Source organism: Myxocyprinus asiaticus, chromosome 31 (genome assembly GCF_019703515.2).
Source record: "Myxocyprinus asiaticus isolate MX2 ecotype Aquarium Trade chromosome 31, UBuf_Myxa_2, whole genome shotgun sequence".
In the NCBI taxonomy this organism is placed as follows: domain Eukaryota; kingdom Metazoa; phylum Chordata; class Actinopteri; order Cypriniformes; family Catostomidae; genus Myxocyprinus; species Myxocyprinus asiaticus.
The window spans coordinates 695,476-756,622 of record NC_059374.1 but is presented as its reverse complement, the minus strand read 5'-3'; the positions used below and the strand labels follow the sequence as shown (position 1 = coordinate 756,622).

Here is a 61,147-nt window from a genome sequence, read left to right as displayed (position 1 = left end):
GTATACAATACTTGATGTTCAATTCATAGTAATTGCTTACTATAATACATGTAATGTGGAACTGCACCACTAGGGGCTCTAGTGAGTAAATTGTGTTGAGCAATGTTTAGAAGAAGAAGAAAAATGTAACGTGGTTGAGACCCTGTCACTAAAGGGTGAAAACACCACACAATTTACAGTCTGGGGAAATAAAACATGTGAAAACAATTATAAGAGGTTGATTTGATGGTGGATTAAATGCTCTAAACCTCAGCATTTAAACTGTATCTTCAAAATTAACTGGATCAAACACTGTGTCGGTGGAAGTAATTGTGGATGTTTTTTTATCCCCAATTTAATTTTTTATAGGTGCAGTGGACTCAAGCATTTGCTCCAGTTTTCATAAACAAGCTCTAGAGGCATGGAGAATAGTCTACAAACACAATTTCCCCCATGGAATAATCAGCAGCACACAGTAAATTAAAGTAATAGCTGTATTTATATTCAGGCGTATGTGTGACAGCTCTCCGGGTCCTGTGACTCTGACAGCGTGGCATGACGTCATCGGCAGTCGTCGGCCGTGATAAGCATGTGCTGCAGTGAGTGTGATTAATCACGAGAAGTTCATCAGTTTACTCTTTGAGTTTAGCGATTAAATCGGCACTGATCACCGGACACAGTGAGTTTAATTCATTTATTTATTTACCAGTCAGCAGCTGTTACTGACATGACACACGCAGTACTGTAGTGTTACCACGACACTTAACGCGTGTTTGACTGATTTATTTTAGTTTATAATGTAAATGGATGTATAAGGGAAAGTGTATAACTCATGTTCTGTTACCGGGCATAACTTTTTTCTTACTAGTTTCAAATATACCAGCAGTGTGAAAAAAGTGTTTTAAAAGCATAAATACTCCATGGAGACTCATGCTTTATACGTGCATTTGAAAATATAAATTTAGAAGCAGTATAACATGTCACACTTCAGGACATGTCAACTACCCATAATCCATGTACTGAATAATAGCATGGTATATACATTGCATTTAGAAAGTATTCAGACCCCTTCGGTTTTTCACATTTTGTTATGTTGCAGCCTTATGCTAAAATGCTTTATCCACACTCCATACCCCATATTGACAAAGCAAAAACCAGATTTTTGATAACTTTGCAAATGTATTAAAAAGAAAACACATAATTATCACACAAGTATTCAGACGCTTAACTCAGTACTTAGTTGAAGCACCTTTGGCAGTGATTATAACCTCAAGTCTTTTTGGGTATGATGCACAATCTTTGCACACCTGGATTTGGGGATTTTCTTCCATTCTTCTCTGCAGATCCTCTCAAGCTCTGTCAGGTTGGAAGGGGACTGTTGGTGGACAGTCACATTCAGGTCTCTCCAGATATGTTAAATTGTGTTCAAGTCCGGGCTCTGGCTGGACCACTCAAGGACATTCACAGAATTGTCCCTAAGCCACTCTCGTGTTGTCTTGGCTGTGTGTTTAGGGTCATTGTCCTGTTGGAAGGTGAACCTTCAGCCCAGTCTGAGGTCCTGAGCACTCTGGTTTCATTAAGGATATCTCTGTATTTTGCTGCGTTCAGCTTTCCTTCAACCCTGACCAGTCCCCCAGTCCCTGCTGCTTTAAAAAACACCCCCACAGCATAATGCTACCACCACCATGCTTCACTGTTGGGATGGTATTGCGCAGGTGATGAGCGGTGCCTGGTTTCCTCCAGACATGATGCTTGGAATTGAGGTCAAACAGTTAAATCTTCGTTTCATCAGACCAGAGAATCTTGTTTCTCACAGTCTGAGAGTCCTTTAGGTGCTTTTTTATGTGTCTTGCACTGAAGAGAGGCTTCCATCTGGCCACTCTGCCATAAAGCCCAGACTGGTGGAGTGTTGCAGTGATAGTTGTCCTTCTGTAAGTTTCTCCCATCTCCACACATGATCTCTGGAGCTCAACCAAAGTTACCATCGGGTTCTTGGTCACCTTTGTCCTGGTTGTTCCAAACGTCTTCCATTTAAGAATTATGGAGGCCACTGTGCTCTTGGGAACCTTCAATGCAGCCACATTTTTGTAGCCTTCCCCAGATCTGTGTCTCGACACTATCCTGCCTCTGAGCTCTGCAGGCAGTTCCTTTGACCACATGGCTTGGTTTTTGCTCTGATATGCATTTTCAGCTGTGAGACCTTATATAGATAGGTGTGTGCCTTTCCAAATCATGTCCATTCAATTGTATTTGCCACAGGTGAACTCCAATCAAAGTGTAGAAACATCTCAAAGATGATCCAGAGAAATGAGATGCACCTGAGCTAAATTTCAAGTGTCATAGCAAAGGGTCTGAATACTTATGCCAGTTTTTTCTTTTTAATATATTTGCAAAGTTAAAAAAAATCTGATCTTGCTTTGTCATGATGGGGTATGGAGTGTAGATTGATGTGGGAAAAACATAATTTAAAGCATTTTAGCATAAGGCTGCAGCATAACAAAATGTGAAACAAATGAAGGGGTCTGAATACTTTCTGAATGCACAGTATATGTTACTCTAATATATTTGTCTACATAGACAGCATTTTGGAGGCATTAATGAAATGCTGCCTAGGTAGTGAGCTCACTAGATTTTGAAACGACAGATTTGGGTCAAAGAAACTAACACTTACGACTATTGTACTGTGATATATGCCAGGGTAATGAATGATCAACATATTCATATTCCATGATATTTACATGAAACTTTGAAACAAAAAGAGCACTATGGTGCCATTTCCATATAAACATGGTAATACCATAGTTCTAATAATCTTAAATAGTGTACCTAAAAGTACCAGTACTTCGGTACCAAGTCAGTACTAAAATAAAAAAGACGTAATGATACCAGTGTTTCTACAGTAGTACCGAGCACCGACTTAATTCAGTACCCGCACACTGTCTTACTGACACACGACTGCTTTAAAATGCTCACACGCTTATTTGAGCGTGTGCTCTGTTACTCCTTTTACACTGAAATGCACAACTAATTAAATTAAAATCGTGACATGTCGTAGTGTGATTATGAAACTGTGAAATGCTGCAGTATTAGTCTGTTTGAGCTGTAAATGAATGTGTGAAGCTGACCGCTCATACACTGGACACTCCACAGATTGTGAGAATCATTCACGGTGTATGAGATGACAGCGCAGAGCACTAATCCACTCTGAAGCGTTATTTTTATATAATTTATATAACTAAATCACAGCATTTGCACTTCAACAGTCACACTGGGTCATGTAGCGAACTGTTTATTCGGAGAAGTTAAACTTCCATCAAAAAAACATGTAGAAATAAAAGCATGATTCATAATAAAAGCGAAATGCCTGAGATTACAGTTATAATATATTTTTGTTGCCATTTCTTCAAAGTAAAATGTAATTCTCACTGTAGAAATAACAATTATAATGATTAATGAATAATTGTTGTAGTAGTAATAAAAAATAAGCAATATATCACAAGCAAGAGTGCTTTTGTACTGAAAGGTTTGTTGAAAATGCAATGGTATGTTGACGAGAAATTGTTCTATTTTTTACTTGTTAAAAGTTTAAGGAAACATTTTTGATTAGACACCATTTGATAATGAAATTAAACTTTAAAACATGGAATTCTGGAAAATAATAAAAAACGAATTGAGATTTGGGGAAAAATAAAAAGTGTTAGAAACACTGCATATATTTTAATTTCTTATTTACATTAAAATGTAACTTTAGGCTGAAGGAGTGTGTTCAATAGCACATTATCATATTAGCACATTTTTTCTGTGGTATCAAAATTGGTATCGAGAACTGTGAAATTTCACTGGTATCAATACCGTCTTTATGAAATTTTGGTACCGTGACAACACTAATCTTAAACTGTTCTAACAGTATTGATCTCTTCAGTTTGCCTGATCGGTTTGGTTGTTATATTAAAGTCACTGATAATCTTTGTTATTGATGTGATATTATTGTAGTCATGGAGTACATGCAAGCGCCACCATCAAGCAGTCAAGGCAATATGTGAGTATTTTATGATGTCTTTTTCATTAATGTATTGTTGTGATCATTTGTGTTGTTCTACATTCAATGTAATGAAGTTCTGAGAGATCTGTTTGATTTCTGCAGTATGTCTCACTCAAAGACTCTTGTCTTGACAGTCTGTGCTGTACGTGTGGTGTTCCCATTCCTCCAAACCCAGCCAACATGTGTGTGTCCTGCCTGAGGACACAAGTGGACATTACTGAAGGAATTCCCAAACAAGTGTCCATCCACTTCTGCAGACAGTGTGAACGGTACTGTCAGAACCAGAGGAGACACACTGACCATGTTTACATGCACATCATCTATAGATTAAGCTCCATATTCTGGTGAAGCTTTTATTCAGAAAATGACATATACATCTAATCAGCATTATATCCAAATAAAGCACTTTTCCTGTTGTTCTTTTGTGGAAATATTGGACATGCTCATTTCCAGTAATTCTGCACAACAATCCCCTTACTAATTCTCATTCTTGTTCTTGACAACAGCACACAAGAAAGTGAAAAATGTTTCTTAAACTTTTCACAACTGTCTGTCATCCATCAGCGAGTTTAGAATGAATAAATTGATTAAATTACTGAGCAGAATTACTAAAAATACTACATAATAAATGACAAGAGCATTTCCAGTAGAGAATGTTAAGTAAAAGTTGTGTGCGAGTTTATTTTGAATATAAATATGTATGCAGAAGTATTCAAAAGTTTTTAGAATTAAGACCAGGATATGGTAAATTGAGATGTAACCGTGTGGTGTGTGTAGTTGAGGATGGTGTCTTGTATCTTCAGGTACCTGCAGCCTCCAGGTTCATGGGTTCAGTGCGCTCTGGAGTCTCGTGAACTGCTTGCACTCTGTCTGAAGAAACTCAAAGGCTCCGTGTCAAAGGTCAGTAGGTCACCGACAGAACACAGAGAAGATTTGCAGCTGATTGTGATGATCACATTGTGTTTTGTCATCAGGTGAGGCTCATTGATGCAGGATTCTTGTGGACAGAACCACACTCCAAACGCATCAAGATCAAGCTCACCATCCAGAAAGAGGTGATGGAGATCACGATGCACCATGAAGACGGTCTGAGCACGAGTGTTTGTGTGTGAATACGACTGATGTTCTTGTGTGTGTAGGTGATGAACGGGGCGATCCTCCAGCAGGTGTTTGTGGTGGAGTTTGTGATACAGCCTCAGATGTGTGATGATTGTCATCGAGTGGAGGCCAAAGACTTCTGGAAAGCTGTCGTTCAAGTGCGACAGAAGGTACATGAACTGATTCACTGCAGCGTCAACATTCAGATGAAAATCAATATGAATCTTAATATTTACAGGTTTGCCCTGAAATGGCTTTAATTGTCTTATATATGCCAGAATTTTAACCAAACAGCGGTTTAGAAATTAAATAAGGAAAAAATTTAGTAAAAAGGCATGTTTTGAGAACTACTACAATGAACAGTAAAGATAATTCAAGCATTTTCATGTATATGCACCAGTTTAACAATGCAGCAGTCATTAACTGTATACATTTCCACTAAAGCATTTTAATTAGGGCTTTCAATGAATTAAAGTAATCCTGATTCATTTTAAGGTTTTGTCATTGTTTATGCATTAGTACCTGTTCCAATTAGCATCTGTCATTAACCTCTCATACTCATCATTACAGATACAGATCAATGTCTTTGAGGTTTTCTATAATGTTTAAGTCATTTATTTTATCAGTTCTCTCATCAGTACTTTTTTTTTTCCTGACAGACAGTCCACAAGAAAACTTTCTTCTATCTGGAGCAGCTGATCTTGAAGCACAAACTGCATCAGAACACTGTTCGCATCAAAGAGATCCACGGTACAGTTCCCAGCATCCTCTCTGTCTGTCTGTATCATGATGAACTGTACCAGCAGTCTTTCAGTCATTCGTCTCAATTTCCTCCTTTACGTTATTGTTAAATGTCTCTGTTTTCAGAGGGAATTGATTTTTACTACGGGTCTAAGCAGCATGCGCAGAAGATGGTGGATTTCTTGCAGTGTACAGTTCCCTGCAGGTATGAAACATGCACCATCATAAAACAGACAGATTTTATTTACCAATCCACGTGTCAGGAATAGGTTATTGATTACATACAGATGACTGACATTTGCTGGAGCTATAATTGATTTGACAAAAGATTTGCTTGATGTTTCCCCTTTAAACCTTCCAGAATTTCTTCAGAAAGTGCATTCCTGTAAATGTGATTTTTCTGTTTTTACAAATTGAGGAGTGAAGCAAAATTATTTTGTGTGGTATTGACATCATGTCACAGATTCTGTTTATAGAGCTTAAGTTGTATTGAACTTTAGGTTACTCGCGTAACCCCGGTTCTCTGATAACAGCAGTGAGGACTTGTGCTTCACTGTGTTATTGTTGATTTATGTGTGTTTTTTGGGACTGAATGAGCCAATGAAAGCTCTCCAAGTCTATAAAATCGGACAAAAGTGTGATATGCCCAACACGCAGCTGCATAAATGTCCTGGACTGAAATGCCTTTAAACAGTGCCAACGAGGTAGCCATGCCTCTGGTACAATGAGCTCTCAAGCCCTCCGGAGGTCCTAACCCCAGACTATTATAATTAATATAATAGCCTCTACTACCCAATGAGACATGCACTGTCGTGATACAAGAATCAGCCCAAGAAACAAAAAGCTGATTGCTCTTCCTCAATGCTTTCGTTCTTTCCATGTACAAACATAGAGTAGTGGGTACATCACGAGACCCACCTTTGTGGTGGTAGCTCGTGAAAGGAAAAGTGGCATGCTCCTTCCCTCCGTAGTGCTAAGGTCAACTCCTTGGGCAAGAGTAATTAACCTTTGGGCCCCCCATACTTGGTGGGTCACAAATATGGATTGATTTTTTTTTTTGTTGTACTTGAGCATTTTCATTCTTCATATACCATCACTGCCTACTTCTCCATAAGGACCGAGTAGGTAAAATTTTAGCATCCCTCTGCTACTCGTAAATTATGACAAAACAGGGCGACTTGTTTGCCGTGTGTTGCGACCCGTGTCGGCGGAGGAAGAGATCCTGGTTCCTGAGAAATGTGGTTTGCTGCGGATTCCACTATTTCAACACTGTGCTTTGGCTCCAACTTCACCTGCATGGGAGATTGGAAAGGCCTGATCAATCAATCAGCTGGTCAACTATGAGATGTTAACATCAGCTATCATTTTAATATCCCCAGAAGGTGTTGGCTAAGGGTCAGTCAAATAGATGGAACATCACCTGTTCTTTGTGCTAGAGTAAATCATCCCTATATCCCTGGTGCATAATCTACAGTATTTCCGTGGCTCTGTGCATCCCCCTGTTGGGCTCCAAGAAGGGTGGGGAGTAGAGATGATGAATCATAATACAGTTACCATGGCTACAAAACACACATCCAAAAAATGACCTTTAGACCTGGACATGGACTGCACTTCTGAGAATCAGAGTGCTTCTACATGTTCTCCGGAAAATGCGGAAAATGTTCTCCGTGCTAGTTTGCTCGCTTCAGTTGAGATAAAGACTTCTCCACATCCAACACTTAACTACAGCAAATGAGTGATTCACGTGCGAGAACTGAATGATGTAGATGAAGAGATTGCTTTTGAACTTAAATCTCAAGGAGTGATGTTTGTGAAAAGAATAACAATCAAAAGAGAGGACTGAGTGCACCAGTGGATCTTCTTATACCCAACCCACTGAGATTTGACAATTTTGACAAAGTATGGACATGGATCCAACAGTTGCAGGAATAAGCGTATCTGTGGTAATTGCAGTGAGGAGGGGCATGTCAAAGAAAGCTGCCAGATGCAATCCAAATGCTGCAGTTGTGCAGGAGAGCATATGGCTACATCGAAAGTATGCTCGATGTGGATTAAAGAGAAAGAAATCCAGAAAATCAGCAATACAGAAGCACGTAAATCGGTCTCTGTGATTCCCTTTTTCACTGTAAATAAAACTTTCGCATTTGTGGTCCATTTCTTTTCATACAGTGGATTATCAGACAGATCTGAACTGGTTGCAGAAGGATAAACCACAAACTGTCAGTAACTGTAAAGAAATACCTCCAAGATCAAAAAATGCAGGAAATCAGAGTGAAACTACATCAACCCCTACCCAACCCAAACAAAACTCACATACAGAAAATCTAATTATTAACAGGATCCCTAAAAAAGGTGGATGCTCACAATCAAATGTATCGCATGATGATGGTGCAAAGTCCAAAGCAAATAAAGATGTCGAAAAGAAAGAGAATTGGTTAGTGGCTCCTACCGCAATGACCAAAGGCAGAAATGGAGGAAATGCCCCTATTCTCCCAACATAATTATGGATCACACTATTGTCCAATGGAACTGCAGTGGACTCGGAGCTGATTTTGCAGAATTGCAACGATTAGCTGCAACTATCAACCCACTTGCCTTTTGTTTACAAGAAATTCAATTGTCAACTGACTCTGCCCTCTCTTTTAAAAACTTCAAAAATTTTTTATTATTTGTGTCCAAACAATAATGTGCCACTGGGGGAACAGCTATTTTAATTAGAAATGATGTCATACACAGTTGCATCACACTAAATAGAAACCCACAAGTAACAGCAGTACATCTAACCCTCCAGGAGAATATAACTATTTGCACTATGTGCATTCTACTTGATGTGACCTTGTGGAACAGCTTCCTCCCCCTTCATACTCATGGGGGATTTTAACAGTCACAATACCTTGTGGGGTAGTAATCAGTGTAACACAAAAGGCAAAAGAATTAAGGACTTTATCAACAACCATGCCTTATGCCTTTTAAATCATGGGTCTCAAACCTATTTACACCCTGGACATGGTACCTATTCTGCAACTGACCTAACTATTTGCCAGCCTGAGTTACTACTAGAGTTTTCGTGGAAAGTGTGGAATGACCTCTGTGGAAGTTACCATTTTCCAGTAATATTTACCTTCAATGGAAGAGGAGAAGCATCAAATGTACAGAGATGGCAACTACAGAAAGCCAACTGGTACGATTTCCAAACTTTATGAAAGGTTCAGTGCAGTTTCTGGGAGTGACATGGATCATATTAATTTTACCAGAATTTTAATTTCCATAGCTATCCATACCATCCCACAAACTTCAGCAAATACAAAATGCAAACAGCTGCCATGGTTTAATGACAACTGCAGAAAGGCTATAAAAGAGTGAAAGAATGTTGAAAGAAGATTCTTTAGAACTCCATCAAATGAAAACCTCATTAAAGTCTAAATAAATAGAGCTAAAGCACATAGAGGTAATAAATGAGGCAAAGAAACAAAGTTGGAGACAAATTGTATCTAGTTTAATATCAAATGCTCCAGTGAAAAAGGTTCTCATTAAAAGAATGAAGGGTTGGAACAGTGGACCTCAAATTCAACATATTAAATACCTAGGCTCAGTGTTGACAACAAAACAAGAAACTGCAAATATTCTAGCAGAAACTTTTGAAAAGAACTCCTCTACTGAGAATGGTCTTCCTGCCTTTCAAACATCCACTTTTCACAATGGAAGAGCTGTTACGGGCCATAAACGGATCACATAATACTGCCACTGGACCGGACAATATTCACTATCAATTTACCTCATACTATCCTGTCCTTGCTTTAAAATTTTTTTAACTCCATATGGGAATCGAGGGATGTTCCATATTCCAGAAAGGAAGCAGAAATGATTCCTAAAGCACAAAAGGATCATAATGATCCTGCCAACTACCGCCAATTGCCTTGACAAGTTGTTTATGTAAAACCATGGAGAGAATGGTTAATGAATGTCTGGTATGGATGCTGTGATCACAACATCTAAGTAATAAGCAAGGTGGATTTAGAAAAGGAAGAAGCACTATAGATCACCTCATCAGCCTTGCAAGCTATGTTCGTGATGCTTTTATCAAAAAAGAACATGCTGTTACTGTCTTCTTTGACTTGGAGAAAGCTTACAATACATCTTGGAAATATGGTATTTTAAAAGATTTACATCAACTTGGTTTTAGAGGATGTTTACACAAGTTTATTGCAAATTTTTTATTAATTAGACATTTTAAAGTCAGGGTGGGTAATAACCTCTGACTCGCACAAACAAAAGTTAGGAGTTCTTCAAGGAAGCATTTTATCAGTGATCCTTTTTTAGCATAAAATAAACAGCATTGCAAAAATCATTGGATCAGAAGTTCACTGCAGCCTTTATGTAGATGACATTTGTATTTATTATAGAAGCAAATTCATGAACTGTACTGAACGAAAAATCCAGCTAACAAGTAATAGAGTCTAGGACTTGTCAAGTGTCCAACGGATTCAAGTTTTCAAAGACCAGAGCAGTCTGAATGCATTTTTGCCAATTATGCTCTCTCCATCATGACCCAGAGTTATTTATGGATAGAGATCCTTTGAAAGAAATTATAATAGTTAGGTATATTATTATAATTTATGTATAAAATACTTTAAGCTAGAAAATGCAGTGTTGGAGCAGCCCTGTGTTGTGCTTATGGGTTGAAATGGATGACCAGTCTGTTTTTCAGGTAGAAGACAATATCTTCTTGTTCATACTGCTAAGGGTCCGATTGTGTGATAACTTGTTTGCTCAGGGATATGCAATACATCCCTAACAAACATTTTGGTGAGTTTATATCACATGAGAAATCTGCTGAGGTCAAATCACATGTAACTTGTTAACAACTTATATAAGCCTGTCATGTGTGTGTGTTCGAGAGAAGCCACTGGAGCTTCTCCCCCCGGACGGGTGGTATGAATAAAGTGCTGAGGAAAAGACTGCACTGTGTCCTGTAATTGTGTTTTGAACACACTCATGTGAATTCCAGGTGGAGAATTTCTATGACAATAGTAATCAAGGAGACCAAATTCCTTGGAATAACTTTGGACAGTAAATTGTCTTTTATCCCTCATATAAAGATTAAAAAAAGGATAAATGTTTTAAAGCCATGGATATTTTAAAGGTTTTCGCAAAGACGAAGTGGGGAACAGAAAGCTCAGTTCTCTACAGAATGCTGATAAGATCATGTTTGGACTATGGAAGCGTAGTGTATGGCTCAGCCAGGAAATCATATATCCAGCTTTTGGACACAGTTCACCATCAAGGCATACATTTGGCATTGGGGGCCTTCAGAACATCTCCAATTCAAAGTCTGTATGTAGAGGCTAATGAACTTTCTCTGGAGAACAGATGCCTCAAATTTGCCCTACAATACACAACAAAGTTGAAGACTAACAAAGAAAATCCAGCCTATTTTTTATCTTTTCACCCAAATATTCATGTCTGTATGAGAGTAAACCTAGGTATATTCGACCTCCTGGACCTGGAACCCCATCTAGACAACCTAAAAGCTGATTTAAGTATACTGGAACAGACACACTATTGCAATATTCCTCCCTGGAACCTCAAAAAAACCTAAAATAATCCTGGATTTAACAAGAAACAAAAAATCCCAAACCCATCCGAATGAATATCTGCAACAACTACTATTTATCAGAGAGATTTTTCCATCACACACTCATATATACATACAGATGGATCAAAGTCTGGAGATCATGTGTCAGCTGCTTTTGCAACCAGTCGCCAAAAAAGTGGAACGAGGATCCCCAGTCAAAGCTCAATTTTTACAGCAGAGGCCAATGGAATCATCTTAGCTCTGGATTACATTAAGACCACACAACAGAGGCATTTCTTAATAATAACAGATTCAAAATCATGTTTTCAAGCTCTCGCATGACTCAAAAATGACCATCCAGCTCTTGTAAAGATTTTAATCAAACTGTCAGCTCTGGAGGCTCAGAATTTTAATATATACTTTTGTTGGGTACCTGGCTATTGTGGAATCCCAGGAAATGAACAAGCAGGCTCTGCTGCTAAAGAAGCACTCTCGACAGATCTTAAAAAATGCTCCATACCACCTTCAGATCTCAAACCAACCATAATCTCCTACATCAACAAATAGCAAACTGAATGGGATATGCACAACAATGCACAACAAACAAACTACATGAAATCAACCCTGTAGTGGGGAAAAAGACATTTTAATTGAGCAATTGCTGGGACCATATCATTTACACCCGTTGCAGAATATGACATTCCAGTTTTTTAAATCAGACGAAGATCCACCATTATGCACCTCATGCCAAAGCCCACTGTCTCTGAAGCATATTTTATTCCATTGTGCTGGTTTTATTTCTTTTGGGAAATTATTTTACACAGCAAACACTTTTGAAGAGATTAACAAAGTCAACCCTGAATCAGTTTGAAAATTTTTACCGAAAATACATTTGAAAAACCTTATATAGGTTTTTAATATTGTATCCAGAAATGCATTTTATCTAGTTTTTCATCATGAAAATACCCATGGAAGCTGGCATGGTGTTAAATTACAAATTCTCTCACAAATGTATAGTACGAACTGGACATAAATGGTGAAACGCTCGTCCTCTGGCGAGGAAAAAGGCAGCGGGTGAAAATTTTGCAAGTCCACCGACTTACAGCTGAGCGTGGAGTCACTCATTTTAGGCCGAGAGGCTGAATTTGTTTTAAGAGACACTCAAATCCACAGCAAAGGGCATACAAGAGTGATGAATTGACAAAGCATGTAGTTCACTTACCCACTTTGCTGTTGTTAAGGACAATAATAAAGCTGCCTTTAATAAAAGGAGCTTTAATTCTATACTTTCAACATGTTCAAAGGGAGGCTGAGAGCGCATTCAGGACCACGGACAGATCCCATGATGGGACCAGTGGTTTTAAGAGAGGTGACCAAGAACCCGAAGGTCACTCTGGTTGAGCTCCAGAGATCATGTTTGGAGATGGAAGAAACTTGCAGAAGGACAACTATCACTGCAACACTCCACCGATCTGGGCTTTATGGCAGAGTGGCCAGATGGAAGCCTCTCCTCAGTGCAAGACACATAAAGCACCTAAAGGACTCTCAGACTGTGAGAAACAAGATTGTCTGGTCTGATGAAATGAAGATCGAACTGTTTGACCTCAATTCCAAGCATCATGTCTGGAGGAAACCAGGCACCGCTCATCACCTGCGCAGTACCATCCCAACAGTGAAGCATGGTGGTGGTAGCATTATGCTGTAGGGGTGTTTTTTAAAGCAGCAGGGACTTGGGGACTGGTCAGGGTTGAAGGAAAGCTGAATGCAGCAAAATACAGAGATATCCTTAATGAAAACCTGGTCCAGAGTGCTCAGGACTTCAGACTGGGCTGAAGGTTCACCTTCCAACAGGACAATGACCCTAAACACACAGCCAAGACAACGCAAGAGTGGCTTAGGGACAACTCTGTGAATGTCCTTGAGTGGCCCAGCCAGAGCCTTGACTTGAACCCAATCGAACATATCTGGATAGACCCGAAAATGGCTGTCCACCGATGGTCCCCATCCATCCTGACAGAGCTTGAGAGGATCTGCAAAGAATGGACGAAAATCCCCAAATTCAGGTGTGCAAAGATTGTGCATCATACCCAAAAAGACTTGAGGTTATAATCACTGCCAAAGGTGCTTCAACTAAGTACTGAGTTAAGCGTCTGAATACTTGTGTGATAATTATGTGTTTTCTTTTTAATACATTTGCAAAGTTATCAAAAATCTGGTTTTTGCTTTGTCAATATGGGGTATGGAGTGTGGATTGATGTGAAAAAAATTATTTAAGGCATTTCAGAAAAAATGAAGGGGTCCGAATACTTTCTGAATGCACTGTATCTATGCTTGCTGCCGTGATTGCGTGCAGAGCAGTAGATTGTCTAGATAAGCAGACACTCTGAGACCCGTTAATCTCAGCACCATTAGCGCTGCCTCCACACGCTTGCTGAAAACTCTCGGTGCTATTGAGAGTCCGAAAGGCACCGTCAAAAATTCTTAAGCTATTCCCTGATAGGCAAATTTCAGGAACGTTTTGTGTGACGTGTAGATGCCCACACGACAATACGTATCCTTCAGATCGACTGACGTAAACCAGTCTTTGGTACAAGTAAACTGACAGAGTGTTGTAAGCGTGAGCATTTTGAACCTGTTCCTTAAGTATTTGTTGAGATTTTGCAAATCCAGAATGGGACGAAGACCTCCTCCTCTCTTGGGGATGACTATATACGAGGAGTAAAAATCCTGACAGCTGTCCTCCAGTGGCACAATCCTTATTGTTCTTTTGCTTCGCAAATTGGCTATTTCCTCCTAAAATCTGAGCTGACTCTCCCTCCGATGTTGACATTAACACTGTTGAACAGTGATTTTACAGTGAATTTCAGCTGATAACCCTGCTTTATTGTAGACAAAACCCAGGGATGAACGTCATGCACAGCAACTTTTTGCGTGAACAGAGAGGGGCCCACAGAAGCTCTCACTCTCAGATGGTGCTGCAGCACCATCTAGAGGCAGAGCTGGGGATTGCAGCTCTGTTCTTTATTATTTTGTGATTTTTATTTTTCACATACTGCTGTGCCCTTGGCACACTGCCTGGGTGCACAGAGGAAAGTTTTATTTGTCACACGTTTTTGTGCAAATTTTCCTCCTCTCTCTTCTCTGACCTCGTGGGTGGAGAGGGGATATGCAAACTGAGAGGCAATGGGGGAACTGGTGCCAACACTCTCATTATAGTTTTTGCAATAATCTTGTAACAAAAAAAAAACTTATGGATTGATTCCCCTTCTGAGTCCTCTTGGCTGGAAGGGCAGAAAACAAACTCAAGGAGTGAGGAAGGAGTGGAACAGAGACTTCGCGAGTGCTGTGTACCCAACTCCATGTCCCGAACCAGAACACTGGTTGTGGCGCCCGTCTTTTCTTGTTCCCCTGAGGATTAGACGGACAACATTTGCCTGCCGCGAAAGAAGCCTTGCTTCTCGGCTGGGGCTGTTTTGGCTGTGCCCCTCCCTGCCCTGACTGCTGGGGCGGTGGGGGAGGCCTGGTCTGGGTTCTAAATCCAGATTGTCCACCTCTAAAATGTATTGTGGACCCGGAACATGACTGCTGCGGGGGGCGGGCAGTGGATTTTCGGGGAAGGCAGGTCTCGAACGCTTTCCCATCCTTTTTCTTAAGTCACACTGCTGCCCCGAAAAGGGCTTTCGGATCCACTGGAACATTGAGGAAATCTGTCTTCTCCCTCTCAGACAGACCAGGCCAGACAGACCGAGTCAAACACATTCACCTACAACGGCAAGACCTATGCTACGGCCTCAGCTCTGAATGGCTCCTTTTGACGTATGTAGGTTGAGATCTGCAATAACAGATCTCTTCCCACAACACAGCATCCGGCAGCCCCACTTCAATTAGTCGGCCCATCTCCTCCATCAACACGGTCTGTTATGCTTTGAGGAGCGAGGTGGCGTTAAGAGCCCTTACAGTTAGGGCTGAAGATTGGTAGATTTTTTGATAAATGGAGGCCAACAATCTCCATCAGTCCTGGCATTGATGGAGAGCTGTGCAGTCGCCCTGCTACACATCTCAATTTGGTCCAGGTCTCCTTGGACAGGAGAGGGTGCGCATCCATCGCACTTCCCGGCCGGGAAGGAGGAAGAGCGGGGAGAATGGTATCATCTTCATCCTCCTCGCTATACTCCTCAAAGACTATCATCAGCATCCTCCTCCTCCTCTTCTCTGTCCCCTGCCAAAGGGGCTGATTCAATAAAGGATCCTCTTCATCCATGAGATCACCCTACCTGTGCTGTCCTTGCAGCTGGGGAGGGGGGTCTTTCTCCGCTAGCGGTGGAAAAAAATAGGGATCCTCATTATTCGACGCCGTGAACCGCACCCTCCTTTCTGAATCTTTCAGTACGAAACAGGAACAATGCGGGCAACTCTGGATTGGTGAGTGCAGCCTGTGCATGCCTGACCCACAGACAGGTGATACATAGCGGGTGAGAATCCTTTGGAAATATATTCACGGTGACGAAAGAATGCAAAAAGAAGAGCCGCATTCTGCGACATAACTGAACGGCTCGTCTGATGAACTGTTAAGCGACCACTTCTTTTGAGTCCTTCGGAGGATAGATTTTAATGATCTTCATGAAGAAGAGAACGAGAATGAAGTAGGGCACCTATGACAGTGGTTTATATAGGGAAGTGGGACTCAATCACTGCTGTGATTCTTCTATCAACTGACAGACAGGGTTTTATTGGTTCTTCCAGGATTGGCCATGCCCGAGGCATTACCCATAGTGAGATACTGAATGAAAGTTAGACAGAGAACCCAGAACATTCTTTTAAAGCTACACTATGTAACTTTTGGCCCTCTAGCGGTTGAAGCATAAAACTGCAGGTTACTTGCGGAGGAACATTGTTTTGGTAATTACGTGTGTTGGGCTTCAACTCTGCTCTTCTGCGCGGATGAATCTTTTACCCACATAATTTATTTTTTTTTCTTTGTCCTCCCTTCCTAAAAAATGAAACTGAAAGCACTGCAGTACCACAATCCATAATAAATTGCCCCATTAGAGTGGCTAACGCCATCTAACGAACTACTCCACTAAGACCTACCTGGCTTACTATCGGTCCAATAAAATATCTTACCTGTCCAGAAAGAAAAACTCGTCGCCACCTCTGAAAAGCCAATCCGATGTTATTCTGTGTTTTATTACGGGCTCTGTCACTTTCCCTTTTTGCTTGAAGACTCTTCTTGGTTCTCGGATTCTTTATTGTGAAAACGGGCTCCTCTGAGTAATGGTATGCAAAATTTTATGTTCAGATTATTTTTCGTGCAATTATATGTGAAAACGCGGGATATAAGCAACACCAACATAATTATCAAAGACATATAATTAGCTGTTACTCACTATATTTTTGTCTGTGAGTAAAACAAATAGGCTTGTTGTATTCTACTCGGAGCTTTCCAACAACATATGACACATGACTTTTTGATCAGTTTGAAGTTTTTACTGATTACAATAATACATACATTGCAATTTGTTTTATTTAGTTTTTTATTATTATCAAAATGGACCAGTTCTGATTTGTCTGCAAGTTTCAAAGCACTTGTTCAGTTTTGGTCATAATGCCTGCATGCATTAGAAAGTAGAGTTTCTAAGCTTTTAAATGATACTTGTTTTGTGTTGGTCAAGACTGTAGTTATTTATATTTTGGTCATAATTTTTCTCGTAGTCCCTTCTGAGCTTAAAGGGTTAAACATGTACATGTTAATGTGTAAAACTAATGGAGACTGTTGTTGTTGTTTGTGAAGATCGAAGACGTCTCAGCGGTTGATCTCTCATGATGTTCATTCAAACACCTACAACTACAAGAGCACCTTCTCACTGGAGATCGTTCCTGTGTGTAAGGTAAACACATTTCACAGATGAATCACACAGGATTCATACATGATCCACTCGTGATGATTCACACATGATTTACACGATCCAAACGTGATTAACTTGTGATTAACACACGATTTATACATGATTCACAAATGAGTCACACATGACTCACTTGTGATTCATGCATAATTCACATATTATTTACACATGATTCATACATGATCCACTTCTGATTACCACATTATTGACGCATAATTCACAAATGATTCACACATGATGCATACATGATTAACAAAAGAATCATGCACAATTCACAAATGAGTCATGCATGATCCACAAATGAATCGCTCATGATTCATGCATGATCCACAGATGAATCACTCATGATTCATGCGAGATTCACATGATTCGTGAGTGATTCAAAAGTGAGTCACACATGATTCACTCATATCTTTCACAGGATAATGTGGTGTGTCTCTCACCGCGTCTTGCTCAGAGTTTGGGTAACATGGGTCAGCTGTGTGTGTGTATCCGTGTCACCAGCGCGATTCACCTGATTGACCCCAACACCCTACAGAGTGAGTGACAGCACACACACACGCACACACACAGACCCAGCTGAACTTACACCAGCTCACCCCTTCCAGTTTATGTGAGATAAAATAACACATTATCTAAAATCTGAATTCAGATCATCATTTAAAACTGTTGTAAACTGCATTCATTTAATTCTTTTGTAATTATTATACAGGCAGTTTTTATGAGCTCACATTGAGAGATTTTATAGGTACTTAAAATAGGTACTTTAGAGGTACTGCAGGATTGTTGACATGAAGTGCAATAAAGCTAAGTAGTTCTCAACTAAAATAATGACAAGGCAGATTAATCAGATGATATATGATTATTATTATTGTTTTTTTATTTATGCCATCTAAAAGTGTGCCAAATTCAGACAGAGTTTTGGAATCTTAACTAACAAGATGATGAATTATCAGGTGTGTACGATGAGAGAGTCGTACGATTTAGTTCAGAAACACTGCATTGTTGTACAGCATTATCACCCATGCTGCGGGAGAGATTTAATATTTTGTACCCGCCCTGAGAATTTAAGTGACAGCTCTACAATAAAAGCCAACCTGGGATTAAACTGTAAAGTTTATAAAATAAATAAATAAAAAATCTTAACATGTTAATTGTTGTATGTGTTTTGTTGTAGTTGCGGAGGTGGATTGCAACACTTACTGGCGTCACCCCTTCAACAGTCTGTGCAGCCCGCGAAAACTAGAAGAATTCATCATCATGGATATTGACATCATCAGAGGTCAAAGGTTAGGGGCTGGCGCTGGTCTGACGTCCAATAAGGTAAAACTCATTAAACATTCATTGACGTGTTGATATCAGAGGGAAACAGAAAACCTTTATTGTAAACAAACAAGTGACAAGTACTGCAAAAAATATAATGTTGAGAAGTATTGCATCCATAGATTGTGTCATGAAATAATAAAATATCATTTTTGTTCATTTAGTCAAACATTTCTAAAGTAAAACAGTTATGAAACAAAAAATGATTCAGGAAACAATAAAAAAGGAAATGTATAAAAATATCAGTGAATAAGACATTTACTTATAGAACACGAAGCGCTTTTACTTTGAAGATGCACTCGTGCGGATCCTGCGAAAGCAGCAATCTCCTGACAGTTTAAACAACCTAGATCACCTGCTTGAATCGTCACGGACTGACCGTCATGATTTATGAATCAGAGGAAGTTTTGATCCTGAAGTTTTGATTCTGGTTGATAGAATACATGCTTCAGGGGTAAATAAATGAGCGCTCCACAGGATACTGGATCTGCTCAAGTTGTGTGAGGTTGGTTTATTACACCTATTTAAATGAGATATCTGCATATTTGCAGACGGTATATAATAGAAGTTTTATTGATATTTGCCTTTTATCATTAGAAAAGTTACAGGGAACTGTTGAGGAGAGACTGTTAGAATAATGTGCTTTAGAGGTAAATAAATGAGCGCTCCACAGGATACTGGATCTGCTCAAGTTGTGTGAGGTTGGTTTATTACATCTAATTAAGCGAGATATCTGCATATTTGCAAACGGTATATAATTGTAGTTTTATTGATATTTGCCTTTTATCATTAGAAAAGTTACAGGGAACTGTTGAGGTGTGACTGTTAGAATAATGTGCTTTAGAGGTAAATAAATGAGCACTCCACAGGATACTGGATCTGCTCAAGTTGTGTGAGGTTGGTTTATTACATCTGTTTAAATGAGATATCTGCATATTTGCAAACGTAAATGATATTAATTTTATTGATATTTGCCTTTTATCATTAGAAAAGTTACAGGGAACTGTTGAGGAGAGACTGTTAGAATAATGTGCTTTAGAAGTAAATAAATGAGCACTCCACAGGATACTGGATCTGCTCAAGTTGTGTGAGGTTGGTTTATTACATCTAATTAAGCGAGATATCTGCATATTTGCAAACGGTATATAATTGTAGTTTTATTGATATTTGCCTTTTATCATTAGAAAAGTTACAGGGAACTGTTGAGGTGTGACTGTTAGAATATGTGCTTTAGAGGTAAATAAATGAGCACTCCACAGGATACTGGATCTGCTCAAGTTGTGTGAGGTTGGTTTATTACATCTGTTTAAACGAGATATGCGCATATTTGCAGATGGTATATATGATATTAGTTTTACTGATATTTGCCTTTTATCATTAGAAAAGAAAGTTAAAAGTTACAGGGAAATGTTGAGGTGTGACTGTTAGAATAATGTGCTTAGAGGTAAATAAATGAGCGCTCCACAGGATACTGGATCTGCTCAAGTTGTGTGAGGTTGTTTATTACATCTGTTTAAACGAGATATCTGCATATCTGCAGACAGTATATATGATATTAATTTTATTGATATTTGCCTTTTATCATTAGAAAAGTTACAGGGAACTGTTGAGGAGAGACTGTTAGAATATGTGCTTTAGAGGTAAATAAATGAGCACTCCACAGGATACTGGATCTGCTCAAGTTGTGTGAGGTTGGTTTATTACATCTGTTTAAGCGAGATATCTGCATATTTGCAGACAGGTATATAATAGTTTTATTGATATTTGCCTTTTTATCATTAGACAAGACAGTTGCAGGGCACTGTTGAGGAGAGACTGATAGAATATGTCCCAATTTTAAATTATATTTTGCATTAAAAAATTAAACCTTTATTTGGGACATTTAAGCACATTTTATTCCCTTATTTCATTATTGTAAAGTGCCATAAAAATTTTTACTCTTATTTCCAATGATTATTGACATTCTGCATCACTTTGTTTTTTACTCTATTACAGTTTAACAGTGCTGTTGTACAATGACTTTTAAATTACAATTGACAAAAATGAGAGGCAATAATATAATTTAATCGCACTGTGGTATTAATAATTGGGGGTAAAATGTACATAACTGTCATAAAACTGCAAAATAAATAAATGATTTATATATTTGGAGTAAAATAGAATCAAGACATTTTCCTGATATTTTTTGTCAGATTCACTCTAAACACAAACCTTTTGTTAAAACTCTTCTTTCATAATATACATTGAAATACCAAGACATTATGACATCCTTCCTACACTGCCTAGCAGCAGATCCTTCAAGTCCTGTAAGTTGCGAGGTGGAGCGCCATGAAGGTCTCCTGCTAATGGGATATATATATATATATATAATATGTGTGTGTGTATGTATATATATATTTGTAAAGAACACAATTAAACCTTTTGGTAAAAATCTGCATTCATGATATGTTTGACTCTTGTCTGAATGTATGTCAGTGTGGTTTGATAATGTTGAATTGTTTAACCAAGAGTTATAACAAAAACATGATACTAAAAATGTACGGTACTTTGGAGGACAGCATTCACAACTAGTTACTGGTCTTCACCAGTAAAGCTTCATAAAGGCACTAAATAAAGTCTGATGCGTGTGTGTGTGTGTGTGTGTGTATAGCACACATTAGCTGAGGTTTGGGTTCAGAAGACATCAGAGATGAACTCCAGTCATCAGTATCACTGCAAAACATTTCTGGGTCACCTGCTGAACATTGGAGATCTGGTGCTGGGGTTTGTTCACTTCACACACACATCACTTCACTGTAAAATATGCTAGAATACAGAATACATATAAATAAAGAAGGTGATTGTAACTAATACACCGTTGTTTTGTCTTCAGCTTTGATTTCGCCAATGCCAATATCAATGATGAATTCCTCAATAAGATGAACCCTCACCACGTTCCTGATGTGGTAAGATAATTTACACTCATATGTGCAGTGACCCATGTCTGCAGGGCTAGTGCACATACAGTGACCTCAAAGAATGTATTCACATAAATCACACTTACAGATGCGGCCTTTGAAAACGTAATTTTTTTTTTTTATGCGCCATCAGGCAATCCATCACGTGAAATCCCTCAACATAACGCAGACGGGCTTCTTAGAATTAAAATACATGTGTTGCACTTCTCACAATATCCAAAAGGTGGTGCATGAAAGACTTGAGGATGAGCTCACACCCCTCTGTCTAGTTAGTTACATGCCGCCTACTGCATCTTTTGTGGGTGCGTCATACTGTATCTCATGCGCATTTAATTTATTACCTTGTTAGAAAGGTTGGTATTAGAAAATATTAAATATAAAGGCTACAATTCGCTCTGATAAGAAACGCTGGACTGCAAAGGTGACTGAAAGTGAGACTGATTCTAATACTTATTAATTATATCCATTCAATCAAACTTGAAACGAGCCAGCATTGAGTTTAGTGGAAATAAATGTATCCGACACATACCTTAAACTTGTGAAAAAGACTGTCTCCACTGGATTTTATCTTAACTTCCAAAGACTTTAAGTCATTGCTGCATGGCATTGTCGGTGCAGAGCGCTTATGCTCAATGGGATCCAAGTGTTTAGCGCACTTAACTTTTAATGCTATTTCCAATGAACACAGTCAGGGTTTATGCTTCACATGATTAGGACAGACAGAGCCTGATTTGTGAATACTGGTGGTGCATTTGGTGGCATTTGATTGCATCTTCCTTCCCTACCCTCATTGCCATAATAGGCAACAGATGTTCAGCTTTTGGAGCTAAAGAATTTGCAATGTTAAAATGACGGATTGCGGAGCGGAAGATATGTATTCACACACCGTGAAGGAAAAGCATGCGATATTATTTACATGTTTACAACTGTTTATCTCATACGAACTCTTTTAAGCTGGCTGGCGTATTTGATTCAAACGGTCCAGAAGATTCCATTTTATTTTGCTTTGAAAATTCTTTTTAAAAGTGAAAAAAACAAAAACAGCCTACACATGGAATTTTTTTTTTTTCTTTTTTGCTATTTTAATTTAAATGTCTAAAATACAAAGCACTTTTGAAATGTATGAACATTTCTGGGTTATAATTTGCCTAGGTTGAAGTTAAATCGATGTGTAGTTGTATGCAGCCTAATTGATATTTGTAAAGGTATGTGACACTAGTGTCATATTTACTTTTATTTATTGTCATAAACCAAAGTTAAATTTAGTGCATCTTAAATGTTTTTTATCATCTCTTTCAATTCAATTTTAAAGTACTTTATTGGCGTGATTGTGTTTGTATACAGTATTGCCAAAGCACTGATACACAAAACACACAATGACAAGACTTACATTAACAATGGAATAGGGTACCAAATACATTTAACTGCACGTCTAAGTATTCAGCATTACTGTCTATAATGTCAATATTATGTTACTAAATCGTTTTTTAATAAACTGCTTTTTTTGCTGGAATAAAACCAGTTAAATTGGCTGTTACATATTAAGCTCTGGGGTTTTAGGCCACAGTGTATGTGTGGAATTCAGACTTGGCTATATCCGCAATGTGCTGTCATATAGCCTACTGTATATGTAAATCATATCACAGGCCATAATTTTATTCCCTACCACAAATGGTTTATTTAAATCTCAAACAGCATATGTGGTATAAGGGAAGACTCCCTGTCTCTTAAAACAACGGTAAAGAACCACCAAGTACAATATCAACAATATCAGTTATACAATACAAAGTAAAATAAACATTTGACACAACATTAATTAACATAAATAAATGATCTTTCATGCACACATGAGTGGGGGACAGGATGTTTATTTGCACTCTTTGTATGGTGGACTTTAATCACCCATGAGTGCAACTACGGCATGACACGCAAACATTAGCAGCATATAGTTTAAAGTTTTAAGAAACTTGACTGTCAGACACAACTTTTAAAATGACTCAAACTAACACGACATTACATTCGGCAAGTACTTCTAAAATACAATCCAGTAAAATAAGCACCTTGCTTACTGAACATGATTTCGAGCTCCATTGAATGTCAATGGCTGGCTTAAGCTCAAGACACTGGCGACTCGGATGAAGCTATTTCTGTATTCCCATAAACCTAGCATGTTGGATGCTTCCCTTCATGAAGGGATGTAAAGTATTGAGTGTATCAAACAAATGTGCTGACGTGACTGGAAACTTTTAAATGCTGTTGCCAGAACCAGATTTAGGCAGTGGGAATTACAGTGCATGTAAACTGCATGAGGAAAGGTCTCCTTCAAAAGAACATGCACTCCCCCTATTTCCAGACATAGCTGAGGCCCCACTGAAGCTGAAGCCTACACAAAGAGATGGGGCCAGCTGCTGTGGTTCAGTCACTTCCAGAATCTTTTTTGAGATGCCAGCTGCAGTCATGTCTACAGTGGCCACAAAACCAACAGCTCTTTCCTTTAGCGTTCCCCGGTGAAAATGGTTGATTCACATTGCAACCAGCTCCTGTTTTGACTCGTGCTTGTACTCGTCAGCGATCAGCGCAAAGTAAGTGTCCGGCATTTCATTCAACTCTGCCTTTATTTTCCGCAGTAGTAAAGAAGCGGCCACCTCTAGCAAATCGTTTTGCGTATCAGAACTCATAAGTGTGGCATTTTTAGGCATCTCCTCAGGTCATGCTCTTATCTGGGGATCATATTTGGCAATGATCTTGAACAGTTCTAAAAAGTTGCCTTTGTTCAAAGCATCGTCACTCTCTCTGTGGCCACGTTGTGGTATGTCTTGTTTGGCGCAAAACAACAATGTCCAGATTTGCCTTTAAATGTTCTAGATTTCTTTGTACGAATGACAAATTCATTGCGTCATGATTCATCTGGTTGACTACTGTGCCTCGGCCAGATCCCTGACAGGCTCTATAGCCCTCATACTGTTGGAGAGCGATCAGGTGTTGCTTACTCCCTTGGTGCTGCTCACAGGCCTGCGTGATGTGTTTCCAATCTTGGTATCCCTCTTTAAACACTCCCTCGGCACATCTTGCAATAAACAGCATCGTTTTTTTATGCTGTATTCTAGAAAAGTGAACTTTGTGTACCACTTGGCAGCAAAATATCTGGACTTGCCGTTTTTCTGTTGTGCGAGGAAACTTGCGTAAATGGGGCTGGGCCGGCGGCTCCTCAAGTGTGGATAAATCATCTGGGGGGTTGCTTTTCTGGAGGACGGGCCCGGGCTGAGAGGAGGTGGACAGGAGAGATGACGTTGTGTGCTGCTGGACATCAATTGACGTGCCTGCACTGTTGGCATCAAGTGAAGTTTCAGGCTCTATTCTAGGTTTTTTTAAAATATTAAATAAAAAATAACTGTTTCGATATGCTCTCCTCGTGTGTGTGTGTGTGTGTGTGTGTTTGTGTTTGTGTGTGTGTGTGTTGAATATAAGTTCATTTCACTAGCAAACGTCAACTTATCTCCCTCTCCCCCCAAAATAACAGTGTGTGTGATTGGTCACCTAATGAACTGAATCAAAGACATGTTTTCCAGACTACAATAATTATTAATTTCTGAAACTTGATATGCAACAAAAATATAGCCTAAATTAATGTATTTGAGCGATTATTATTGGCATGTGTGCATTATTTTTTCAACTTTCCCACAAAAATAATTTTGTGGCTCATTTGATGGGGTGGACCAGCCGTCAATCTGAGTGGACCAGTGCCACTCAGATTGACGGCTGGTCCACCCCATCAAATGAGCCACAAAATTATTTTTGTGGGAAAGTGGGAAATTCTGCAATTCTCTCTCTCTCTCGAACTGTCGTCCCTGGCCGCCTTTATCCCTCGCGCGCCCCATCAGGCTGATTGGGGACCGGGTGTGTCTCATCCAGCCCGGGGAGCCCCCAGCATGACGTACATCCCCCACCCTTCCTCTCCGGGGGGGGCGTGCCTTATGCCCTGACTGCCGGCGGGTCCTCCCCGCCTTCCTCGACCTGGGAGGAGACAGGAGGGGAAAAACAACAAAACAAAATGGCGAGGGAAAGGCCAACACGGAGCGACAGAGAGAGAAAGGAGAGAGAGAAAAAGAAACTCACCGGTTCTCTGATGCGCCGTCGCGTGGTCCTCGATCACTACTCCACCCTCTCAGGCGGACTGCAGCCGCTCCTCCCCGGGTGGACCGGAGTCAGACCTCCGGCCCCCAGCGGACAGAATGCCCCTCCACAGATATCTTCCTGGCGTCCCGTGGGGACACTCCTCCGCCCCTGGCAGCGGCCCTACCACTCCAGGCGGTCGGGGAGTCGCTTCCCTCCTCCCCCCGCGGACGGTGGTCTTCTCTCGACCCCTCCGCGTTCCCGGGGGACGGCAGGGCACTCCTCCGCCCCCGGCAGCGGCTCCCTCGCTCCAGGCGGTCGGGGAGTCCCGTCCCCACTCGCCTCGCGGACGGTGGCCGTTCCCCGCGTCCGGGTGGTCGGGCTACTCCGTCCCCCGTCGGACGGCAGCGGCGCTCCCCTGGGTGGACGGCAGTGTCGAGGACCCTGCGACGGGAATCCCTCCTCCTTCCCGGGTTTCGGCACCAGTGTAAGGGGGTTCAGCGGGAAGGAGGCGAGAACCGGCTTGACAACTTAAATAATAATTTAATAAACAATTTAAACAAAACGCACAACCAAAAACACACAGTACAGCTGCCTGCAATTCTCTCTCTCTCGAACTGTCGTCCCCGGCCGCCTTTATCCCTTGCGTGCCCCATCAGGCTGATTGGGGACCGGGTGTGTCTCATTCCAGCCCGGCCCCGCCCTCCTCGGCTCTACAACGATCTACTGCTAAAAAGAAAAACAATGACTTGGTAAGAAATATTTTTACATTAAGCCAGTCATTCCTAGAAGTACACAGGGAAAACGCTTGATATGGCTTGGTTTTTCTTCTGAGAAAAAAAACCTCACCAAAACTCCATGCTTTGCATTTAATTGGGTCATCCATTCATTTCTAGTCAGTTTTTTTTCAACCAAGGCAACTGATGTTAAGTTTTTTCCTATGGAAAAATCTTGACACAATACCATGTGCTTTGTGTTTAGATTATAAGCTCTTGATGTTTTTAAGTAGTGAATAAGACAAAGTGTGATAAAATGTGTTTTCGTCCTGGTCATTGTTTTGATTAGCAATAAAGCCATGTGAAGCCTTTTAGAATGTCCTTTATCTCCATAAACCAGAGCATAATAAAATCGAGCACTATGTAATGCGCATATTTATGCATCAATATAATCAGAATATGCATACCAAATAAATTGCTTTTAGTAACTGAATCATTAGTGGTTTATCAGCATGTGCACAGTATACACGCACAATAAAATTTGTTTGTCCACGTTTGATGTGCTTTGCCACTGCCTGCTGCATTACTGTTGCGAGAGAGATTCACATATCCCTGGCCAAGGACGAGCCAGGACCAATGAAAAATAAGTATAGCTTAACGAAATGGTATATATCAAAATGAAACGTGCAACAATTTCATACATTTATACTCCTAGTCAGTAATATGAAGTCAACAATAGTTTACCATTGCTGATCAAGATTGCTTGCTGTGTATTTTTTTGAAACTAGCTAAGGTGGTCCCATGTGAGAAACTCTAAACCATTAGCGATCGGTGTTGGTTCACAGAATGAAACACGAGTGCCCCCTACTGATCATGTCTCTCCTGTACCGCCTAATGTTGCGCCCACTGAAATGTGTGTGTGTGTGTGTGTGTGTGTGTGTGTGTGTGTGTGTGTATATACATACACACACACACACACTTGTGCTCAGAAGTTTGCATACCTTTGGAGAATTGGTAATATATGTACCATTTTTAAAGAAAACATGATTCTTATGGGATTCATATTCAACTGTAGGTTATAACAGAATGGCACAATCATAAAACAAAACATGGCAACAAAGAAAAAAATGAAATGACCCCTGTTCAAAAGTCTGCATACCTTTAGTTCTTAATACTGTGTATTGCCCCCTTTAGCATCAATGACAGCGTGCAGTCTTTTGTAATAGTTGTCTATGAGGCCCCAAATTCTTGCAGGTGGTATAGCTGCCCATTCGTCTTGGCAAAATGCCTCCAGGTCATGCGAAGTCTTTGGTCATCTTGCATGAACCGCACGTTTGAGATCTCCCCAGAGTGGCTCGATGATATTAAGGTCAGAAGACTGTGATGGCCACTCCAGAACCTTCATCTTTTTCTGCTGTAACCACTGGAGGGTCAACTTGGCCTTGTGTTTAGGGTCATTGTCATACTGGAAAGTCCAAGAGCGTCCCATGCACAGCTTTCATGCAAAAGAATGCAAATTGTCTGCCAGTATTATCTGATAACATGCTGCATTCATCTTTCCATCAATTTTCACAAGATTCCCCGTGCCTTTAGAGCTCACACACCCCCAAAACATCAGTGAGCCACCACCATGCTTCACAGTGGGGATGGTATTCTTTTCACTATAGGCCTTGTTGACCCCTCTCCAAACATAGCGCTTATGGTTGTGACCATAAAGCTCTATTTTGGTCTTGTCACTCCAAATTACGTGTCAAGGTGTTGTCGGGCATATTGTAACCGGCTTTTTTGTGGCATTGGCACAGTAAATGCTTCTTTCTGGCAACTCGACCATGCAGCTCATTTTTGTTCAAATATTGTCGTATTGTGCTCCTTGAAACAACCACACCATCTTTTTCCAGAGCAGCCTGTATTTCTCCTGAGGTTACCTGTGGGTTTTTCTTTGTATCCTGAACAATTCTTCTGGCAGTTGTGGCTGAAATCTTTCTTGGTCTACCTGACCTTGGCTTGGTATCAAGAGATCCCTGAATTTTCCACATCTTAATAAGTGATTGAACAGTACTGACTGGCATTTTCAAGGCTTTGGATATCTTTTTATATCCTTTTCCATCTTTATAAAGTTCCATTACCTTGTTACGCAGGTCTTTTGACAGTTCTTTTCTGCTCCCCATGGCTCAGTATCTAGCCTGCTCAGTGCATCCACATGAGAGCTAACAAACTCATTGACTATTTATACACCGGCACTAACTGCAATTTAAAAAGCCACAGGTGTGGGAAATTAACCTTTAATTGCCATTTAAACCTGTGTGTGTCACCTTGTGTGTCTGTAACAAGGCCAAACATTCAAGGGTATGTAAACTTTTGATCAGGGCCATTTGGGTGATTTCTGTTATCATTATGATTTAAAAAGGAGCCAAACAACTATGTGATAATAAATGGCTTCATATGATCACTATCCTTAAGTAAAAGACATGATTAGTTTTTTGCATGATCAGTCATATTTTCAAAATCAATGCCAAAATTTCACAATTTCTGCCAGGGTGTGCAAACTTTTGAGCAGAACTGTATGTATGTATGTGTGTGTGTGTGTGTGTGTGTGTGTGTGTGTGTGTGTGTGTATAATATATATAACTGGATCGCTGACGTAACGTTAAACTGCCAGCAGGAGGTGAAGCCACCGCAAGTGTTCGAGCGGCCATCTTGGTATGCCCAAACTCTCATAGGCCATCAGTGACTGACAGGAGAAAACACCCCCGTTTCACCGTCTCCAGCCTGTGGATACAACAGTTGCATTTCACCCTCTAGTGACAATCATGTTTAATGTTTGATTTGCTCGTTATGGATAATATTCCTTATGAGGGAGAAGATATACGTGGATCACGATGTCAGAGCATCATCTGTCCCTGTGTTCAGTCTATCAGTGCAGCACAACAATCACCAAAAGAAGTGGCAAAACTGTCCACAAGTTGTAATGGAAGTAATATCAGCTTGTTTAGGGTGACATCACATTCTTACCCCTGAAAGGGACTTTAAAATAGTCAGACTGGGATTTCTAAATCGCCTTAAATGCCCGGAATTTGCTTGTTTTCATATTGAAGTGCTCTCTATAGTCATGCATGGATACATGTCATACATACGTGTTCGTTTGCCAGTTAAACCTATCGTATCAGTTTCATTTTAACCAACTGTGCATGTCTCACTCCCTGCATGCCCACTGCATGTGTGATGGAGAGAGCACTGTTATTCAAGTGACCACGAGAAAAAGGCACTTTTTGATAAAAACATAAGTAACTCTGAACAAACACTTGGCTGATCACAATAAAAAAAGTCTGAAAATGTCTGTTTGTATTTGACCTCAGTTTCAGTGAACTTGTTTACAAGTTTGTTAGTGGTGGATACTGTTGATATAGATACATGTAACTCACTCGAGCTTTCAAGAGACAGGAAAAATTCCCAACTTTAAATAATTACATGTGTAGGATGTTTGCGTTTTAGGGATGTACATGCAGATTTCAGATATAAAATCGGTGATTAAATGATTAATGTTTAGTTACTGAAATGAGATGATTTTATACCAAGTCAGTTGGCACATTGGAATGTTTGGGCATAGCAATATGGCGGCACAGTGGCTTCACTGTTATGATGTAATCAGTAATCCAGTTCTATATTATATATCAGTGGTTGCGTCACACCGTGTGATGTCACAGGATCTGTATCCCTTTGATGTGCATTCAAAGGCCACATCTGTAAAACTGTCTGAATGTCATTGCATTAAATAACACAATATATCACATGCTGCTGGAGCTTTTCTCAAAACTAACTTCACTTTTCTGAGTGATTTCTGCTCAATGATTTTGAATGAACTGGTGTTGTGGTGATTTGTAGTGGATATATGAAGTTCACAGGTGTCCTAGGCCCAGAGGATCCACAAGTGGAGTTCAACACATTCACTATTAACACACTGACAAACAGTCACGATACTTTTTAACACTATATCTATGGTTTCATTTCAGACCTTACATATTTTTATCAGACATTCCTCAAAGTGTGTTTGTGCTGTCCTTCAAATAAATTACATGTTGATATTTATTTAATGTCCTTCCTGGAGAGTCATACTTGAGAAATCTGAGCACGTTTCATTGTTGTTGGATGATGCTGATGTTCAGGTGTTGATAAAGATGAGTTATGATCATGTGAAGAATGCAGTGTTAATCTCATCACTGGAAGTATTTTTAAAAAAGTGTTTTTTTATTTTGTAAATGATAATGAAGACGAGCCAAAAAGATGCATTATGATGATAATTAAACTTTTAATTAAAACATACTGTTGACGAAAATATGACAAACAATACTGCAAGATAATAACAATGCACAAACAGAAGAAGAAACATCTAGAAAAGAATAGATTCATTTAATCTAGTGTGTTGAGTATTTCCAGAACAGAAAAAGCGGAACCACTTTAAAACAGGGTAATTACCTCACTCATATACATCCACAACATACAGTATATGTAATAACTTACACCTGCACAGACAGTAAAGAGAAGTAACACATTTCATCTGTTCAATGCGTCAGAATGTGTAAATTGTGAATTTGCCATTTCTCATACAGTGCAATATCCTGAATGGTAATGGTCTCCAAATATGAAGAATTCAGAATACAGTCACTTATTCAAATCAAATCAAATCAAATCACTTTTATTGTCACACAACCATATACACAAGTGCAATGGTGTGTGAAATTCTTGGGTGCAGTTCCGAGCAACATAGCAGTCGTGACAGTGATGAGACATATACCAATTTACAATAACATCAAATTAACACAACACAATATAAAGTCTAATATACACATAATTACACACAACACAATATACAAATAATAACATGCAATGTACAGTATACAATACACACAATATAGAATACACATTATTCAATAAAAAAAAAGTATATATAGTAGTATATAGAACGTACAGTATTGTACTGTATTGACATTCAGGCTGTCGGTTGATAGTCAGTTGTTAAGAGAGAACATAATATAATAATAATATAATTTATGACAGTGAGATATACGAGTAAGGGTAATAAAGTGCAGTGCTGATGTATTTTGATCGTGGGAGATCAAGAGTTCAAAAGTCTGATTGCTTGGGTGAAGAAGCTATCATGGAGTCAGCTGGTGCGGGTCCTGATGCTGCGATACCGCCTGCCTGATGGTAGCAGTGAGAACAGCCCATGGCTCGGACGGCTGGAGTCTCTGATGATCCTCCGAGCTTTTTTCACACACTGCCTGGTATAGATGTCCTGGAGGGAGGGAAGCTCACCTCCGATGATGTGTCTGGCAGTTCGCACCACCCTTTGCAGTGCTTTGCGGTTGTGGGCGGTGCTATTGCCGTACCAGGCGGAGATGCAGCCAGTCAGGATGCTCTCTACAGTGCAGGTGTAGAACCGTGTGAGGATGTGGCGATTCATTCCAAACTTCCTCAGCCGTCTCAGGAAGAAGAGGTGCTGATGATCCTTCTTCACAACGACTTCAGTGTGGATGGACCATGTGAGTTCCTCAGTGATGTGGACACCCAGGAACTTGAAGCTGCTGACTCTCTCCACTGGTGCTCCATTGATGGTGATGGGACTGTGTTCTCTTTCTCTTCTCCTGAAATCCACCACAAGCTCCTTTGTCTTACTGACACTGAGGGAGAGGTTGTGCTCCTGACACCAGTGTGTCAGAGTGTGCACCTCCTCTCTGTAGGCTGTTTCATCATTGTCAGTGATCAGACCTACCACCGTCGTGTCATCAGCAGACTTAATGATGGCATTGGAGCTATGTGTTGCCACACAGTCATGTGTGTACAAGGAATACAAGAGTGGGCTGAGAACACAGCCCTGTGGGGCTCCAGTGTTGAGGGTCAGTGATGAGGAGATGTTGCTGCCTATTCTAACCACCTGGCGTCTGCTTGACAGGAAGTCCAGGATCCAGCTGCACAGCGAGCTGTTTAAGCCCAGAGCCCGGAGTTTCTCATCTAGCTTGGAGGGCACTATGGTGTTGAATGCTGAGCTGTAGTCTACAAACAGCATTCTCACATAAGTGTTCTTTTTTCCAGGTGGGAGAGAGCAGTGTGTATTGTAGATGCAATGGCATCATCAGTGGAGCGGTTGTTGCGGTAAGCAAACTGCAGCGGGTCAAGAGAGAGAGGCAGCACAGAGCAGATGTAATCTCTGATTAGTCTCTCAAAGCATTTGCTGATGATGGGGGTCAGAGCAACAGGACGCCAGTCATTTAAACACGTTATTTTTGATTGTTTTGGTACAGGCACAATGCTGGACGTTTTAAAGCATGTGGGGACCACAGACAAGGAGAGGGAAAGGTTGAAAATGTCCGTAAAAACACCAGCCAGCTGGTTCGCGCACACTCTGATGACGCGACCCGGAATGCCGTCTGGACCCGCGGCTTTGCGGATATTCACCCGTTGGAAGGATCGGGTTACATCCGCTACAGAGACGGAGAGTGAACTAACCTCTGTAGCTTCAGCCACGAGAGCTCTCTCCGCGAGGGCGGTGTTATTTCCCTCGAAACGAGCATAAAAAGAATTTAGTTCATCCGGGAGAGAGGCAGCGGTGTTCATGGCGGAGTTTTTATTCCCTTTAAAGTCCGTGATGATGTTAATTCCCTGTCACATGCTTCTAGATTTGGTGGTGTTAAACTGTCCTTCAATCTTGCTCCTGTACTGGTGTTTTGCGGTTCTGATAGTTTTTCGGAGGGCATAACTGGCTTGTTTATGCTCCTCCGCGTTCCTGGAATTAAAAGCGGAGGTCCGCACATTAAGTGCCGCGTGAACATCGCTATTGATCCAAGGTTTCTGATTCGGATAGATCCGTATTGTTCTGGTCGGAACGACGTCCTCTATGCATGTTCTGATGAAACACATTACGCTATCAGCGTAAAGCTCGATGTCATCATCAGAGGCGGACCGGAACATCTCCCAGTCCGTGTGATCAAAACAGTCTTGTAGTGTAGAATCCGATTGGTCCGACCAGCACTGGATCGTTCTGAGGGTGGGTGCTTCCTGTTTCAATTTCTGCCTGTAAGCGGGCAGAAGCAGAATGGAAGAGTGGACCGATTTACCAAATGGTGGGCGGGGGAGGGATTTGTAGCCATCCCGGAACGGAGAGTAGCAATGATCCAAAACCCGGTCCCCTCGTGTGTTGAAACTAATGTGCTGGTGATATTTTGGTGCGACTGATTTGAAACTGGTTTTATTAAAGTCCCCGATCACAATGAACGCGGCCTCAGGGTGCGCGGTTTCCTGCTCACTTATAATCCCATACAGTTCCTTGAGTGCCCGGTCTGTGTCGGCTTGTGGCGGGATGTACACAGGAGTGATAATGACCGCTGTGAATTCCCTCGGTAGCCAGAATGGTCGACACAAAAGCATAAGAAATTCCAGATCAGGAGAGCAGAAAGACTTGATGGAATGTACGTTCCTCTGATCACACCAGGATTTGTTGATCATAAAACATACGCCACAACTTCTGCTTTTACCTGAGAGGTCTTTCACTATGTCCGCTCGGTGCACGGAGAACCCCGCGGGTTCAATGGCTGAGTCTGGAATCTCCACAGACATCCAAGTTTCCGTAAGGCAGATAATACAGCAGTCCCTCATCTCTCGTTGGAAAGAGATCCACGCTTTCAGCTTGCAGAGCTTGTTATCCAGAGACTGAACATTTGCCAGTAGAATAGTGGGTAGCGGGGGTCGATTTGCGTGGCGTCTTACTCTGATGAGAACGCCGGCTCTGTTTTCCCTTTTCCTCCTGCGTTTCTGCGTCCAGGCTGCCCAGACAAAGGGCTCCGCTTGTGTGTTTGTAAACAGCGGGTTGGCATTGAGGAATTTGAAGTCCGGTTTACAGTGTGTGATTGCTGAACCAATGTCCAAAAGTGTTTGTCTGTCGTAGACAATAAGGCAGACAACATCCAAGACAAAAAACATAAGAATGGTGAACAAAACAAACAAAACATTACTATATTGTGTCGGAGCTCGCAACGCAGCAGCCATACTCGGTGCCATCTTGACTCAAAAATGTACCTAATACTTCAGTATATTAATTTTAGGCTTTTATTTCAGTAGTTCAGCTTTTCACAGCAAAGATGTTTAAGGCATGTTTAAATAAGTTAAAAAATAATAAAAAAAAAAAAAATATATATATATATATATATGTTTTGTTTGATTTAATGTTTAAAATGTTTTCATGTGTCATTTTGGACAACCGGCAACTAAAATCATTGGCTAAAACTGACTAAAATAAATGCATATGACATGATTTAAATTTAAAGTTCATGCTCAGAGTCTAAACTGTAAAAAATGTCACTGGAAGAGTGTTAATATTGTGCTGGTGTTCAGGTGTTGATAAAGAAGAGTTATGACCGTGTGAAGCGAGTGAAGAACAGGAACTGGAAGCTGCAGGAGTTGAACCGAGAGAGAGACGACACAAACACTGATGATGAGAGGTGAGACAACACTTACAAAGTGATGAGATGTTTGATAAGATGGTCTTTTGATTTTAAAGAAAAACTTGTTAGTATTAGATTTTTACATAAGATGCACTTTATTTTCTCCCAAAGTGTCATACAGAACAACTCATTTATATTGAAATGTCAAATGAGGAAATCAATCATTATGATTTTTATTGCTGGTTTGATGATTAATCTTTCTTGTAGACAATACCACGAGTTCCTGGAGGATTTGGAGGAAGATGAAGTTCTGAGGAAGAATGTGAACATCTTCAGAGGTGATTAAACACACACACCACAGACGATACATGTGTGTGATCAATAATCTCACACACTGATCATATCATAATATCTGTGCAGACACCTCAAAGATCCCAGTGGAGAGTGACACTGATGATGATGATGGTGCTCCGCGGATCTCATTGGCTGAGATGTTAGAGGATCTGAGTCTGAGTGACGCCACTGGTGGAGAAGGAGCTGATATGATGACTGATTAATTAACTAGCAGCACCACATATCCAGACAAACATCAGCAGATATCATTGTCATTATTTCATGTATCTACAGGTGAACTGAGTGATGTAATGTTAGATGAAGTGCTTCAACTGACCAATTAAAAGAAATCTAAAAAATGTCTGTAACAGACTAAACATGTCATTGTTGTCATTATTACATTTGGAGAGGGCACTGATCGACTGACGTGTGTTGCACACAGAAACATCCGGCAGCACCATGTGCAAATGTGCAGTTCCACTCTTACTGTCTTGCTCAGTGTAATTCACAGCAGTATGTGTGCATCTGTCCACCATTAGAAACAAAGTCATGTTTTCCAGTTCATACTCGGACTGCTAAAATAAACTTTACTGAGGAAGATCACTGGATTAAGTTAACCAAATTAATGACATCAAATCTTTGAAACAGATTTCGTTTGTTCCAAGTAAACTAGATATCCACAAGCAGAACTTTATATTCTGTGAAATAATCAGTGTTTATATCTTTGGGACAGACAAAAATTCTGATCATTTAGACATCATTTCTGCTGATTTTGTTGGTGTTTTCTGTACAACCAATCGTGCACCAACACACCACTACTGTGTATTTTTTATTTTTCCAAACTGATCTATTATTGTGCTATATTTATTTCACTTTAAATGTACTGTGGTTAGTTTTACATGTCAGATAGACAGTATCTTCTTGTCTAAAGCTGTGTTCACTCTGCCAGTGTTTCAGGTCGGTCACTAGTGTTATTGGTGGACTGCACCACTGGCTTTAGAGAATCTGATCACGGATGAGATGTACTGCAGGTGAAACTAAGATATCATTCTAATGATTCTAGTGTTTTATACAATATAAACTGCAGCAGTACTCATATCATGAACAATGTATGAATTAAACTCACTCAGAATGACCACAGTTTCTGACATGGGATCATTTGAATTATATACATTTAGTAGACACTTATCCAAAGCAACTGACAAATGAGGAACATAAGCAATTTTATATATATATATATATTTTTTCAGGCTAAAAATTGACAACAGTTGCGCAGAGACTTTAATTTATACAGTATTAGAACAGATGTGGACCGGTAACTTAAAACACCCAGTTAACACTGTCAATCATTATTTAATTAATTGTCTAAGGACAGTACAAAACACATGATTTCAGTACAAAACTAAAGATGCATTGAACATCTCCGGTCCGTAGACGGGCTTATACCATGGAACGGGCATATTCCAAGTCTTTGGGCTGTGCTGGAGAAGACTTTACGGAGTGGTTCGACACTCCAGTCATCAATACAAGATCTCGGCCAAAGATTAATGCAACTCTGGACAGAAATAAATGTTGTGATGCTGCATAAGGTTGTCAAAAAATGCCATGACGAATGTGTGCCGTAATCAAAGCTAAAGGCAGTCCAACGAAATATAGAGTATGCAGCTTCTTTTTTTTTCTTTTTTTTTTGGCCAGGCAGTGTGGTTTGATTGGATACATAAAATCCAGTCAGATGATCAATTGTGTAGTCACAGTGTGTAATGTTATAGTATTTTTTGTAGAATCTTCGTGTCATATTGTTCCATCACACAGTTTCACTGATGATTTATTATGAATATTAAACCCAGGATATAGAGGTTGAGTGAATGTGGTGTGGACACTGTGAATGAGGGTCAGTGTGTCAGAGACGCTGTAGAAGGACAGAGTTCCTGCACTGTGATCCACATACACTCCTATTCTACAACAGCTGGAGGAGACAGAGAGATCAGTCTTTATATTACTGTGATAGAATGAGTAACTGGAGGGAGGACTGATCATTATATCCAAACACACACTCATCACTCCATCCCTTCCTGCTGATGCTCTTATATGACACTGATATAAACACACCGTCATCACCACTCCACTCGATCTCCCAGTAACAGCATCCACACACACTCTCTCTACACAACACCTGAAGATTAGCATCAAATCTATCTGGATGATCAGGATACTTCTGGAGTTTGCCAGTGTTAGTAATCACTCTGTTCCCTTCAGACAGACGGAGATGTTTATCCACTGTGTTTAGATCCACTGTGAACTGACGGGAATCTGATGAGATAAAAACAAAGAATTGAATGTGATAATTTTGTCAGTGTGTATATGCACATGTTTCTGTGAGTTTGAATATGTTTTATTGGTGTGAAGTCCATAAACCAGATACCCCTTCAACACCCCCGTCCCATCAGAGAGCACATCTTAAGAAAGCTGTTAATTAATCCATTGATTTGAAGAAAATAATGAATATCATTCAGATTGTTCTCTGTGAAGTCCTTCATGCAGTATAAGACATATAGCTCTGTGTTTATCTGTGCATGTGTCATTGTTCACTGTAAAACTCACATAAACACATGAAAGAAAGTATCTTTAGTATCTTTTAAGCTACAGCACGATAATGAGCAGTTTTGATTGGCTACCACAGACCATTTACACTCTCTGTCAGACAGAGGAGATGATACAGAAACATTTGAGGTGATCTACTGTCATTTGATTTATTAAAGGAGTTTAAAATGAGCATCTTAAACAGCATTAGAGTCCAAATCACATGATTTATGTAGTGAGAACTTTATTATCTAATACAAAATTAGCCTAGCATGAACAGTAATCCCATCAAAAGTCTCACCTCAGAGGTCATGACCTTCTCAATACATCACGTCATACATTCATTCAATTCCGGCATCTCATCCAATCATGATCTAGGCTATGCCTTAGTTATAAGGTCCCACAGCTGTCTCATTGCTCATAATGCTGCATTTCTTTCACTTGCATGTGATTGAAACACAGGCATAGCACACACTCGGTGCTTCTCAATCAGATGCTGCAGTCTAGTTGGGCTTAATATCTCAGCTGCCACATCATCAAGCACCGTCGAAGGCCGTCTCAATTGTGAGAACACTTGGAAGGCAGCCTCGTTTCACAGTCTTTGTTCAACATATTTTGGAGGATGCATGTTATGGATCAACTGGGGATCATGTTAACTGGGGATGTGCACGTACATGTGAATAATTTTACTTGCCTTTTCAGCAGATTTGTTCAATGTGAATTGTCAATGAGTAAAGAAAAGACATTTTGCACATTAAAAAAAATGTTGGTATAATTATTAAACAGAGTTGTTTTATTGATGTCTGTTCTAATGATTTTGACACGATTTTAAGAGCGATTTTTAACATCTGGTTTCCCATGCTGACGAGGGATATCAGTTTCAATGGGAACAGGGGCCGGTTGCACCAGCTATACGTAAGTTAAACCTTAGCCTAATTGTGGCATAAACGGGCACTAAGTCACAATTTATGCACTACTAAATATTTGAGTGTTGCACCATTAGGTAGAACGTAACCCTACATATAAACTAAATATTTACGGAAGCCCCCACGACCAGGACTAACAGATAGAATAATAACGCAGACTGATATTTAATGACATCAATGAACTCATGTTTTCCATGACAAGCATCAATCATTTCAACATCCATTATGATGTTGACATTTACGAGAGAGAAAAACAACATTTAAGCGGCTCTTCAGCATGAAACTGATCTAACGGAGCAGTTTTCAGGGTGTGTCGCCCGGTGTCAAGTTTCAACACATTCAGAATATATAAGATATTAAAATGAATGTCTATTTTTCCAGCCTGTTGTATTAGTATTTATCACCCCTCATTTATTTTAGATACAGTTCCTGTATATTATTATTTACACAGGGCAAATATACGATTTAATCTACTTTTATTATGTATCATATTTTAATGGGGATATAATTTATTACAGCTGACGTGAGAAAACGAGGTTTGAACATCAGCTGTAATGAGATCAAACTGAAATACACGGCTGTTTAACACTTCTGTATATAAATTTGAAGGTTGTTTATTGGATAAATACAGCTAAACGTCACATTATGTGACTACGCATCACTTTACGGAGAGCTGACGACCTACTAGTTGAGTCTTGCATTAAGAACAGGTGCTGCAACCAGATTAAGCACTGACTAGTTACAAACTAACTAGTAGTTACTAAGCCCTTAGTGTGAACTTTACATCTCAACTTACATGAGACCTTACACAGCTGGTGCAACCCTACCCTGGTGATTACACTTGTCAAGAGCAGTAAATCGCTGGAAGTGGAATTTTTTTTATATACAACACTAAAGCATCATAGGCTGATGTGTGTCAATAATAACTTTGAATGGTTTTTTTTTCTTTATAATGAATAATGGCTTAATTAGCCATGTAACTTTCTCCTACCGTTGAAAATGAACAAAGCAATCTATTAGTTAGAACTGGATTGCTAGTTTGATGGTAAGTCACACTGATATATCACTCAACGACCTGGGTTCAAATCATGTTTCATAAAGTGAAATTGTATCTTTGCTGCAGGTTATGATGTACTTTTAATAGATCTACTGAAAACTACACTATATGGCCAAAAGTTTGTGGACACCATATGTGCTTGATGAACATTTGATTTCAAAACCTTAGGCATCGACTTGCACTCTTTTGGGAAGGCTTTCCTCTATACTGTATGTAGTAACATGGCTGCAGGGATTTGCTCTATTTCAGATCCATAACATGCATCAAGTGCATCCTTTATGGCCTTCAATCACCCACAATCTTTTGCACAATTCAGACTTCAAAAAAAGAAAATATCGGAAAACAAATCAAACAGATATACACCCTCCTGGTGACTTCCTTCATTTCTACAGTACAGTAGTTGAAGTGCTTCACAAATAATTTATCTTCTACATTATTTGCTGAGGCAGAAACCTTTATGACGTAGTCATACAGGCTTACTAGACTGTCTCATTCTAGAGCTGAATGCTGAGGAGGAGTCTAGTCTACAGCCTCAGAAGGACTGGTCTAGAAAGGATACAGACTAACTACACTAACTTTCATTTGAGAAGCACCCGCTATGTATTCACTTTTCAAGCAACAGTCACTCAACATTTGGATTAAGCATCGTTTGGCTACTCACATTGATGCTCACTCTCCTCCAACAAGATACACAAGTTTTCTATTTATTCTTCTTTTGACTGAATAATTGTCAAACAACTAGCTGGTGGCGTTGGGCTAAAGATGTTTATGCTCTGAATGTTCCTCTATTCACTGTTCATCATATTCATTATCTGCATCAACAATCGCTTTTCAAGCGGCAATGACATTACATTAAGAAATGTTTGACATTACATGAGTATTCGATGCATTTTGCACACCAATCTTCATGTTAAGTGTAATAAAGATTGTGTGTTCTGCATTCATAGTGCATCACACTGTTTACATCTGTTGTGTGTGAAAATCCCAGGAGATCAGCAGTTACAGAAATACTCAAACCAGCCCGTCTGGCACCAACAATCATGCCACGGTCAATCACGGAGATCACATTTTTTCCCCATTCTGATGGTTGATGTGAACATTAACTGAAGCTCCTGACCCGTATCTGCATGATTTTATGCACTGCACTGCTGCCACACGATTGGCTGATTAGATAATCACATGGATGATTGTTGGTGCCAGATGGGCTGGTTTGAGTATTTCTGTAACTGCTGATCTCCTGGGATTTTCACACACAACAGTCTCTAGAATTTACTCAGAATGGTGCCAAAAACAAAAAACATCCAGTGAGCGGCAGTTCTGTGGATAGAAACACCTCTTTGATGAGAGAGGTCAACAGAGAATGGCCAGACTGGTATGAACTGACAAAGTCTACAGTAACTCAGATAACCACTCTGTACAATTGTGGTGAGAAGAATATCATCTCTGAATGCTATTATGAGATGCAGGTTGGCGCTGTTTTGGCGGCACGAGGGGGAACTACACAATATTTGGCAGGTGCTTTTAATGTTGTGGCTGATTGGCGTGTATTAACTAGTATTGTCGTAATTAATGCGTTAATCACATAGGATTAATTGAAAGAGTTAAACGCGTTAATTTTTCTTTATCGTGATTAACGCATTTACTGTTAATACAGCATAAACCAGCATAAACACTTGTTGGGAGAACGGAACCTTGTAATGTGTCTGCCTGGAGTCACTACACTGACACACACACCACAAGAGTTCTTCGCTATCAGTGATAAAATGATGGTGAAAGGAGCTCTTAGCGCTATTTGATGTATAAAACAAACCCAGATGGGACTTGTGATAGAAATCAAGTATTTTTCAGCCTATTTAAAGGCACATTTTAATTACCACAGAAGCACACCAAATCTTAACTATCACCAAAATGCAAAATGAGATGTGTTTGAATGCAAGAGCTTTTCATAAGGAGTTCAAAGTGGCGCTTGATGCTCTGACATGAATCATGAACGCAGCTTCACGATTGCTGTAGGAAAGCGGATAGCCACAGTCTACCAGCAGATTAATACTGTGAAGGATGACAGTTTAAGGGATTTAATGCCCATTGCAATGAATACTAAACCTATGTGGACTAAAGCCATCTTTACACAGCAAAGGTGACACAGAATGTTAGATGCAGTTAGATGTGTTTTCACAGAGCAGGAATAAATGCATGTACACAGCAGTTGCAAATGCATCAATAATGTTATGAAATGAATATTTTAAATGTAAAATTATGAGATACAGTATATAGAGAATCTAGAAATATGAATGGATACTCAACATATGGGGACTAATTCTTTCAATAAATCAACCTCCCAATAAGACTTTGGGAAAAGTTTAAATTTAGATGAATTGGTGCTATTTTAGTTTCCTCATTAAAAAAAATCCTCCTTAAAAAAAACTCCTAAAGACATGAACTGTAATTTTGCAATATATGTATAAAATCATGATCACTCACATTAAAATAAAGACTCCAGTCATATCAGTGACATTATAAAAGCTGTTTTATTCTACATAGAGTGGGTCCGCACATGGGGGCTGCCATGTTAGAATCACATGACCAGCCAAATACTACTCACTTAATCTCAGTAACAGTCCTGTTATTGGACACTTTCACTCATTGATTAAAGTAATCATGGCTGACTATGAATACTACATTTCTACAATGACATCTGAAACTGAAAACTATTGATTTTAAATGATGCTGCATCCAAGCCACTAGGTGTCAGTGTAAGTCCAAGATGACACGAAAGTTACTGAGTGTACCATTAATGCAAGGTGTAAATGGGGGCTATTATTGCAGGCCCTATTTTAAACACTTTTCATGGAAAGTGCCATATATATTTTAGTTTTCTCTGGTTTTGACTAATTTACATAAATGGTTTGATTAGTTACCAAACTGTTTAGATCATATTCATGTTTGTTCTTTAGACTCTCGGTTTAGCATTCAGAATGTTAACATTAACTTTAAAATGTAGTTTGAAATTCTGTTGGTTCAGATATAGATTAATGAACATATTCAGATTTATATATCATCTGCTCAAGCCATGAATTTTCATTTGGTGGGTGTAGAGAATTTGTGTTAAAAACAATAATAGATTCATTTAAACCCTTTGAGAGTGATAGGATGATGCAGTTTAATCTTTAATTTCATACAATTGATTTGATTGAGCAGACAGTATTGACTTACTGAATGAATGAATGAATGTTATTTTTATATAGCACTTTTCTGACACCAAACTCCAAGTGCTTTACAAACAGAACAGGGGGTTCTCCTCACCCACCACCAATGTGCAGCATCCAGTGCGCCAGTACGTATGGAACTCATCTGCAGACTGAAGAATTAAGCTCAAGACTTTTGTTAGGCCAGATTACAGCTGAACAGATATTTAAGAGCAAACTTTCTCAAAGTTTTACATGAAAATTATGAAATAATGTGATATTGTAATTGAGTTGCCTATGCGCAACAATGAACTGGATTTAATATCTCTCATTTTTAGTTTTGAAAATGAAGAAATGTGTGTGTCTGTGTGTGTGTGTGTGTGTGTGTGCGTGCAAGCGTGGGTGCATTTTCATAGTGACTTACATTGTAGAAGTTCATTCCTGGTCTTGGGTTCATCAGTGATAATTTTAATGTCTGTGACTATGAGAATAAACAGACATAATTCATGTACATTTTCATTTATTTACATTATGTAAAATTGATCTCTGAAAGTAAATGAATATCTGTTACCTCTGTTAGATATCTTTTCCATGTGTTCTCTACAGAAATCCTCCAGTTGTTGTTTCAGTTGAGAGACAGATTTTATCACTTCATCAAAAGACAGAAGAGAACTGACAGTGATGTTGGGTAAGACTGGAGATCCAGGAGGTGCAGAGAAAGACTGATACAGAAAAACAACAGAAAACCTTCATCACCTCCACTACAGTTACATTTATACTGTCATGATTGAATTAAATAGATCTGATAAAACACTTTGACAGTATTTGTTCTGTATTTGCAATGATTCTATGATGTTCTCATGTGGCTTCAGTGAGATGAATATTAATTGTGGCGGAATGATCTGCCCCTCCGGCTCGTCATCGTTGCGCCGCCTCTTAGGGCTGCCCTTCAGCCAGGCTCACTACAGGAGCTGGGCAGGAGCGCGAGAAGAGGTGCATAATTAATAAGCCTTGTTCTGACAGTGGTGGATGAAGCACATCTGATGTGAATAATGCTTCATCACCACTGTCTTTAAAACGCAGAGTGCACCTCTTCTCGGGAAGCCGGCTTCAAATCTCCATGTGTGCACACACTGGCATCCTCGCATGCCCAGGACCAGAGCTTTGAGGGTTCGGACAAGATGATGCACCGCCGGACCCGCTCCTTGGACCCCCCGGGCTGATTATATGAGTCGCCGGGGGAGAACTGCACACATCGCGGTCGACGGGCTAGACGATGGGCCGCCTTCCCCTCTCACCTGCCACGGGCCTGGGAAGACAGGCCGCCAAGGACGCGGCTGCCCCTCGTGCCGTGGACCTTGGAGGGGAGCGTGTGCAACCGATGGACCCAGCTCATGCCTGGGCCATACCAAAGACACTACCCCACCCTTCACTGAGCCCCGTCTCACTGCGAGGATGCCAGATTCCCCCTTTGTTATGAACACTATTCCCCCTGGACACTTTATTTTCTCCTTTATGGACATTTTACGTTTATTGTTATTTCCAATTAATGCCTCTCAGAGGCATGACACCACACCCACTGTGTCTGTCCCTTGCTCACCCTGCCACAGTGGTGGAGAATGCAGGCACTTTTGTGGGCAGAGACGGCATAGTTGGGCACCAACAGTGATGTAACTCTTCCTCTCATTCGCTGGTTAGATGGAAAGCCTGCAGTGGGATGGAGAAAACACGAGGACAGCCTCCCAGCTGCAGTTAAGGGTAAGTGCCACTTAATAAGCATTTACCCTGTGGCTGGCTGAGGCTGTCATATTAATTCGTGTTTTTTCTTCGTTCCCACCCAGGTGTGAGTGAGAGGGAGAGCTGGCCCAGAGAGGTATCCTCCATACGTCCACTCCGACCGTAGGGCCTGGTTGAGGAAGTAGCATTCCCGTGCGGGTGGCTAAAGTGTGTGCACCTCCGGCTCTGAACTCCATGATTGGATACGAGTGTGGGAGGAGGTGCCGACGGGGTGATGCTTGGGGGGAGGGAGATGTGGCAGAATGATCCGCCCCTCTGGCTCGTCATCGTCGCCCTGCCTCTTAGGGCCGACCTTCCACCAGGCACAAGATGGGAGTTGGGCAGGAGAGCGAGAAGAGGTGCATAATTAATAAGCCTCATTCTAACAGCAGTGAATGAAGCACACCTGTTGTGAATAATGCTTCATCACCACTGTCTTTAAAACACAAAGTGCACCTCTTCTCGGGGAGCCGGCTTCAAATCTCCATGTGTGCACACACTGGCATCCTCGCACGCCCAGGACCAGAGCTAGGAGGGTTCGGACAAGATGATGCACCACCGGACCTGCTCTTCGGACCCCTGGGCCGATTAGATGAGTCGCATGGGGAGAACTGCACACTTTGTGGCTGACAGGCTAGAGGCCGGGCCGCCTTCCCCTCTCACCTGCTGCGGTCCTGGGAAGTCAGGCTGCCAAGGACGCCGTCGCCCCTCGTGCCGTGGACCCTGGAGGGGAGCGTGTGTGGCTGACGGACCCAGCTCATGCCTGGACCATTCCAAAGACACTACCCCACCCTTCACTGAGCCCCGTCTCACCGCAAGGATGCCAGATACCCCCTTTGTTATGAACACTATTCCCCCTGGACACTTTATTTTCCCCTTTATGGACATTTTACTTTTATTATTATTTCCAAAAAATGCCTCTCCAAGGCATGACGCCACACCCACTGTGTCTGTCCCTTGCTCACCCCGCCACATAATGATGAGATGTGTTACCTGCAGGAACTGGATGTGATCATGTGTGTGTGAAAGCTGCTCCAGCTCAGCGTCTCTCCTCCTCAGATCAGTAATCTCCTGCTCCAGTAGCTCCAAGAGTCCTTCAGCTCGACTCACTGCAGCCTTTTCCTGATCTCTAATCAGCTGTGTCACCCCAGAGCGTCTTCTCTCAATGAAGCGCATCAATTCAGTAAAGATCCTCTCACTGTCCTCCACTGCTGTCTGTGCAGAGCACTGTTACACACACATTACAATCAGCTCTTACTAACAACTCACACAGCCTGTGACCCAACTGAGTCTGAAACTTCTCTTTTCCTCTTCTCAAACTCACCTTGTGAGACTCCACAGCTCTTCTCAACTCCTCAATCTTTTTCTCACTCTCTTGGATTCTCTGTTTTTATTTTTTCTGTGTCTCCTCCAAGTGACTCTGTTCATCAAACAAACTGCAGTTAAACCTTAAAACTGAATAATACAAAATCATTATTGTTGTATTGCAATTTTCACAAAACATTTATTATGTACAAATCAATATTTATTTATTTAGTGTTGTTTGTGTCTTCTTTTTATGTAACACTCTAATAGTTACAAACAAAACAACTGCCAATCAGATTTATGTTTAATAAAAGGTTATGTGGAGCAGGATTTTGGACCACTGAGCAGAGTTTTTGGATGAACTATTTGTTTAAACTAGAGTTGGGGTACTTGAGTTCGGACTCTAATCTGAGTCACAAGTCCAGTTTTAATGGACTTGGACTTGTCATGGACTCTGATGCATTTTAGACTTGACTCAGACTCAAGCCTTTGGGACTCTGGATTTTTTTCAGAGTCCAGCCAAGTCCATGGCACTTGTTATGCAATGAAAAAACAAAAAACAAAACAGAAATAAATGAACACATCTCTATCTGCATGCAGCTATAGCATCCCCTGATGTTGTAGATGTAGCCAGAGTTTGTTTTACTGTGTTAAGCACAGTCACACTCATCAGTCAACCAATACGCTTGAATGTTACTACAGAGACTAATGAATAACACTGATAACCAAGGTTGCTGGCACGACAAAAACATAAAGACGGGTATGTAGCCAATGTACTAGAGGTGATAAAAAGCAGATGTGAATGTAACTTATATAAGCTTATAGCAAGCATATAAAGATAAATGTGACAATACAAAGACAACATAATTAAAAACTATAAATGTAATAATATTGTACAAATGATTAATACTGCTACAAAATTATTAATAATACTAATAATAACTAATAATACTGATCAGCATGAAAATGTAGTCTACAGAAGACAAAACTGTCCTTCAATTTATTGCATTCTTTTGACATTTCAGTTATTTGTTGATTTTGTTCCCCTCCACTCTAACATAGACTAAAGAAAGTGAAAGCTGCGTTAGTCATTACAACCAGGGTTATTATTATTTCCAATTTTTATTTAGTTTTTATTTCTATTTCATTTTCAATTTGTCTTTTCAATTTAGTTTAGTTTAATCTAAAATGATCCCCATCTAAAGAAATAATAGTCTATACTGAGATTTCTTACTGAATCTCTTTCTGCCAACTAGTTTGGGAAAATACATACAAATGAACAAATGAAATCAACACAGAAGTAATTAGCACTGGCAGAGAAGTTACATCAATTTGACTACAAATGCTACTTCCAAAAACACTGGAAAAGTCCTCTGCTAATATTAGGGCCATTTAACATGGACATGATTGTCTAGTTATTTCATGGAAAACGGCAAAATGCGGGGCAGTTCTGTGCACTGCTCGTGCACCTAAAACCCTGATGCGTCCATGTGTGTCTCCCAGCTGCTGCCGCCGAAGATAAAAAATATTTGATATTTGCTTGAGTGGCAGTCGTGTTGGTCTGCAATCATTATGAAATCTTTAAATACCAAACTAAAGGAAATTTCACTGACCTCTTCTTTAACCGCAAAAAACAAGGACAGTAATAATATTGAGTAATTTAACAGAATTGTCCTTCAAAAGTTTCAGAGATATAGGCTAAAAACCAACTAAATGTAACTCGTTACATGAATTAGCTTCATGCTCAAACATTTTACCTGTTGTATGGTCCCGTGCTGTCCGAAACTAGCTTGTTTAGTTTCTAGTTAAAGCATATGCTTTCATTCTGAAACCACTTTTAAGTTTGTTCAACAGGATACGAATCATAATATATATATATATATATATTAAATGCAACAGGGGTGTTTTTGTTACATTTATATTGACAAATTATTTTTCTTAGTTGTGAAGTTTAAAATAAGCTTAAAATATTGATGTTGAGTTTACAGTTCCAATTTTAACTTAGATTTATGAACAGATTCATTGTAACTCGACTCTGACTTGATTCTGACTTGGTCCCTTTTAGACTCAGACTTGACTTGGACTCGATTGTTTAAAGACTCTGACTTGAGCCTGACGCGGCCCCTTTTAGACTCGGACTTGACTTGGGCTCGATTGTTTAAAGACTCTGACTTGATTCTGTCTCTGCCCCTTTTAGACTCTGACTTGACTTGGACTCGATTGTTTAAAGACTCTGACTTGAGTCTGACTCGGCCCCTTTTGGACTCAGACTTGACTTGGACTCGATTGTTTAAAGACTCTGACTTGACTCGGACTCAACTAAGGTGGACTCGAACCCAACACTACTTTAAACCCACCTAGGGGTGGATTTAGGCATGGGCGACATGGACAGCCGCCCGGAGCAGCATCTTGCCAGGGGCAGCACGAGGCGCCCACACAAAAAAGTGGGCTCCCTGAAGTCCACCAGCAATCTCATCTCCAACCACCCACAACACCTCAGTTTCCTGAGAGGCAGCAGATGCCCTAACCCCACCCTAATCCAAACTAAATGGAGTCTGTAAGGCCGAGTATCCTGCAAGGAACAACGAGAGGCACCTTTCTCCTATCATAGTATTTTCAGGGAACCCTGCTCTAGCTGAGCACTGCCATAGAGATACACTGGGATGCTAACATATAGCGACTGCAGGGATTTAATTTCTGTGAGTGTATTACGCTTAACATGGCTTCCCGCCTGCTTACGGCAAATGTCATTTCAGTTAATACCTGTTTCTTAGTCCTCTCAGCAGCAGCTGATACAGTGTCATGGTTTTTGTGATCATCAATTATAATAAAGAATGAGTAAGTGTTTCAAAAATTCTGACCGGTAGTGTATATATATTCTCTCTCTGTCTGCTCACCAACTCTGCTTAGGCCTCACATAGGTCATCAGCATTCCTGACTCTACTTTTGTGACACTGAGTTTAGGGAAGATAATGTTTAGCTCCACTATAAGAAGTGTACTGTATCTTATCTATGTATTTTGGGAAAAGTTCAACCTTACCAAACCAAAAGATTACAACCTTGAGTTAGAGAGAGATGTGTGTTCTGCATTACCATTTTGTTCCAGGGTCAAGAAGAAAGGAGACCACATGACATCCAAAGATGGGACTGTGGAGGCCAGATGGGGCAAATGGAACATCTATAAGATGACCTTTAACTTAGGAATGCTGACTTATGATCTGAACAGGTCACTCAGTAAATAAATCAGAACTGTACCTACTCAATCTATGACCCACAAGATATGCTAGGAACAGGACACCATGTTCTGAGATGTACTTAACTTATCTAGGTTTCAACCAATCAGAATCTTTGTATCTGTAACCTGACGTAAATTGTTGACCTCATGTTTGGGTATAATTGTCACCTTATCTTGAAGCTGAAAATGGAGACTTCTACGAACTTGTAGATGATTTTTCTCATGATGCTGTAGGGCTTTACTGGTTGTTTAGATCAGTGTTACTATCAGAAATAATTAATAATTATTTCTTTAGTTATTAATTAATATTTAAATTAATTAATTGAATCTAACTCATTAAAACCTCATATGGGACTCCAGTAAATGTAGTGTGCTACGTTTAGGAGCAAGTTTGGTTATTAGCAATAATTAATAATTATCAAAGATAATTATTATTTATTAAAATCAATAGAACATTGATGAGAATCAATGTTAGTTTTTTTTTAATCCTTTAAATCAACAACTATCAAAGATAATCACCAATCATTAACATCGATGAAAAATTAATTAAAATTAACACTAGCTTATTGATCATTCAAATTCAACAATCATCAAAGATAATTATCAATTTCTCTTTGTAATATAACAAAGTTTATTTATGCAGTAATATCAATTAATAATTAATACAATGCAGTCAATAAACTTCCAACTTCTAACTACAAACTAAACAGTGATATGATTAGATATGGAAACCAAAATAATCCTATAACACATGAGGGTGTGTGTGTGTGTGTGTGTGTGTGTGTGTGTGTGTTAGTGAGAGAGAGAGAGAATTAAGTGACGGCCCCAAAGCCGATTTCGCGATCGTGGGAGAGAAAGCAGCTGTTAGTTTATCAGAGACGCGGTGGACGGCTCGTTACCCGTCCCGCGGTCTTTGATTCTTTAATGGATAAACTCAGTTTACCTGTCTCACCCGCGATGGCGGAAATGCACAACAGTCCAATTTGGTTGGACCACAATACAGCAAACAAATTCGTGATAATTAATACCCTGAGTATTAATAATGAGCGGACATGGCGATCCGTAAACTGTACAAGCAAAAACCTTGAAACACAAGAATAACACACTATAATATTCTATCTCTGCCCAGACGTAAACCTCTTACTTGAATCGCATGAGGACGCAGAATGTGTGTTCATCCGTCCTTTAACTCCGACTCGGTTCCTTGAGGCTTGGGTGATGACGGGAGGCTGTTTCCCCGCTCTGTCGGTGGGCGGTACGGCTGCTGATTCTCGGTGGGCTGGCGGAGAAATCAGCAACGTCAACTTGATTGAAGATGGAAGATAAATCTTTTCTCTCTTCACTTGTGCAGGCAAACGGATGAAAATCCGGATTGCTCGGCAGTCTCCTTCGGATCCTTTAGAGTGTTCGGTGGAACACAGAGTAATCTCAACTCGTCCAGCGAGATGGAGATTGTATGGCCACAGTTTCATGTCGGACGTTACTTCCTTGTGCCATGAGGCTGCACCGGAGAGCAGCGAAGAGCTGCGTCCACACGCTGCAAACAAAGTTGCTGGAAGCAAATCCCGGAAGCATTTCAGAGGTATTTCTACTCCTGATGATGTCATGGTTGAGGTGCGTTCTGTCGTGTGCCTCATCCAATAGGAGTTGAGAGTTCGATCCTTTAGTGAGCAAGGCTTCATGGGATTTGTAGTCTGTTTTGGACTCCCTTTGTTTGATTTTGGCGCGGTTTTTATCAGTAAGATTTATGACTTGTTATATGGGGGCCTGAGTTAGGTTTTACGACTGTGTTAGGCCTGCCTTTGTCTTCTATCTGAATACATGAGGCCCAACACTGACTTCTACCTTCAGTAAATTCTTCTTCAATTGATTTCAACTTTGACTCCTGGTCTTCATTTCACTCACTGGTTCAAAGGGCCTTTACTGTAATTCTCCTACAATACCCTTTTCTTATCTCTGGTACTGTTTAGGGTGGATAGAGTCCAGATTGGGATGCAGGGCAAGTGTTTATGAGGTAGGATTCATAACAGGTGTGTGTGCTGTGGGTTCTTTGATGCTATGGCTTACATGACATGTAGTTGTCATCATAGTAATATTTAGTTGTGTCACACATGTTTTATAGCAATGTTTGCTTTGCTTTATTGTGTAATGTTTTTTTTTTACTGTTCACAGGTAAAAAAATTTCTTCGGTAATCCAAGATTTCTTTGTGTGCCCTTCTGAAACTTTACTTAAGAGGTGCACAAAGGAACAATTACTGCAGATTGTGGAGTGTTTTAATATTGAAGTTTCCATCCAGGACATTAAACTTAAAAATACTCTTATGAGGGCTTAAAGAGTTTGCACACCAAGAGAGGAGTTTTGGAGGTGAGAACTGAGTCTTCCACTCTTGTTTGAGGGTGTCTTGCCCTTGTCTGACGAAACTGCCACTGGAACCCATTTACTGGTCAGGGGGTTTGAGATGGGGTTTGTGAAAGTTCCTTTTCACCAAATCCATCTTCCTTATGGCAAGTGTCTGGTGATGTTGTGGTTGGTGTTTGTCCAATGCTCCCAGTTCCTGGTGTTACATGTATTTTGGACAATGATTTAGCTGGGGGAAATGTTTTGGGAAACAGTGAGCCCGTTTACATGCACACCAATATGCAGATTACTCTCTAAAATCAGCTTATTTAAAAAAATCTGACATGACATTTGAAATAATTGCGTTATTCTCTACTTTTGATGTCATACCGTGAAGAAGTATGCGCTCAACATGTGCACACATTGGATGAGCCAGTAAGAACACTGGGTAAGATGTTAACATGGCACGTGAAATCGGCCTAATGGGCAAAAATCTACCCATGTTTATCGGGTTATTCATAAGCCGTTTATGGCCTTTACACTGATAAAGGAATAGTGTTTATTTTGTTTGCATAACCGCATGCGTTGTCAGCTTATTAAGCATAATTAGAGTAAGAACGTGCATGTAAACGCACACACTGATGTTGTGACTCCACTCATAGTTGTACAGTACATGTAGCAAAAAACATCTGACTTTGATGAATCCACTAAAAAATGTCCTGACTGTTACTCCATCTAAAGCTGAGAAGATGGCTGAAGAACAGGTCAACTAAATTTCTATTAGTGACACCTTCTTTTCTACTGTTGATGCAGGTAAATCAGAGTTTAGGGATGTGCCTAACTGCTCTGTAATGGCTCTGCTCTGGAAATCCTAATATGTCTAATTTACAGCCAGATATTTTGATTTTGCAGACAAGGTCAGTGTAGCACAGCCACATAACTCTGACAATTTAAATGTTGCTTTCATCTTTGAGACCAAAGACTCCGTTTGTACTGACTCTGCAAATCCTGATGGTTCATGTGAGGAGTTAATCCAAGAACAAATATCTGATGAGTCTATTAAAGATTTGTCCTCTTTAATGGTTACTGAGGAAAGATTTAATGATTCATCCTCACAATATTCTGTGATGGACTGGCCACCTGTCATGGGTGTTTCCCTGCCTTCGGCCCGAGACAGCTGGGACCCTACACAGGACAAGCGGCCATAGAAGATGGATGGATGGATAGATCCTCACAATATTTCCTTTAAGATGGCTTACTTTGTAGGAAGTGGATTTCACACCAAGAATTTTCTCCTGACTTTAAGGTCCAGATTGTGGTCCCTCTTAGATTCTGAGAAGCAGTTTTACAGCTGTCTCATCAGAGAGTTGCTGGTCATCCTGGTGTAATGAAAACCTATGATTGGATAATTTGCAGGTTTTATTGGTATAAGCTCAAACGAGATGTGGCTAGGTTTGTAAAATCTTGTCATACCTGTCAAATTACTGGAAAGCCAAATCAAAAGGTGCCAGTGGTCCCTTTACAACTGATTGCTGCTATTTCCAAACAATTTGAACATTTCATTATTGACTGTGTGGACCCCTTACCTCGTTTAAAGGTTGGACACTGCTATCTGCTTACTGTTATGTGTCAGTCTACTCAATATCCTGAAGCTTGCACATTGAGATCTATTACCACCAAATTAATTTTAAAGCCCTAACTACTTTCATGTCTGTCTTTGGGATTCCAAAGACCATTCAATCTGATCAAGGCTCAAGTTTCATGTCTAGACAGTTCTACAAGGCCATGCAACAACTTAAGGTTAAACATATCATCTCCAGTGCATACCATCCAGAATGTCAGGGTGCTCTTGAAAGGTTCCATCAGACCTTCAAGTAAAGCTGGACTCTGATTGGGAAGGTCTCCCTTAGATTTTGTTGGTGATTCGTGAGGTTGTTCAAGAGAGGCCAGGTATTTGCCCAAATAAACTTGTGTTTTTGATCACATTGTTCGAGGACACACAGCTGTATTGGCTGATGAGTGGAGTACCTCCGGGCCTTCAGAGAACATATTAGATTATGTGAGTGGATTTAGTTAATGACTTTATGAGGCATGCAGTATAGCTCCACATAAGTTGGGTAGGTCTCAGAGAAAAATGCAACAGTTGTTTAATAGACAGGCTAAGTCTAGAAGTTTTCAGGTAGGTGATAAGGTACTGGTTTTGTTACCTCTTCTTCCTAGTCCTTTTCAAGACAGGTTTGCTGGACCATACAGTGTAGTTAAATGTTTCTCACATAATAACTATCTGTTGAGTACTCCTGATTGTAAAAAGGAGGTGCAGGTTTTCACATTAATCTATTGAAACCTTCTGTGCCACCTGTCCCTCCTGTGCCTGTTGGCCTCATGTCTACCTCTGTGACCTTGGATGTAAATCAAAGTTTATTAATTTATCGGACAAATGTTTTTAATTCTTCCTCAGAGGGATTTGGTGAAGATGTGAGTATTCTATCATGTGGAATCACAGAAGGACGTCTTCACAATTTTGAAATGCTTGCCAACTTAGCTCTGCATTTGCCACGATTGTTAGAAAAGGAGAAAACTGATGTTATTGATTTGGTTACATCATTTCCATCCCTTTTTTATGATGTGCCAAGCCACACCTCTGTCATGGAACATGACATTAATGTAGGTTTAGAACAACCCTTTAAACAGCATGCATATACTGTATACCTGGTAAAAAGGTAGTTGCTTAAGAAAGAGGAGGATTATTTGCTTGCTTATGATTTATCAGAACATAGTTATAGTACATGGAGCTCGCCCTGTGTTTTGGTAAGTAAACCTGATGGTTCTTACTGATTTTGTACGGACTATAAAATGCCTAATTCTCAGACTAAATCCGATTGTTACCCTTTACCATGAATGATGGCTGTGTTGATTGAGTTGGCTCTGCCCGTTTTGTTAAAAAGTTTTTTTAAATTTTAAAAGGGTATTGGCAGGTGTCCTAAACTGCGCGGGCGAAGGAATTGTCTGATTTCGTTAACCCTTATACTTTTCTGCAATATACGCCGATGCCCATTGTTGTCCAAAATGCACCCATCACCTTCCAACTTGTGGTAAATCATGTACTATCTGGACTATCTGGCTGTGAAGCTTATATAGACAATATTGTTTTGTACAGTTTTCATTGCCTGAACACCTTTGTCAAATGAAAAAGCTCTTTTCATGTTTGGCTAAAGCAGATTTAACCATTAACCTGGCCTGAATTTGGAAAGGATATTGTAACATACTTCGGTAAGTTAGTTGAGCATGGATTTGTGAGCCCTATTGGTGTTAAAGTGTAGGAAATTTAGTTTTACAACACCTACTACTCGTTGTGAATTGCGTCAATTTTTGGGAATGGTGGGGTATTAATGTGGGTTTTGTCAGAATTTTGCTAGTGTTGTTGCTCCTCTGAAACATTCCATATCAGTGGTCAGAAAAATGCCAGCAGGCTTTTGGTAATGCCAAGGCATTAATTGCTAATGCTCCTGTAATAGTTGCTCCTAATTTTAAGAAACATTTCTGTCTCACTGTTGATGCTAGTGTTTGTGGTGCAGGTGCTGTCCTCCTACAAGAGGGTCTGGATGGTGTTGAACATCATGTTAGCTACTTCTGAAGTTCAATTGCAATCAGCAGGTCTACTCTACTATCGAGAAGGAGGTTTTTGCCCTTGTTTTAGCAGTTCAACATTGTATTGTGTAATACAAAATAAAAAATACAAAAAGTGTATTAGGTTCATTGCTTGCTCCAACTCTCGTTTACAGTTTTTCTAGAAAGGATGCATAACTTGTTTAATTTTCGATAGCCTCTCTTTCTCAATTTTTAATTGAAATTTACTTTGCCAAATCCGCGTAGGTTGTCGATGCTTACACTATCCATTTTAGGGCTTAATAACACATTAGTTACCTGAACTTGAACGTGTTGACGCAAAATGTTATGGTTACTTGTGTAAACTCCGTTCCCTGATGGAGGGAACGAGACGTTGTGTCAATGTAGTGACACTAGGGGTCACTCTTGGGAGCCCGAGACACCTCTGGTCTTTGATAAAAGGCCAATGAAAATTGGCGAGTGGTATTTGCATGCCACTCCCCCGGACATACGGGTATAAAAGGAGCTGGTATGCAACCACTCATTCAGGTTTTATGCTGAGAAGCCGATATAAGGTCCGGCCATTTCAGCGGGTAGTTCAGCGTTGTGGCAGGAGGGACACAATGTCTCATTCCCTCCATCAGGGAACGGAGGTTACACAAGTAACCATGACGTTCCCTATCTATTACTCACTCAACGTTGGTGTCGATGTAGTGACACTAGGGGTCCCTATACGAAAAGCCACAATTGGCTGAACTGTGTTACGTGAACTGGCAGGGTGTGGTGTGCTCACTGCAAAATGCATATTTGCATAGGCCAGGGGGCCAGCTGTGTGCCAGCGCGTCTATACCGAGGGGAGCCTCAGTGAGGGCGTACCAGAGCGGGCAGTGGGAGGATTCTTGGGAGGCGAACAGATCCACCTGTGCCCGTCCGAATCGACTCCAAATCAGCTGAACCACCTGAGGGTGGAGTCTCCACTCTCCCCTGAGGGTAACCTGCCATGACAGCGCGTCCGCTGTAGTGTTGAGGTTGACCGGGATGTGAGTGGCTCTCAGCGACTTGAAGTGCTGCTGACTCCAGAGGAGGAGACGGCGGGCGAGTTGTGACATACAACGAGACCGCAGACCACCTTGGCGGTTGACATATGCTACCGTTGCTGTGTTGTTTGTCCGAACTAACACGTGCTTGCCCTGGATCAACGGCCGGAACCTCCGCAGGGCAAGCACAATTGGCAACAGCTCGAGGCAGTTGATGTGCAAACGCAGTCGCGGACCCGTGCAGAGGCCGGCGGCAGCGTGCCCGTTGCAAACAGTGCCCCAGCCCATTCTGGAGGCGTCTGTCGTGACCACAACGCGCCTGGAGACCAGTTCTAGAGGAACACCTGCCCGTAGAAATGAGAGGTCGGTCCAAGGGCTGAAAAGACGGTGATAGACCGGTGTGATGACCATGCGATATGTCCCGTGGCGCCATGCCCATCTCGGGACTCGAGTCTGGAGCCAGTGCTGAAGCGGCCTCATATGCATCAAGCCGAGCGGGTTAGCCACCGCCGAGGATGCCATATGCCCCAGGAGCCTCTGAAAAAGTTTCAGTGGAACCGCTGTTTTCTGTTTGAACGCCTTCAAACAGGCCAGCACCGACTGGGTGCGCTCGTTCGTAAGGCGCGCTGTCAAGGAGACTGAGTCCAACTCCAAACCGAGAAAAGAAATGCTCTGAACCGGGAGGAGCTTGCTCTTTTTCCAGTTGACCCGAAGCCCTAGTCGGCTGAGGTGTGAGAGCACCAGGTCCCTGTGTGTGCACAACATGTCTCGAGAGTGAGCTAGGATTAGCCAGTCGTCGAGATAGTTGAGAATGCGAATGCCCACCTCCCTTAACGGGGCAAGGGCAGCCTCTGCGACCTTCGTGAAGATGCGAGGAGTCAGGGACAGGCCGAAAGGGAGGCCTTTGTATTGATACGCCTGACCCTTGAATGCAAACCACAGGAAGAGTCTGTGTCGAGGAAGGATCGAGATGTGGAAGTACGCATCCTTCAGGTCTAACGCCGCGAACCAATCTTGATGCCGGACGCTCCCCAGAATGCGTTTTTGCGTCAGCATCTTGAACGGGAGTCTGTGTAAGGCCCGGTTCAGTACTCGCAGGTCCAAGATTGGCCGCAACCCACCACCTTTTTTCGTTACGATGAAGTAGGGACTGTAAAACCCCTTCTTCATTTCAGCTGGAGGGACAGGTTCTATCGTGCCCTTCTGTAGGAGGGTAGTGATCTCTGCGCGCAAGGTAGCAGCATTTTCGCTCTTGACCAAGGTGAAGTGAATACCGCTGAACCTGGGCAGGCGCCTGGCAAACTGAATCGCGTAGCTGAGTCGGGTGGTCCGGATCAGCCATCGCGATTGGAAAGCACGAGCCACGCGTCCAAGTTCTGCGCAAGGGGCATCAAGGGGACACCGTCGTCGGACATACCAGCAGGTAGGGCCTCGCGGCGGGGCGGAGCTCGAGGTGCCACACCACGTCGTGGCCGTGCTGAGTCTAGGGACATCGAAGCACTTACCTGGCTCCTTGTGACCACCCCCGGAACAGCCTGGGACGGGGGAGGAAGAGGCCTGTCCTCATAACCCGTGGAGACTGCCACATCGGGGGCGGCTGTGTGCCACAGCTGGGTGCTCAGGGGTGGAAAGGCCACCGTTGGAGCGCCAATCCTGCAAGAAAAAACCTGTGGACGGTAGTCGTGGTGATGACCATGCAGACCGGGTATGTGACCCAGGGAGGAAGGAAGCACTCTTTTGCTGAACTGTTGGGTACCGCAGCCACTTGGGCATGCAGCGAAATCAAACAAAAAGGCAACAAAAGATTTTCCACCCGGCCCTCCACCAGGGGATGGAGTGATCTCTTTACCAGCTCCAAGTGAGTGGGTTCCCTCGTCTCTGGGTCACCCGTCTCAGGGGCACTTTGACGACCTCTGTGGGTACTTAGGCGCCGGCTGTGAGACGGGTGGTGTCTGCTTCCTGTGGTGGGCTCCACGCCGGGGCCGGGCTGAAGGGGTGGGCTGCGGCGGAGCCGGTGCAGTCACCGCAGGGGGACGCCTTTGTTGATGAGCAGACGGGGTGCGGGATCTTGAGCCGCGCCGGGGCAGGATGTGCCGGATTGCCTCCGTCTGCTGCTTCACCGCCGAGAACTGCTGGGCAAAGTCCTCAACGGTGTCGCCGAATAGGCCAGCCTGGGAAATGGGGGCAGCAAGAACCGTGTCTTGTTGGCCTCGCCAATCTCGACCAGGTTTAGCCAAAGGTGGCGCTCCTGGACCACTATTGTGGCCATCGTCTGCCCGAGAGACTGCGCTGTGACTTTCGTCGTTCGGAGTGTGAGGTCGGTTGCCGAGCACAGTTCCTGCATCAAATCTGGGGCGGAACTACCCTTGTGCAGTTCTTTCAATGCCTTGGCTTGGTGGACCTGCAGGAGAGCCATGGCGTGCAGGGCAGAGGCGGCTTGTCCAGCAGCGCTGTAGGCTTTAGCCATCAGTGATGACGTGAGCCTACAGAGCTTGGATGGGAGCTTAGGGCATCCACGCCAGGTGGCGGCGCTCTGCGGGCATAGTTGCACCGCGAGCGCCTTATCCACTGGGGGAATTGCCGTATAGCCCCTGGCCACCCCGCCATCGAGGGTAGTGAGAGTGGGGGAACTACGGAATGGGTCGGGCAGTAAAAGGTGTCTCCCATGATTTTGTCAGCTCCTCGTGCACTTCCGGGAAGAATGGCACTGGAGCAGGGCGTGGCTGCTTTGAGCGGCGCCGTGAGCCCAGGAACCAATCATCAAGTCGCGAGGGTTCAGGGGAGAGCAGAGGGTTCCACTCTAACCCGACGCTTGCGGCCGCCCGGGAAAGCATGTCTGTCATTTTGGCATAGGCCTGTGACTGGGCAATTGTCCCCAAAGGGGGAAGCCCAGTTGAGGCTTCTGCGTCTGACTGGACAAGCCCGCTCTCCGATGCTGCGCTCAAGAGCTCATCATCTTCACGGGCTTTGAACAAGAAGCCAGACTCGCCATGAGACGAGCCGGCGAACTCATCCGGAAGCCCAATTGGGGCAGACGAGCGTGCTGGGGAATGGGAGGTCTGCGGGGGATACCCGGCGGAGACGATCCCATTGGGTTCCCCAAATCACCCCCAGTGCTAGCCGCACTGGCCTCATACACGTAGGTAGAAGGACCGAGGCGGGGATCTGCTGGGGTGGCTTGAGCCGTGACCGCAACGTTGCCATGGTCATGTTCTCGCAATGAGAACATGAACCATCCACAAATGCTGCCTCCGTGTGGGTCATGCCCAGACACGAAAGACAACGATCATGACCATCCGAAGTTGAGAGATAACAACCGCGACCAGGAATAACACACAATCGGAAAGGCATCTTTAAAAATACGCGTCTTTAAAAAGATGTTCCGTGTGTGCCGCTCTTTTAGAGAAATATATACTCTTTTAGAGGAAAAAAAGCTCTTTTCGAAAATATACTCTCTTATTTTTCTGCCGAAGCGCCCAGGGGCGTTCTCTGCAGTGCACCAGTGCAGAGGAGGGAGAAGCCGCTGAAATGCGCCATCAGATCCAGCAGAGGTGAATTAACAGTAGGATTCAGCTCAATGAGCATGACCATTCGGCTCCGAAGAGAAAATCTGAATGAGTGGTTGCATACCAGCTCATTTTATACCCGTATGTCCGGAGAAGTGGCATGCAAATACCACTCGCCAATTTTCATTGGCCTTTTATCAAAGACCAGAGGTGTCTCGGGCTCCTAAGAGTGACCACTAGTGTCACTACATCGACACAACGTCGAGTGAGTGACAGATAGGGAACTAACATTTTGCCAATGCTTTGAATCTAAGTCAGAGAAAGCATAACATAAAGTGCTTATACCTGAGGGTGGCGCCAAAGCGAATAAATTAATAACTGCCTGTGCTGCTCAACTGAGATAAAAGATGATGAATTTGAATGAAAACAGTAGTTTATATTAACATTTCAATATTTCATAGTGTCACTTTTCACTCTTCTGTTAGGTAAGCACTGTTTACCCTGCTTATATGGATGGCACGTCCCTGCTGTCTTCACAGACCTGTTTGGAAACACAACCCAGCCAATGGTGCAGTGGAATTAAATCCGGAAGAGAGTTGAAGAGGACTTTGGACTTCAACCTTACTGGTTACTGGCCACTTTGTCACTTGAAGGCGAGTCTTAAATAAGTCTTAAGGGTCTTAATCCTTAAGTAGGCCAGGGGTGACGAATAGTTCACCTAAAAATGAAAATTCTCTCATCATTTACTCACCCTCATGTCATCCCAGATGTGTATGACTTTCTTTCTTCTGCAGAACACAAATGAAGATTTTTAGAAGAATATTTCAGCTCGGTAGGTCCATACAGTGCAAGTGAATGGTGACCAGATCTTTAAAGCTCCAAAAACACAAAGACAGCATAAAAGTAATCCATTCAACTCCAGTGGTTTAATCCATGTCTTCTGAAGGGATATAATAATTTTTTGTTGAAAACAGGCCAAAATGTAACTCTTTTTTCACTGTACATCTTGACATTGCAGTCTCTAGGCCCGATCATGATTTCAAGCTCGCTTACACTTCCTAGCAGTGGTGTAAAGTAAGCAAGTACAAATACTTTGTTACTGTATTTAAGTAGCTTTTTTCAAAATTTTCACTTTCTTATGGATTTAAATATGTTGCAGTTTTTTACTTCGCTTTTACTCTTTTACTCTGATACAGACCCTCTCATTACTCGTACCTGGATTAAAAAAGTTTGTTTCATTATTTGCGAAAAGAGAGAAGAGAGCAGCTTATTGTCACTTCATCATTGTCTTCACTCCTGCCACTTCGTCTTCATCATCACCCCGCTGTTCATAAGGACTCTTATTTTGACACTGTTATTGTCTTCTGTTTAGTTTTCCCCT

The 61,147-nt window shown here is 41.3% G+C and overlaps 1 protein-coding gene and 1 pseudogene across 2 annotated transcripts; one reads left to right on the top strand and one right to left on the bottom strand.

The window, feature by feature from the left end:
• Positions 1–503: 503 nt before the first annotated feature.
• nmd3 (NMD3 ribosome export adaptor) lies at positions 504–35,801 on the top strand. 2 transcript variants are annotated; one of them, XM_051665178.1, is made up of 16 exons: positions 504–658; positions 3,973–4,018; positions 4,156–4,365; positions 4,825–4,921; positions 4,996–5,076; positions 5,161–5,289; positions 5,779–5,869; positions 5,987–6,065; positions 17,227–17,323; positions 17,760–17,877; positions 18,516–18,661; positions 21,312–21,424; positions 21,534–21,606; positions 34,833–34,939; positions 35,150–35,220; positions 35,303–35,801. In XM_051665178.1, exons 2-16 carry the CDS (start codon positions 3,975–3,977, stop codon positions 35,437–35,439), a joined length of 1,593 nt encoding a protein of 530 aa, XP_051521138.1. In that variant the 5' UTR covers positions 504–658; positions 3,973–3,974; the 3' UTR covers positions 35,440–35,801. The 2 variants fall into 2 exon arrangements, with proteins under 2 accessions (XP_051521138.1, XP_051521139.1); XM_051665179.1 differs by having other exon boundaries at positions 4,156–4,290; positions 35,303–35,615.
• A 1,190-nt stretch (positions 35,802–36,991) lies between these two features.
• On the bottom strand, positions 36,992–48,867 carry LOC127421785 (tripartite motif-containing protein 16-like; annotated as a pseudogene).
• Positions 48,868–61,147: the final 12,280 nt, after the last annotated feature.

Bases quoted from the DNA above. Each gene is read 5' to 3' on its own strand.
- nmd3 (XM_051665178.1), top strand. From the start codon at position 3,975: ATGGAGTACATGCAAGCGCCACCATCAAGCAGTCAAGGCAATAT. The intron at 5,077-5,160 runs GTGATGGAGATC...TTGTGTGTGTAG, and splicing joins AGCTCACCATCCAGAAAGAG to GTGATGAACGGGGCGATCCT. The intron at 21,425-21,533 runs GTTTGTTCACTT...TTTTGTCTTCAG, and splicing joins ATTGGAGATCTGGTGCTGGG to CTTTGATTTCGCCAATGCCA.